At 45.0% G+C, this 72,089-nt stretch overlaps 1 protein-coding gene across 4 annotated transcripts; it reads right to left on the bottom strand.

Annotated features, from left to right (window-relative positions):
• Positions 1–29,269: 29,269 nt before the first annotated feature.
• LOC138758332 (serine/arginine-rich splicing factor 2-like) lies at positions 29,270–59,175 on the bottom strand. 4 transcript variants are annotated; one of them, XM_069927091.1, is made up of 6 exons: positions 59,072–59,175; positions 57,220–57,360; positions 46,997–47,113; positions 35,620–35,855; positions 33,264–33,814; positions 29,270–29,452 (listed from the first exon to the last, which is right to left on the bottom strand). In XM_069927091.1, the coding sequence occupies exons 2-5, from the start codon at positions 57,337–57,339 to the stop codon at positions 33,289–33,291; spliced, it is 999 nt and encodes a 332-aa protein (XP_069783192.1). In that variant the 5' UTR covers positions 57,340–57,360; positions 59,072–59,175; the 3' UTR covers positions 29,270–29,452; positions 33,264–33,288. The 4 variants fall into 4 exon arrangements, with proteins under 4 accessions (XP_069783192.1, XP_069783193.1, XP_069783194.1 ...); XM_069927092.1 differs by having other exon boundaries at positions 29,270–29,449; XM_069927093.1 differs by lacking the exon at positions 46,997–47,113 and having other exon boundaries at positions 59,072–59,174.
• Positions 59,176–72,089: the final 12,914 nt, after the last annotated feature.

The raw sequence follows: 72,089 nt of genomic DNA, 5'->3' as shown, positions 1-72,089 counted from the left end.
ACGTATGGCTATTAGAAATGCACAGCAAAACAGATCTCCTTTGATGGTTCAGAGTAATCGTGTTTTCTTCTATCCGGATTTGAGTCAGGAAATTATGTTTCAACGACGTGAATTTAATTCTGTGAAAGAATTATTATGGAAAAAAGGATATAAGGCAACATTTAGTTACCCTGCAGTACTGAAGATTTTTCAGGATGGATATCAACCAAAGTTCTTTGATAATCCTAAAGAAGCTATGGATTTTGCTCAGTCTTTACCAATTACACAATTCCAGGAACGACGTAGTCCACCACGGTCTCCAAAGAGGGCAGAGCTGCAAGAAGGGAATTTGATTTCTGGAAGAAATGGAAGAAATGGTGGTTGCAATGGCAAAGTTGATTAAAAAAAAATAAAAATAATTTTTTTTAAATTATTTTTGTTGAGAAGATTTTAAATAGTGATGGGAGTTGGGAGAGGGAACTGGGTGGGCACCAATTTCCAGAAGTCATCAGCTGCGTGTGAGTTATCTCACACCCAATATTTTGGGGGAGTTACCGCATTAGGCAGTTTAAACAGGAGGAGGTAATTGTGACCTCCGACCTGTTTTTTTTTTCTTTTTAATTTTTGGGTTAGGGAGTGAAGCTTTTTTTAAAATCTTTTTTAAATAATTAATTTTTTTTAATATATATAACTTTTTTTATTTTTTTTAATTTTTGGTTGTAATTTCAAAGGGGAATTAAGGTGTTTTTTTTTCTTTTTTTGGGGGGGTTTCTTTTTTTTCTTCTTTTTTTCCTTTTTTGTTTGTTTCTTGTTGTTGTGTTTTATTGAGTGTAAGAAATGTCTAAATTGAAGTTTGCTTCTCTTAATGTTCAGGGTTTAAATAATCCTATTAAGCGTAAGAAAGTACTTGCTTATTTAAAAAAATTAAAAGTTGATGTTGGTTTTTTACAGGAAACTCATTTAACAGATAAGGAACATTTGAAACTCAAACGTGAATGGGTTGGGCAAGTTTTTTATTCTTCGTTTAATTCTAAGGCAAAAGGTGTGGCAATTTTGGTACATAAGAATCTACCATTTCAGTTACAGAATGAAGAGAAAAATGGTGGAAGATTATTAAAATTAAATTGTACAATCTTTAATGAGGCATGGACTTTGCTTGATGTTTGTGCTCCTAATGTTGAGGATACAGCTTTTGTTGTGGATATGTCTTTATTACTTGGACAATCGAACTCTAATGTGATGTTGGGGGAGATTTGAATGTGGTGTTGGAGCCTTTATTGGATAAGTACCCAAGAGTAATTAAGAAGTCTAAGATGGCAATCCAAGTGATTAATATGATGGCAGATTTGAATTTAATTGATATTTGGTGAAGAGTTAATCCTACAGAGAAAGATTTTTCTTTTTATTCCTCGCGACATAATTCTTTTTCTAGAATTGATTATTTTTTAATATCAGCACATTTGCAGGATAGGGTTACATCTGTGGAGTATAAGGCTAGATTGGTCTCGGACCATTCATTATTATTATTAGAATATTTGAGTTCACAAGATGTTCAGAAAGCTTCAAGATGGAGAATTAATACTATGCTATTGCAAAAACCAGAATTTATTAGTTTTTTAAAACAGCAAATTGAAATTTTTATTGGTATTAACTGTAATTCTGTTTCTAGTCATTTTGTTTTATGGGATGCAATGAAAGCTTTTTTGCGATGCCAAATTATCAGTTATGCCTCTAAAGTAAAGAAGGAGAGAATTAAAGAGATTGAAGACTTAGAGGAAAAGATAACTGCTACTGAAAAATAATTTCAAAAACATGCTACCGAAACGCAAAAGAATCAGTTAACTAATTTAAAATTTAAATATAATGAATTACAAATATATCGGTTTGAATGTTTAATGAATTGAACTAAGCATAAGTTTTATGAATGGGGTGAGAAAGCTCATAAAGTTTTGTCATGGCAATTAAAAAAGGAACAATTATCTAGGATATTACCAGCGATTAGAAAGAAATCAGGTATTACTTTTAATCAAAAGGAGATTAATGAGGAATTTTGTAATTTCTATAAACAATTGTATACTTTGGAATGTAAAGATGTAACTGGAGACGCAATAGATTCTTTCTTGGAAAATATTAAATTGCCACAATTGAATCAAGAAGATAGACAAGAGTTAGATAAACCTTTTACAGAAGATGAAATAGAAAGGGCAATAAGAGACATGCCGAATGGAAAGGCACCTGGTGAAGATGGGTTTTCTATAGAGTTTTATAAACTTTTTTATGCTGATGTATCTTCTATTTATAAGGATGTATTACAACAAACTTACAATACTTTTCAATTACCTGAGTCTTGTTCTAATGCAATAATTACAGTTATACCAAAAAAAGATAAAGACCCTTTACAGGTTTCTTCTTATAGACCAATTTTGTTGTTAAATGTAGATTATAAAATTGTAGCTAAAGTTATGGCTAATAGATTAGCTCAATATCTGCCTAAAATTATACATGGTGATCAAACGGGATTTATAAAAAACAGGTATGCATCAGATAATATTTTACGGTTAATAACCTTGATAAATAAATCTAAATTTCAGTTGAATTATCCAATAGTGGTTTCATTGGATGCAGAAAAGGCTTTTGATAGAGTGGAATGGAAGTTTCTGTTCAAAGTACTTGAGAAATTTTGTTTTGGTTCTTCATTTATTGGGTTGATAAAGGCTTTATATAATAGCCCGAAGGCTAGAATTGCTGTTAATGGCCAAATTTCAGAATCTTTTAGTTTGACAAGATCTACTAGACAAGGATGTCCGTTGTCACCTGCTTTATTTGCTATAGTTATTGAACCTTTAGCACAATTAATACGTCAAAATGAAAATGCTAAAGGTATGAGAGTTCTGAATGAGGAATATAAGATTAATTTATTTGCTGATGATGTTTTATTATATTTGGTGGATCTGGATATTTCTTTACCTGCAATTCAAGAATGTTTAGAAATTTATGGCCAATTATCTGGTTACAAAGTAAATTGGGCTAAAAGTGAAATTTTACCAATTTGTAAAGGTGATTATTCAGTATATAAAAATATTACAAATTTGAAGTGGACTACACAAATTAAATATTTAGGAATTAATGTTAATACGGAATTTCAAGAATTATATTCAATTAATTATTTTCCTTTAATAAAAAGGATTAAATTAGATTTGATTAGGTGGAGGGATCTACCTTTGGGTTTACTAGGGAGGATTAATACCATAAAAATGAATATTTTTCCTAGAATCCAATATTTGTTTCAATCATTTCCTTATTTAAAAAAAAAAGTTTTTTTAAGGATTTATATAAAGCGATTAGAGAATTCTTATGGAAGGGAAAATTTCCGAGAGTAGCAATGAGAAAATTGATGTGGGATTTTCAATTTGGAGGTTTAAAATTACCGAATTTTCAGCATTATTATGAAGCAGATAAATTCAAATTTCTTAGTGCATTAATGAATATGGACGACCCACCTGGTTGGGTAAAGATAGAAATGGCAGTTATTTTAGAAAAATTTCCTCATGAGTTTTTGTTTCGATGGAATAAAAATTTATTATGAACTTATGATGTGCCAATATTGAAACATTTATTGAATTTATGGACAAGTAAACTTAAAAACTTGGGACTTAAAAATATATATTCTGGAAGATTGCCATTATATAATAATCAACTTGTTCCTTTTACAGTCTCCAATGCCACTTTGAAACAATGGGAAAAGAAGGGAATAAAAAAATTTTCTGATTGTTTTTCTGAGGGTTGTTTTTGTTCCTTTGACGAATTACAAAGGAAATATGGCATTAGTGCAAATTCTATATTTGTATATTATCAATTAAGATCTTTTATAAATCAGTTATGTGGTCGACATATGATTTTATTGCCTGAATCTAGTTTTGAAGAATATGTACTTTCAATACCAAAAAATGGATATATATCTGATTTGTATTGTATTTTACAAGAAATTGATAGTAAAAAAGACTGGGATAAAGATAAGTTGAAATGGGAAAAAGATTTAGGACATAAAATAGCTGAAGAAGCTTGGATGGAAATTTGTCAGAATAGTATTCGGAAATTAATTAATGCTAGACTAGCGATGATTAATTATAATTTTATTCATCAGCTATATTTAACGCCAGAGAAATTTAAAAAATTTGGTTTTAGTAAGTTGGATTCTTGTTTTCGATGTGATCAGATGGCCAATACTTTTTTGCATACTGTTTGGCTTTGTGATCGATTCCAACAGTTTTGGAAAGGTATTCAATCTGTTTTTAACAGTTTATATAATATCCATCTTGTATTAGATCCCGATATATTTTTATTAGGGAACATCAATCATTAATCGATTTAGGTTTAGAGGATTATCAGATTTCATTTATTTATTTAGCTTTAGTTGTGGCTAAGAAATGTATAGCATTTACTTGGGAAGATAGAAATATACTAACTTTAGATAAGTGGTATTTGGAAATGAAATTTTGTTTGATTATGGAAAGGATATCTTGTTCAATTCAGGATAAGATGTCTTTTGATAAGTTAAAGTGGACTCTGTTTGCTAAATATATGCATTTAAGTTTGATTTAAATATATGTTTAAGTGTGATATTTTAGTATTCACAATTTTTTTTGTTGTTGTTGTTAGAATTTTTTTAGGCTAAGTTTTATCTCTTTTTTTGGTAAGTGGGTATTTTTTTTTCATATATAATATTGTCAATTTTATTAAATCTTCACTCTTTATTTTGGGGGGAGGGTTGGACTAATTTTAAGTTAGACTATTAATATTGTGTTACAATTAACAGGGGGGGTTATTTTGTGTAGTTTTCTGATGTAATATTGTAATATGGGTCCTCTACCGGCATCACCTACGGCTCCTAGAATGCTTCCACCAGCGTTGCCTCCGCTCCATCCTCAACATTCATTGGAGCGCTTTCATCCCTAACGTCAAAGTACTCGAGATGGCAGAGGTCGACAGCATCGAGTCCACGCTGCTGAAGATCCAGCTGCGCTGGGTGGGTCACGTCACCAGAATGGAGGACCATCGCCTTCCCAAGATCGTGTTATATGGCGAGCTCTCCACTGGCCACCGTGACAGAGGTGCAGCAAAGAAAAGGTACAAGGACTGCCTAAAGAAATCTCTTGGTGCCTGCCACATTGACCACCGCCAGTGGGCTGATATCGCCTCAAACCGTGCATCTTGGCACCTCACAGTTTGGCGGGCAGCAACCTCCTTTGAAGAAGACCGCAGAGCCCACCTCACTGACAAAAGGCAAAGGAGGAAAAACCCAACACCCAACCCCAACCAACCAATTTTCCCCTGCAGCCGCTGCAACCGTGTCTGCCTGTCCCGCATCGGACTTGTCAGCCACAAACGAGCCTGCAGCTGACGTGGACTTTTACCCCCTCCATAAATCTTCGTCCGCGAAGCCAAGTCAAAGAGAAAGAGAAAGAAAGAAGATTGTAATCATACCTTTTTTAAAAAAAAATTCTATTTTATTTTAAATGTAATTCTTTATTGTATTCATATTATAAAAATTTTAAATAAAGTCTTTAAAAAACACAGGGGTTAGATGGATGAGACACACAGGCGTTAGTTGGATGAGACACACAGGCGTTAGTTGGATGAGACACACAGGTGTTAGTTTGATGAGACACACAGGCATTAGTTGGATGAGACACACAGGTGTTAGATGGATGAGACACACAGGCGTTAGTTGGATGAGTCACACAGGGGTTAGATGGATGAGACACACAAGCGTTAGTTTGATTGGACACACAAGCGTAAGATAGAAGTGACATTCAGGCGTAAGAAGGATGAGCACACAGGTTTTATATGGAAGACACACACAGGCGTTAGTTGATGCGACACACAAGCATTAGATAGAAGTGATACTCAGGCGTAAGAAGGATGAGCACACAGGTTTTATATGGAAGACACACACAGGCGTTAGTTGATGCGACACACAGGGTTTACTTAGATGATACACACAGGGGTTAGTTGGACGAGACACACAGGCATTCGGTGGATGAGACAAACAGGCATATGATGGATGAGACATAGCTGCCTTAGATGGTTGATACACACAAGTGTTAGATGGAAGAAACACACAGAGGTTAGTTGGATGAGACACTCAGCCGTTAGATGGATGAGACCCAAAGGTGTTAGATTGAAGAGACAAACTGGCATGAGATGGATGAGACGCACTCGCGTTAGTTTGATTGAACACACAGGCGTTAGATAGAAATGACACACAGGCGTAAGAAGGATGAGCACACAGGTTTTGGATGGAAGACACACACAGGCATTAGTTGATGTGACACACAGGGTTTAGTTAGATGATACACACAGGGGTTAGCTGGACGAGACACACAGGCGTTCGGTGGATAAGACACACAGGCATAAGATGGATGAGACATAGCTGCCTTAGATGGATGAGACACACAGGCGTTAGTTGGATGAGACACACAGGAGTTAGCTGGATGAGACATACAGGCGTTATTTGGATGAGACACAGAGGCGTTAATTGGATGAGAGACACAGGCATTAGTTTGATGAGACACAATGGCATTAGTTGGATGAGACACACAGTTGTTAGAATGATGAGACACACAGGCGTTAGTTGGATGAGTCACAGAGGAGTTAGATGGATGAGACACACAGGCGTTAGTTGGATGAGACACACTGGGGTTAGTTGGATGATACACACCAGGGTTTGTTGGATGAGACAAACAGGTGTTAGATGGATGAGACCCACAAGTGTTATATGGATGAAATATACAGGGGTTAGATGGAAGAGTCACACAGGCGTTAAATGGATGAGAAACACAAGGGTAATTTGGATGTGACACACAGGCATTAGTTGGAAGAGACACACAGGCGTTAGAAGGTTGAGAGTCACAGGGGTTAGGTGGATGTGACACACAGGGTATAGATTTTTTTTTTAAAGTGCACATTCCAGATTTTATTCAAGGTTATTTGTATACATTTTGACTTGACCATGTAGAAATTACAGCACTTTTTACACATAGTCCCCTCATTTCAGGGCACCATAATGTTTGGGACATTCAGCTTCACAGGTGTTTTTTTTTAAATTTTTTTTTCACACCATAAACCACATTAACCATGATACATACTTTTTCCTTTTCAAATATATACAGTGCCATTTTCTCCCCCCCACCTCCCTCCTCCCATCCCACCCTCCCTACCTCCCCCCTCCCCCCCGTCCATTTAAAGTACAAAATCTAGGATACATTAAAACAGTCAAACAATGTTGTCATTCAATAAAAATAAACAAGAAATTCCACTGAGTCAATTCTTTTCATTTCCTTCTCCTTTCGTTAATTTAGGTAGTGAATGTCCCCGGTAGGTTTTCTCTGTTGTGTTTCATGTAAGGCTCCCATATTTGTTCAAATATTTCAATATTATTTCTTAAACTATATGTTATTTTTTCTAATGGAATACATTTATTTATTTCTATATACCATTGTTGTATTTTCAAATTATCTTCCAATTTCCAGGTTGACATAATACATTTTTTTGCTACGGCTAGAGCTATCTTAACAAATTTTTTTGTGCACCATCCAAATCAATTCCAAAATCTTTGTTTTTTATGTTACTTAGGAGGAAGATCTCCGGATTCTTTGGTATATTGTTTTCTGTAATTTTATTTAATATTTGGTTTAGATCTTCCCAAACTTTTTCTACTTTCTCACATGTCCAGATTGCATGAATTGTTGTTCCCATTTCTTTTTTACATCGAAAACATCTATCAGATACTGTTGGGTCCCATTTATTTAACTTTTGAGGTGTAATGTATAGCCTGTGTATCCAGTTATATTGTATCATACGTAACCTCATATTTATTGTATTTCTCATCGTTCCAGAACATAACTTCTCCCGTTTCCTTTTTTATATTTATATTTAAATCTTGTTCCCATTTTTGTTTAGTTTTACCATTTGTTTCCTCATTCTCCTTTTCTTGCAGTTTAATATACATATTTGTTATAAATCTTTTGATTATCATTGTATCTGTAATCACATATTCAAAGTTACTTCCCTCTGGTAAACTCAGACTGCTTCCTAATTTGTCCTTCAAGTAGGATCTCAATTGGTAATATGCCAACACTGTATCTTGAGTTATATTGTATTTATCATTCATTTGTTCAAAGGATAATAATCTATTTCCTGAAAAACAATTTTCTATTCTTTTGATCCCTTTTTTCTCCCATTCTCTAAAGGAAAGGTTATCTATTGTAAAAGGGAGTAACTTACTTTGCATCAATATTAGTTTTGGTAATTGGTAATTTGTTTTATTCCTTTCTACATGAATCTTTTTTCAAATATTGAGTAGATGATGTAATACTGGAGAACTTCTATGTTGTACCAATTTTTCATCCCATTTATATAATATGTGTTCAGGTATCTTTTCCCCTATTTTATCTAATTCTAATCTAGTCCAATCTGGCTTTTCCCTTGTTTGATAAAAATCTGATAGGTATCTTAATTGTGCGGCTCTATAATAATTTTTAAAGTTTGGCAGTTGTAAGCCTCCTTGTTTATACCATTCTGTTAATTTATCTAGTGCTATCCTTGGTTTCCCCCCTTTCCATAAAAATTTCCTTATTATTTTCTTTAATTCCTTGAAGAATTTCTCTGTCAAATGTATTGGCAATGCCTGAAATAGGTATAATATCCTTGGGAAAATGTTCATTTTAATACAGTTTATCCTTCCTATTAGTGTTAGTGATAAATCTTTCCAATGCTCTAAATCGTCCTGTAATTTTTTTCATTAGTGGATAATAATTGAGTTCATATAGTTGGCCGAGATTTTTATTTATTTGTATACCTAGGTATCTTATTGCTTGCATTTGCCATCTGAATGGTGATTCCTTCTTAAATTTTGAGAAATCCGCATTATTCATAGGCATTGTTTCACTTTTATTTACATTAATCTTGTAACCCGACACTTCTCCATATTCCTTCAATTTCTTATATAATTCTTTTATTGATAGTTCTGGTTCTGTTAAGTATACTATAACATCATCCGCAAATAAACTGATTTTATATTCCTTGTCTTTTATTTTTATCCCTTTTATACTATTTTCTGTTCTTATCAATTCTGCTAGTGGTTCTATAGCTAACGCAAACAATAAGGGTGATAGTGGGCATCCCTGCCGTGTTGACCTGCTTAAGTTAAATTGCTTTGATATATATCCATTTACTGTCACTTTTGCCAATGGTCCCTTATATAATGCTTTAATCTAATTAATATACTTCTCTGGTAAACTGAATTTTTGCAATACTTTGAATAAATAATTCCATTCTACTCTGTCAAAGGCCTTCTCTGCGTCTAAAGCAACTACTACTGTTGGCGCTTTACTCCCTTCTACTGCATGAATTAAGTTAATAAATTTACAGATATTATCTGTTGTGTGTCTTTTTTTAATAAATCCAGTTTGGTCTAGATTTACCATTTTCGGTACATACTCTGCTAATCGGTTTGCTAATAGTTTAGCTATTATCTTATAATCTGTGTTAAGTAAAGATATTGGTCTATATGACGCTGGTGCGAGTGGATCTTTCCCTTGCTTTAGTATTACTGTAATTATTGCTGTTTTACATGAATCTGGTAAGCTTTGTGTTTTATCAATCTGGTTGATTACTTCCAGGAGGGGAGGAATTAATAAATCTTTAAATGTTTTATAGAATTCTATTGGGAATCCATCCTCTCCTGGTGTTTTATTATTTGGTAATTTTTTTATTATCTCTTGTATTTCTACTATTTCAAATGGTTCTGTTAATTTATTTTGTTCCTCTATTTGTAGTTTTGGTAGTTCAATTTTAGTTAGAAATTCATCTATTTTCCCTTCTTTCCCTTCGTTTTCAGTTTGGTATAATTGTTCATAGAATTCTCTAAAGTTTTCCTTGATCTCCTTTGGATTATATGTGATTTGTTTGTCTTTTTTCCTTGATGCCAATACCATTTTCTTAGCTTGTTCTGTCTTAAGCTGCCATGCTAGAATTTTGTGCGTTTTTTCCCCTAGTTCATAATATTTCTGTTTTGTCTTCATTATATTCTTCTCTACCTTATATGTTTGTAGTGTTTCATATTTTATTTTTTTATCCGCCAATTCTCTTCTTTTAGTTGTATCTTCCTTCATTGCTAATTCTTTTTCTATATTTACTATTTCCCTTTCCAACTGCTCTGTTTCCTGATTATAGTCCTTCTTCAACTTGGTTACATAACTTATTATTTGCCCTCTAATGAACGCTTTCATTGCATCCCATAGTATAAACTTATCTTTCACTGATTCCGTATTTATTTCAAAATACATTTTAATTTGTCTTTCAATGAATTCTCTAAAATCCTGCCTTTTGAGTAACATGGAGTTTAATCTCCATCTATACATTCTTGGAGGGATGTCCTCTAACTTTATTGTCAATATTAAGGGTGAATGGTCCAATAATATTCTAGCTTTATATTCTGTTTTTCTTACTCTATCTTGCATACGAGCTGATAACAAAAATAAGTCTATTCTTGAGTATGTTTTATGTCTAGCCGAGTAATATGAATATTCCTTTTCATTTGGGTGTTGTTTCCTCCATATATCCAAAAGTTGCATTTCTTCCATCAATTTAATTATAAATTTGGTTACTTTGTTCTTTCTGTTAATTTTTTTTCCCAGTTTTGTCCATATTTGAATCCAAATTCAGGTTGAAATCCACTCCTATTAATATGTTCCCTTGCGTATCTGCTATCTTCAAAAAAATATCTTGCATAAACTTTTGATCTTCTTCGTTAGGTGAATATACATTGAGTAGATTCCAAAACTCCGAATATATCTGACATTTTATCATTACATATCTCCCTGCTGGATCTATTATTTCCTCTTCTATTTTAATTGGCACATTTTTACTAATTAATATAGCTACTCCTCTTGCTTTTGAATTATATGACGCTGCTGTTACGTGTCCTACCCAATCTCTCTTTAATTTCTTGTGCTCCAATTCAGTTAAATGTGTTTCTTGCACAAATGCTATATCAATTTTTTCTTTTTTCAGTAAATTTAGCAGTTTCTTCCTTTTAATTTGGTTATGTATTCCGTTAATATTTAAAGTCATATAGTTCAGCGTAGCCATTTTATACTTTGTTTATCTTCCCTTTCCATTTCTCTATCATTACCTTTCCTTCTTATCCATTTCTGCTTTCTTGTTTTGAACACTTTATAAGACATTTCTAAAACATCAAACATTTTCCTTATTCTCCTATTTAAAACTTCTTTAACCCCATTCTCCCCTCCCCCTCCTGAGTTGTCCTTTATCCCTTATCGGACAACCACATCTCCCCTCTCCATTTGGATTTGCGAATTCACTCGCAAACGTCAGCTGATTTTGCAGTGACCGTAACTCCTCCCCACCCATCCCCCCCCCCAGAAAAGATTTCAATTTTCATATGTAACAAAGGTCACTCTTTTAATTCCCTCCTTATTCCCTCTATTCCATTTCTCTCCCTTATTAATTCTTGTCTATACTCTATATATTTTCCTCTAAATACGGAAACATTCATGTATGCACACTATATATATACACACACATATACCCCTTTATTTGGATGAAATATACAGGAGTTAGATGGATGTGTCACACAGGCATTAGATGGATGAAACACACAGGCATTAGATGCATGAGGCACACAGGCATTAGGAGATTGATACACACAGGCATTAGGTGGATGAGACACAAATGCCTTAGATGGATGAGGCACACAGGCGTAAGTTGGATGAGACACACAGGCGTTAGGTGGATGAGACACACAAGCGTTATATGGATGAAATATACAGGGGTTAGATGGATGTGACACACAGGCATTCGTTCGATGTGACGCACAGGCATTAGATGTATGAGGCACACAGGTGTTAAGTGGATGAGATATGCAGGGGTTAGATGGATGAGTCACGGAGGCATTAAATGGATGAGGCACACAGGTGTTAGGTGGATGAGACACACAAGCATTATATGGATGAAATATACAGGGGTTAGATGGATGTGACCACAGGCGTTAAATAGATTATAGATACGGGCGTTTGTTGGAAGAGACACACAGGCGTTAGCGTTAGAAGGTTGACACTCACAAGGGTGAGGTTGATGTGACACACAGGGTATAGATTGATGAGATATACAGGGTTTAGTTGGATGAGACATGCAGAGGTTAGGTGAATGAGACACACAGGCATTAGAGGGAAGAGACACACGGGCGTTAAGTGGATGAGACATACAGGTGTTAAGTGGATATGACATACAGGATTTATATTAACGAGTCACACAGGGGTTAGATGGATGAGTCACACAGGGGTTAGATGGATGAGACACACAAGCCTTAGATGGATGAGACACACAGGGGTTAGTTGGATGATACCCACAGGAGTTTGTTGGATGAGACAAACAGGTGTTAGATGGATGAGACCCACAAGTGTTATATGGATGAAATATACAGGGGTTAGATGGAAGATGCACACAGGCGTTAAATGGATGAGAAACACAAGCGTAATTTGGATGTGACACACAGGCGTTAGTTGGAAGAGACACACAGGCGTTAGAAGGTTGAGAGTCACAGGGGTTAGGTGGATGTGACACAAAGGGTATAGATTGATGAGACATTCAAGGTTTAGATGGATGAGACATGCAGAGATTAAGTGAATGAGACACAGGTGTTAGATGGAAGAGGGACACAGGCATTAAATGGATGAGACATACAGGTGTTAAGTGGATGTAACACACAGGATTTAGATTAATGAGTCACACAGGGGTTAGATGGATGAGACACCCAGGCATTAGATGGATGAGACACACAGGGGTTAGTTGGATGAGACAAATAGGTGTTAGATGAACGAGACCCACAAGTGTTATATGGATGAAATATACAGGGTTTAGATGGAAGAGTCACACAGGCATTAAATGGATGAGAAACACAAGCGTAATTTGGATGTGACACACAGGCGTTAGTTGGAAGAGACACATAGGCGTTAGAAGGTTGAGAGTCACAGGGGTTAGGTGGATGTGACACACAGGGTATAGATTGATGAGACATTCAAGGTTTAGATGGATGACACATGCAAAGATTAAGTGAATGAGACACACAGGTGTTAGGTGGAAGAGGGACACAGGCGTTAAATGGATGAGACACACAGGCATTAGATGGATGAGACACACAGGGGTTAGTTGGATGATATACACACAAGGGTTTGTTGGATGAGACAAACAGGTGTTAGATGGATGAGACCCACAAGTGTAATATGGATGAAATATACAGGGTTTAGATGGAAGAGTCACACAGGCGTTAAATGGATGAGAAACACAAGCGTAATTTGGATGTGACACACAGGCGTTAGAAGGTTGAGAGTCACAGGGGTTAGGTGGATGTGACACACAGGGTATAGATTGATGAGACATTCAAGGTTTAGATGGATGAGACATGCAAAGATTAAGTGAATGAGACACACAGGTGTTAGATGGAAGAGGGACACAGGCGTTAAATGGATGAGACATACAGGTGATTGATTGGACACACAAGCATTAGATAGAAGTGACACTCAGGTGTAAGAAGGATGAGCACACAGGTTTTATATGGAAGACACACACAGGCATTAGTTGATGCGACACACAGGGTTTACTTAGATGATACTCACAGGGGTTAGTTGGACGAGACACACAGGCCTTCGGTGGATGAGACAAACAGGCATAAGATGGATGAGACATAGCTGCCTTAGATGGATGAGACACACAAGTGTTAGATGGAAGAAACACACAGAGGTTAGTTGGATGAGACACCCAGCCGTTAGCTGGATGAGACACAAAGGCGTTAGATTGAAGAGACAAACTGCCATTAGATGGATGACACACCAGGCGTTAGATGGATGAGACACACAGGGGTTAATTGAATGATACCCACAGGCGTTAAATAGATTATAGATACAGGCGTTTGTTGGAAGAGACACACAGGCGTTAGAAGGTTGACACTCACAAGGGTGAGGTTGATGTGACACACAGGGTATAGATTGATGAGATATACAGGGTTTAGTTGGATGAGACATGCAGAGGTTAGGTGAATGAAACACACAGGCGTTAGATGGAAGAGACACACGGGCGTTAAGTGGATGAGACATACATGTGTTAAGTGGATGTAACACACAGGATTTAGATTAACGAGTCACACAGGGGTTAGATGGATGAGACACACACGCATTAGTTTGATTGGACACATAGACATTAGATAGAAGTGACATTCAGGCATAAAGAGGATGTGAAACACAGGTTTTAGATGGAAGAGACATACAGGCATTAGTTGATGCGACACACAGGGTTTAGTTAGATAATGCACACAGGGGAAAGTTGGATGTGTCACACAGGCGTTCGGTCGATGAGACACACAGGCATAAGATGGATGAGACATAGCTGCCTTAGATGGATGAGACACAAGTGTTAGATGGAAGAAAAACACAGAGGTTAGTTGGATGAGACACAAAGGCAATAGATTGAAGACACACACATACGTTAGATGGATGAGACACACAGGTGTTAGATGGATGAGACACACAGGTGTTAGTTGGATGTGACACACAGGCATTACCTGGATAAGACACACAGATGGATATGACAGATAGTAGTTATTAGGATAGATTCACCGGCATGAGATGGATGAGACACACAGGCATTTGGTGGATGAAACACACAGGCATTACTTGGATGTGACGCACAGGCATTACATGTATGAGGAACACATGTGTGAGATATGGATGAGATACACAAGCGTTATATGGATGAAATATACAGGGGTTAGATGGATGAGTCACACGGGCATTAAATGGATGAGAAACACAAGCGTAATTTGGATGTGACACATAGGCGTTAGTTGGAAGTGAAACATAGGCGTTAGGAGATGGAGACTCACAGGTGTTTGGTGGATGTGACACACAGTGTACAGATTGATGAGACATACAGGGTTTAGATGGATGAGACATGCAGAGTTTAGGTGAATGAGACACACAGGTGTTAGATGGAAGAGGGACACGGGCGTTAAGTGGATGAGACATACAGGTATTAAGTGGATGTGACACACAGGATTTAGATTGAGGAGACACACAAGGGTTAGATGGATGAGACACTGAGGTGTTAAATGGATGAGTCACACAGGGGTTAGATGGATTAGACACACAGACATTAGATGGATGAGTCACACTGGCATTTGGTGTATGAGACACACAGGCATTGGGTGGATGAGAGACAGGGTTTAGGTAGATGAGACAAACGGGATAGATGGATGTGACACACAGGCATTAGATGGATGAAACACACTGGCATTAGATGGATGAGACACACAGGCATTGGTTTCATTGAACACACAGGCGTTAGATAGAAGTGACATTCAGGCGTAAGAAGGATGAGCACTCAGGTTTTGGATGGAAGACACACACAGGCGTTAGTTGATGTGACACACAGGGTTTACTTCGATGATACACACCGGGGTTAGTTGGACGAGAAACACAGGCATTCGGTGGATGAGACGCACAGGCATAAGATGGATGAGACACACAGGCGTTAGTTGATTGAGACACACAGGCGTTAGTTGGATGAGACACACAGGGGTTAGATGGATGAGACACACAGGCGTTAGTTGGATGAGACACACAGGCATTCATTGGATGAGACACACAGGTGTTAGATGGATGAGACACACAGGCGTTAGTTGGATGAGTCACACAGGGGTTAGATGGATGAGAAACACAGGCGTTAGTTTGATTGGACACACAAGCGTTAGATAGATGTAACACTCAGGCGTAGGAAGGATGAGCACACAGGTTTTATATGGAAGACACACACAGGCGTTAGTTGATGCGACACACAAGCATTAGATAGAAGTGATACTCAGGCGCAAGAAGGATGAGCACACAGGTTTTATATGGAAGACACACACAGGCGTTAGTTGATGCGACACACAGGGTTTACTTAGATGATACACACAGGGGTTAGTTGGACGAGACACACAGGTGTTCGGTGGATGAGACAAACAGGCATAAGATGGATGAGACATAGCTGCCTTAGATGGATGAGACACACAAGTGTTAGATGGAAGAAACACACAGAGGTTAGTTGGATGAGCAACCAGCCATTAGCTGGTTGAGACACAAAGGTGTTAGATTGAAGAGACAAACTGGCATTAGATGGATGAGACATACAGGCGTTAGTTTGATTGAACACACAGGCGTTAGATAGAAATGACTCTCAGGCATAAGAAGGATGAGCACACAGGTTTGGGATGGAAGACACACACAGGCATTAGTTGATGTGACACACAGGGTTTAGTTAGATGATACACACAGGGGTTAGTTGGACGAGACACACAGGCGTTCGGTGGATGAGACAAACAGGCATAAGATGGATGAGACATGGCTGCCTTAGATGGATGAAACACACAAGTGTTAGAGGAAGAAACACACAGAGGTTAGTTCGATGAGACACCCAGCCGTTAGATGGATGAGACACAAAGGTGTTAGATTGAAGAGACAAACTGGCATTAGATGGATGAGACACACAGGCGTTAGTTGGATGAGACACACAAGAGTTAGTTGGATGAGACATACAGGCGTTATTTGGATGACACACACAGGCGTTAATTGGATGAGACACACAGGCATTAGTTTGATGAGACACAATGGCATTAGTTGGATGAGACACACAGGTGTTAGATGGATGAAACACACAGGCGTTATTTGGATGAGTCACACAGGGGTTAGATGGATGAGACACACAGGCCTTAGTTTGATGAGACACACAGGCCTTAGTTTGATGAGACACACGGGCGTTAGTTGGATGAGACACACAGGTGTTAGATGGATGAGACACACAGGCGTTAATTTGATTGGACACACAAGTGTTAGATAGAAGTGACACTCAGGCGTAAGAAGGATGAGCACACAGGTTTTGGATGGAAGACACACACAGGCATTAGTTGATGCGACACACAAGCGTTAGATGGAAGAGACACTCATGTGTAAGAAGGATGAGCACACAGGTTCTATATGGAAGACACACACAGGCGTTAGTTGATGTGACACACAGGATTTACTTAGATGATACACACTGGGGTTAGTTGGACAAGACACACAGGCGTTGGGTGGATGAGACAAACAGGCATAAGATGGATGAGACATAGCTGCCTTAGATGGATGAGACACACAAGTGTTAGATGGAAGAAACACACAGAGGTTAGTTGGATGAGACACCCAGTCGTTAGCTGGATGAGACACAAAGGTGTTAGATTGAAGAGACAAACTGCCATTAGTTGGATGACACACCAGGCGTTAGATGGATGAGACACACAGGGGTTAATTGAATGATACCCACAGGGGTTAGTTGGATGAGACACAAAGGCATAAGTTAGATTTGACACACATGCATGAGTTGGAAGTGACAGACAGGCTTCGGGAGGATGAGACACACAGGGGATGGGTGGATGAGACACACAGGTGAAATATACAGGGGTTAGATGGATGAGTCATACAGGCATTAGATGGATGAAACACACAGGCATTAGATGTATGAGGCAAACAGGTGTTAGATGAATGATACACACAGCCGTTAGATCGATGAGACACACATGTGTTAGATGGATGAAATATACAGGGGTTAGATGGATGAATCACACAGGTGTTAAATGGTTGAGAAACACAAGCGTAATTTGGATGTGACACACAGGCGTTAGTTGGAAGAGACACACAGGCGTTAGAAGGTTGAGAGTCACAGGGGTTAGGTGGATGTGACACACAGGCGTTAGTTGGAAGAGACACACAGGCGTTAGAAGATTGAGAGTCACAGGGGTTAGGTGGATGTGACACACAGGGTATAGATTGATGAGACATACAATGTTTAGATGGATGAGACATGCAGAGATTAGGTGAATGAGATACACAGGTGTTAAATGGAAGAGGGACACAGGCATTAAGTGGATTAGACATTCAGGTGTTAAGTGGATGTGACACACAGTATTTAGATCGAGGAGACACACAAGTTAGATGGATGAGACACTGAGGTCTTTAATGGATGAGTCACACAGGGGTTTGATGGATAAGACACACAGGCATTAGATGGATGAGTCACACAGGCATTTGGTGTATGAGACACACAGGCCTTAGTTTGATGAGACACACAGGCGTTAGTTGGATGAGACACACAGGTGTTAGATGGATGAGACACACAGACGTTAGTTGGATTAGTCACACAGGGGTTAGATGGATGAGACACACAGGCGTTAGTTTGATTGGACACACAAGCGTTAGATGGAAGTGACACTCAGGTGTAAGAAGGATGAGCACACAGGTTTTATATGGAAGACACACACAGGTGTTAGTTGATGCGACACACAAGCGTTAGATAGAAGTGTCACTCAGGCGTAAGAAGGATGAGCACACAGGTTTTATATGGAAGACACACACAGGCGTTAATTGATGCGATACACAGGGTTTATTTAGATGTTACACACAAGGGTTAGTTGGATGAGACACATAGGCGTTCGGTGGATGAGACGCACAGGCATAAGATGGATGAGACTTAGCTGCCTTAGATGGATGAGACACACAAGTGTTAGATGGAAGAAACACACAGAGGTTAGTTGGATGAGACACCCAGCCGTTAGATGGATGAGACACAAAGGCGTTAGATGGATGAAACACACTGGCATTAGATGGATGAGACACATTGGCGTTAGTTTGATTGAACACACAGGCATTAGATAGAAGTGACACTCAGGTGTAAGAAGGATGAGCACAAAGGTTTTGGATGGAAGACACACACAGGCATTAGTTGATGCGACACACAGGGTTTAGATGATACACACAGGGGTTAGTTGGATGAGACACACAGGCGTTCGGTGGATGAGACGCACAGGGGTTAATTGAATGATACCCACAGGGGTTAGTTGGATGAGACACAAAGGCATAAGTTAGATTTGACACACATGCATGAGTTGGAAGTGACAGACAGGCTTCGGGAGGATGAGACACACAGGGGTTAGTTGGATGAGAAACACAGGCGTTCAGTGGATGAGACGCACAGGCATAAGATGGATGAGACATAGCTGCCTTCGATGGATGAGACACACAAATGTTAGATGGATGAGACACACAGGGGTTAATTGGATGAGACACACAAGGGTTAGTTGGATGAGACAAAAAGACATAAGTTAGATTTGACACACAGGCATGAGTTGGAAGTGACAGACAGGCTTTGGGAGGGTGAGACACACAGGGGATTGGTAGATGAAACACACATATATTAGATGGATAAGACACACAGGCATTCGGAGATTGAGACACACAGGCATTAGATGTATGAGACACAAATGCCTTAGATGGATGAGACACACAGGCATTTGTTGGATGTAACACACAGGCGTTAGGAGATTGAGACACACAGATATTAGGTGGATGAGACACAAATGCCTTAGATGGATGAGGCATACAGGCGTTAGTTCGACGTGATGCACAGGCATTAGATGTATGAGGCACACAGGTGTTAGATGAGACACACAAGCGTTTATGCGTGAAATATACAGGGGTTAGATGGATGAGTCACACAGGGATTAGTTGGATGAGTCACACAGGTATTAGATGGATGAGACACACAGGCATTAGATGTATGAGGCAGGCAGGTGTTAGATGGATGAGACACACAAACATATGGATGAAATATACAGTGGTTAGATGGATGTGTCCTTTCCTTTCCTTTGGCTTGGATTCGTGGACGAAGTTTTATGGGGGGGCAATGTCCACGTCAGCTGCAGTCTCGTTTGTGGCTGACAAGTCCGATGCGGAACAGGCAGACATGGTTGCAGCGGTTGCAAGGGAAAATTGGTTGGTTGGGGTTGGGTGTTGGGTTTTTCCTCCTTTGTCTTTTGTCAGTGTGGTGGGCTCTGCGGTCTTCTTCAAAAGAGGTTGCTGCCCGCTGAACTGTGAGGCGCCAAGATGCACGGTTTGAGGCAATACCAGCCCACTGGCGGTGGTCAATGTGGCAGGCACCAAGAGATTTCTTTAGGCAGTCCTTGTACCTATTCTTTGGTGCACCTCTGTCTCGGTGGCCAGTGGAGAGCTCGCCATGTAACATGATCTTAGGAAGGCGATGCACCTCATGGATGAGAAATACAAGCGTAATTTGGTTGTTAGACACAGGTGTTAGATAGATTATACACACAGGCATTAGTTGGAAGAGACACACAGGCGTTAGAAGGTTGAGACTCACAGGGGTTAGGTGGATGTGACACACAAGGGTTAGTTGGATGAGACTCACATAATTTTGGTGGATGAGACACACAGGGTTTAAATGGATGAAACACACAGGCGTTACATGGATGTGACACACATGCTTTAGATGGATGTGTTACACGGGCGTTAATTGGATAAGACACACAGGCGTTAGGAGTTTGAGACAAAAAGGCATTAGGTGGATGAGACACACAGTGGTTAGTCGGATGATAAACACAAGGGTTTGTTGGATGAGACACATGGTGGTTAGATGGATGTAATACACAGACATTAGATGGATGAGACATTCAGGCATTAGATGGATAATCCACACCGGCGTTAGATGAATGATACATGCAGGCATTAGTTGGAAGACCCACACAGGGGTTAGTGGAGGATACACACAGGTATTAGTTGGATGAGACACACAGGCATTAGATGTATGAGACACACAGGCATTAGTTGGATGAGTCACACAGGCGTTTGATATATGTGACACACAGGGGTTAGTTGAATGAGACACAAAGGGGTGAGTTGGATTATACACACAGGCATTAGATGAATTATACACACAGGCGTTAGTTGGAAGTGACACACAGGGGTTAAATGTATGATACCCACAGGATTTAGTTGGATGAGACACACAGACGTTAGATGGATAATACACACAGATGGATATGACAAACAGGTGTTATGAGAATGTGATTCAAAGGTGTTAGATGTATGAGACACACAGGCATTAGATGGATGAGACACACAGGCGTAAGTTTGATGAGATGGATGTTACACACAGGGGTTAGTTGCTTGATACACAAAGGCCTTAAATGGATGAGACACACAGGGGTTAGGTGGATGAGACACACAGGTGTTAGGTGGATGAGACACACAGGCATTAGATGGATGAGACACACAGGGGTAAGATGGAATAGACACACATGGGTTAGATGGCAGAGACACAGGGTTGAGATGGATAAGAGACTCAGGTGTTAGATGTATGTGACACACAGGGGTGATGGAATAGACACACATGGGTTAGATGGAAGAGACACAGGTTTGAGATGGATCAGAGACTCTGGCATTAGTTGGATGAGACCCACATTGTTTAGATGGATGAGACACACAGGCATTAGATAGATGTCACACACAGGGTTTAGATGGATGAGACGCAAAGTCGTTAGATAGATGAGTCACGCAGGGGTTAGATGGATGAGTCACATCGGCGTTAGATGGATGAGACTCTCCAGCGTAATTTGGATTTGGCGCACAGGTGTTAGTTGGGTGAGACACACAAGCATTAGATGGAAGAGACACAGGGTTTATTTGAATAAGACTTACAGGGTTTAGGTAGATGAGACACACAGGCGTTAGGTGGATGAGACACACAGTCATTAGATGGAAGAGACATACAGAGGTTAGTTGGATGAGACTCACAAGGTTTAGGTGGATGACACGCACAGGGTTTAGTTGGATGAGACACAGAGGTGTTATTAGCTGGATGAGAAACACAGTGGTTTGATGGATGAGACACACAGGGTTTAGATTTATGAGACACACAGGGTTTAGTTGGATGTGATACACAGGCATTAGATGGATGAGACCCACAGGCATTTGATGGGAGAGACACACAGGCGTTAGGTGGACGAGACCAGAGGCCTTAGATGGATGAGACACCAGGCGTTAGATGGATGAGACACACAGGCGTTAGGTGGATGAGACACACGAGGGTTAGAAGTAAGAGACACAAGGTTGAGATGGATGAGAGACTCAGGCGTTAGATGGATGTGACACAAAGGGGTTAGATGGAAGAGACACACAGGCATTAGTTGAATGAGTCACACAGGGGTTAGTTGGATGATACACACAGGGGCTAGATGGATGATCCACACCGGCATAAGGTGGATGATACATGCAGCTGTTAGTTGGAAGAGACACACAGACATTAGTTGGATCGAACACACAAGCGTTAGATGTACGAGACACACATGCGTTAGGTGGATGTGATACACAGGCGTTAGGTGGATGAGACATACAGAAATTAGATGGATGATACATGCAGGCGTTAGTTGGATGATACACACATGCGTTAGTTGGATGAGACACACGTGTTAGGTGAATGAGACACACAGGGTTTAAATGGATGAGACACATAGGTGTTAGAAGGATGAGACACACAGGCAATAGTTGGATGTGACATACAGGCATTTGATGGTTGAGACACAGAGGCGTTAGATGGATGAGACACATAGGCGTTAAATGGATGAGACACAGAGGCCTTAGATGTATGAGACACAGATGGGTTAGTTGGATGAGACACAGAGGCCTTAAATGGATGAGACACACAGGGGTTCCATGGATGAGACACACCGGGTTAGATGGATGAGACCCACTGGGCTTAGATGGATGAGACACACAGGCGTTGGGTGGATGATACACACAGAGGTTAGGTGGAATGGAGACACAGGGCTTAGATGGATTAGACACATTGGGGTAAGTTGGATGAGACACACAGGCATGAGTTGGATGTGAAACACATGCATTAGATGGATGAAACACACAGGGGTTTGTTTGATTGGACACACAGGCGTTCGATGCATGGAGAGTTTGTAAACTGGATTCGAAATTGGCTGTGTGGGAGAAAACAGAGGGTGGTAGTGGACTGGAGATCTGTGACGAGTTGGGGGCCTCAGGGATCGGTGCTCCGATCATTGTTGTTTGTCGTCTATTTCAGTTATCTGGATAATAATGTGGTAAATGGGTTCAGCACGTTTGCTGACGGTACAAAATTTGGAGGCGTTGTGGAGCAAGGAAGATTTTCGAAGTTAGCGGAGGGTCTGGACCAACTTGGAGAATGGGCAATAAAAAATGGGAAATGGAGTTTAATGCAGAGAAGTGTCAGGTGCTGCAGTTTGGAAGGGCAAACCAAGGTAGGACATACACAGTGAATGGTTGGGCCTGAGGAGTGTGGAGGGTCAGAGGGATCTCGGACTACAGAGACATTATTCCCTGAAAGTGGCATCACATGTGTTCAGAGTTGTGAAGAGAGCTTTTGATATCTTGGCTTTTATAAATCAAAGTATTGGGTATAGGAGTTGGCATTTTATGTTGAAGTTGTTTAAGACATTAATTTGTGAGGCCAAATTTGGAATATTTTGTCCAGTTCTGGTCACCTAACTGTCAGTAAGATTGAAAGATTTACTAGGATGTTGCCTGGACTTCAGGAACCGAGTTACCAGGAAAGATTAAACAGTTTATGACTATTCCTTGGAGCCAAGAATGAGGTGAGATTTGATCAGGTTTTCAAGATTATGAGAGGTACAGACAGAGTGGATCGAGTAGGGCTTTTTCCACTTAGATTGGGGAGATCAATATGAGAGGCCATAGTTTTAAGCTGAAGGGTGAAATGTTTAGGGGGAAAGTTCATTCAGAGAGTGATGGGTGTGTGGGACGAGCTGCCATCTGATGTGGTGAATGTGGGCTCAAGTGTGTGTTTTAAATTGGATAGAAACATGGATGGGAGAGGCCTGAAGGGCTATGGAATGGGAGCTGGTCAGTGGGACTGGCAAGATGATGGCCAGTACAGACTAGAAGGGCAGAATGGCCTGTTTTCTGGGTTGGAGTGTTCAATGGTTCTAAATTTGATCTTTTAACACGTACAATTGAATGCCAACTCCAACTTTTGGAGAATAAGAGTCTGTTCTATATCCATGGTGATAAATTTAGTCTGTTGTCAGCTAATCAGTTGAGAATATATGAAGCAAGACAGCAAATTACAAACAACGAAATAGAGGATCATAACGCTATTTCGGATCACTCCTGACACGCTCAGGAATTTTTACTCCCAATTTTACTCCTCTGAATTTCAAAATGCTAATAATTAGATGGAGAATTTTTAAATAGTCCTGTGTATTCTCCAGATAACAAAATGACATTAGGTGAAAACGGTGGGGGAGGGTGAGGTCGGGGGAGGTGCATGGTCCCAAAGGCAGGAGGTAAGAGGTGGATGAGGGAGGGAGGGCACAGCAGAAGGCAGGGGGAGGGGGGATGGCTCTGTGAATGGAGAGGGAAGTGGGTGGAGAGCTGCCGGGAAGATGAGTGAAAGGAAGGGAGGGAGAACAGAGAGCAGGTCAGCAGAAACTGGAGGTCAATGTTAACACCATCTGGCTGGAGAGGAAATCAAGCGTTGTTCCCTCCAATTTACAGGTGGTCTTGGTGGAATAGTTCACAGGGCTGTGGACAGACATGTGAGCGTGGTAGTTGGTGGGTCAGAATTGAAGTGGTCGGCCACAGGGAGATCCCCATCACTAATGTGGACAGAGTGAAGGTGCTCAGAAAAGCGACCTCACAGTCTGTGCCCTGTCTAACTTTGGGTCCGTGCCCCTCCCCCTTTACCATTTTGTTCAGGTACCTGCCAACATTTTTCCACACCTTGATGAAGGACTCAAGCCCGAAATGTCGATTATGTATCTTTACTGTTGGTCTATAAAAGACACTGTTTGACCTGCTGAGTTTCTCCAGTATTGTGTTTTTTACATCAACCGTGTCTCCAGACCTGATTGTGAAATGAGGGTTAAACAAACAGTACCCAACACACAGGCACGACACACCAAGTAACTCAATGGCACAAATCTGGTTACAATCTGTAACGGGTGAGACACTGCAGTCTTGCCAGAAATAGCCCCCACCCTGATCAGCCACAGCATCGCCCACTGCTCACAGCCTGGATCAGGCCCCTCACAGTCAGTCTCCCATGGCCTCCAACCTGGAGTGAAGCTCAGGGATGTCTCGAGATCCAAAGATGGGTTCATCTCCACTCAACTGCCTTTTCCCCATATCCCTTCATTTCCCTACTATGTACAAATCTTTCCAAACATCTTAAACCTATTTACCGAGGTGGCCTCCACTGCTTCCATGGGCAGCGAATTCCACCCTCTGGGAAAAGCAGTTCCTCCTCATCTCCACTCTGGAGACCTGCACCCAGGTCTCCAGATGCAGCCTCACTGGTACCTGGTACAGTTGCAGCAGGACCTCCCTGCTCCTAAATTCCATCCCTCCGGCAATGAAGGCCAGTGTCCCATCTGCCTTCGTTAGCCGCCACACCTGCAAACCAACCTTTTGCGATTCATGCACCAGCCCTCCCAGGTCCTTCTGCACAGCAGCGTGCTGCAATCATTTTCCATTTAGATAATCATCTGATCTTCCATTTTCGGAATTAAAACAGAATTTTAAGTCGTGAACAAGTCCTGAAATTCGCTGTTTTGCAGCAACATCATTATGAAAACATTGATATTATAACCATTTTACAACATCACTGTAAAAAATAAGTGCTCAAAAAGTCAGGCAGTGTCTGTGGTTCATGGATCAATCCAGAATCTGGTGGCAGTGGGGAAGAAGCTGTGCTTGTCTTCAGGGTCCTGGATCTTTTCCCCGATGGTAGCAGAGTGAAGGGGGCCTGGCCTGGGGGGTGGGGTTTTTGAGGATAGAGGCTCGTCAGCCTTCTGAGTTACAATCTGTAACGGGTGAGACACTGCAGTCTTGCCAGAAATAGAATTTTCTGCACCTTCCTGGCTCATAAGATGTTTTGGGTGCAGGATAGGTCGCCCATTACACACTCACCAAACTGTGTACTCTCTCCCCGATGGAGAGCAATGGAAAGCGGCCAATCCTCATTGTCCTGAAGTCCACCAACATCCCCTCGGTCTTGTCCGCATTGAGACACGTTGCTGTTCTCGCGCCTGCTTTAAGAACCTCCCCTCTGGGCTCATCACAAGTAAACGTGGAGGTTTACTCAGCTGCCCTTGCATTTGGGTTTGGGAGGGACAGTGACCATGGGGCCGTTTCAGGGAGCAGGCCAGGGTGAGGTCGCTCCGTCTCTCAGGATAAATGGTGTCTGGAGGGTCATGTAAACCACTCCCTCTGGAACAGTGGTTCTCAATCTTTCTCCTTCCACGCACAAAGCTCCGTGATCAAGAAAGGGTTAGTTCATGAGGTACGTGAGTGGGAAGAACAAGGTTGAAGACCACTGGCCTGGAGCGAGTCAGAAGGTTGACGATCGCCCACCTGACCACTGGCCCCCTTAATCACCTAGCGATTAGCTGAGCCAGATCCTCCGGCTTCCTGCACAATAAAGCCCACCACGAGGAGTAGCTCGTTCGCTTTTAGTCTTCAGTCCTGGGATGGTCCCAGCTCTACTGCAGGATGCAAACTGTGGACAACACTGGTGGAGTCGTTGGTACATTGGGCGTGACACAGGGATGTGTTGCCCAGACTAGACAAGGAATGGAGGAGCACGTTGCAATCCTCGCTGGCTATATGTCTGTCCAGTTACTGATATCGGTCGTGTAAGACCAGTGTGACTGGATTGTACTCTGTGTGTGTGTAAATCTGAGTAAAATGGTTCCACCCCCACCTGCGGTTTCAGTAACCAGTGGTCAACTGTGGTCCGAAACTGATCCACTCTCTCCCCACAGCCTCGTGTCTGTCCCCACACTGACCCCACTCTCTCTCCCCACAGCCCTGTTTGTCCCCACACTAACCCCACAGCCCCGTGTCTGTCCCCATTGCCCCGACCCTACACGGACCCCACTCTCTCCCCAGTCCCGTCCCCACACTGAACCCTCTCCCCACAACCCTGTCCCCACTGACCCTTCTCTCCCCACCCCGTGTCAGTCCCCACAGCCCCATGTCTGTCCCCACACTGACCCCTCTCCCCACAGCCCTGTCTGTCCCGTGATCCCTCTTCCCTCAGCCCTGTCTGTCCCGTGATCCCACTCTTCCCACAGCCCAGTGTCTGTTCCCACGCTGACCCCACTCTCCCCACACTGATCGCACTCTCTCCCCACAGCCCTGTGTCTGTCAGCACACTGATCCCTTTACCCTACGTCGGCCCCCACATCCCTACTAAAAGGTTTACAGATACACGAGTTTCCCATATGGCTTTGCTAAATATATATCGTGTTTGCACGATGTCCACATCGCATCACTCCCATTCCACGGAACGCATCAACGTGAAGTGTACGTACCCTGTACAGGGTTCAAAACTATCTGTAGTTTCTGGCTCTCTGGGGGTCTTGGAACATAAACCCTGTGGATAGTGGGAAGGGGGAATCTCCAATGTTCATTTGCTGCGATCCCCTTCCGTGATTTCCCATGTTCATCCTGTGTCCAGATCCATCGCTCCATGAACCCACCAAACATTTTTCCCTCCTGCACAATAAAGTGGCGAGATGAGGGCGACGCTCAATGCCCTCCGCAGTTTAGGGCTGGCCAGCGTGGTCCAGGCCTTTCAGCCCTCAATGCTCTACTGGCCCATATAAACCTCCACAATCTCAACCAGCCCTTGCGACCTTTATTTTGGTTTGGTTCAGGCCTCCTTGCAATTGCTGAAAGACCACGGGACCCCCTTCCTTGTGAAGATCATGGCTTCTTGCGTCCTTCTCTCTACATAAAACCTTTAGTATTTCAGTCTGTGGCCCCTGTTGAGAATGGCCGAACTAACCCTTTCCTCTCTTTCTCACCCACAACCTTCTTCCATCCATGTGCCAATGAGTCTATTAAACGTGCCTTGTCTACCAGTCTCCACCACCCCTGCTGACGATTCCAGGTACCCATGATTCTGGGTACAAAAACTTACCCCTGATGCCTCTCCTAAACGTTCCTTCCCCTCACCATTTGCAGATGATCTCTTGTGTCTGTGACTGTCGCCTAGGAAAAAGGGCGCTGGCTGTCCACACCCGTCAGAATCTGTCGACCTCAATCAAGTCTCCTCATCCTTCTTCGCTCCAAAGAGAAAAGCCCCTCAGCTCTGTTACATTACATTCCGCAATCCAGGCAACGTCCTGCTGAATCTCCTCTGCCCCTTCTCCATAGCTACCACGTCCTTCCTGTCATGAGGTGACCAGAACTGAACACAATATTCCCAGTGTGGTCTCACCAGGGTTTTACAGAGCTGCAACATCATCTGTCGGCTCTTGAACTCAATCCCCCGGTGAATGAACACATTGTAGCCCTTCTCAACCTCTCCATCCACCTTGAGGTCTGTGGATTTGGACCCCAAGATCCCAGTTCCTTCACGCTCCTGCCATGAACCTTCAGTTCCACCTTGTAAAGTGCAACACTTCACACTTACCTGGATTGAACTCCACCTGCCTCCGGTCCGGCAACTCTGTAGCCTGTCTATACCCTGTTGTAACCTCCAACACTGTCTTCAACTTTCCTGTCACCTCAATGACCCTCCCCAAACTTCCCATCCTATCCTAACCTTCCTCCGTGTTCTTCCAAACTGCAAACACAGTCCCAGACAAATCAATCTCCAACCTCCCTTTCACCAGCACCCACCCCTTCAACAAGGTCATTGCTCCCACCTCAAGCCCTCCCCACCCACCCGGGCAGCTCATCAAAGACCCACCCCACTCTGTGTGAGGTGGATGTCTCCCCTTTAAACCCATGACCCTCCAGTATTAGACTCCCGAATGGGGAGAAGGTGGCCATCTAACATCTCCATGCCCCCCCAACTTGTGGGATGTTTATCCCCTCCACCACCCCACCCAACTTTCTATGTTTCAGGGATAAACATCCCAGCCAAAGCCAGATCCTTTCGAGATCCCAGCCAGTGAATGTGGAGACACCAGTGGGGGCCACAATCAGATGAACCGCAGGTATGGACGTGTCACCTGCTCCGCTCCTTGTCCTGTTCAAACCCCCCTCCATCTCTGTAACCCCCTCCGCTCCCCGTCACCCTGTTCAACCCTCCTCCCTGTCTCTGTAACCCCCTCTGCTCCCTGTCCCCCTGTTCAAACATCCTCCCACTCTGTAACCCCCTCCAGTCCCTGTCCCCGTTCAAACCCCACTTCGTCTCTATAAACCCCTCCGCTCCCCGTCCCCTGTTCAAACCCCCTTCCCTGTCTCTGTAACCCCCCCCCCCGATCTCTGTTCTCTGCTCCCCCCCAAAGGCATCTGTGGAAATAAGTCGAGCTTACAGTCAGTAGTAGTTTTATGAAATTTTATATAAACAAAATTAAAGCAGAATATTGGAATTGGCCAGGCCTGTTGGTGTGTTGTGCCCACACCATCCCCACTGCCCGACACTTCCCAAAACACCCGGATGTCGGGATCGGTCCTCTGTCTCACGATTCCTCCATGGAACTCCAGCCTAGCCACGAAGCAGCCTGCTGAGGAGAGATGGGTGGGGGAGAGAGAGAAGCAAGGACAATATCACCACTTTGACAGGAAGAGAGAGGTGGAACCCATCCAAGGTTCCTCCGCAGAGACAGCCCCTGTCCCGTCATGGAAATGGCGGGGGGGGGGGGGGGGTGTTTGGCGTGGACTAGAAGGGCCAAGATGGCTTGTTTCTGTGATGTGTTTGTTAAATGGTTATATGGTCAGTAGGGTTTGGTGGGAGGGGGTGTTCGATGTGGACGAGAAGAGCCAAGTTGGCCTGTATCTGTGGTGTATTTGGTAGATAATTATATGGTCAATGGTGTAGGTGGGAAGGGATGTTTGGCGTGGAGCAGAAGGGCCAAGTTTGGCTACTTCTGTAGTGTAATTGTTAGATGGTTATATGGTCAGTGGGGTTAGGTGGGAGGGGGTGTTCAGCATGGATCAGAAGGGCCAAGATGGCCTGTTTCTGTGGTGTTACGTACCAAGTATTACAAAAGAATATGAATAAGTCAGAATGGGAGAAGTTGAAGCCTAAATGGGAAAATGATTTAGGTTTTGTTTTTCCTGAAGATTATTGGGCAGATACGTGTCATGACAGTGTGACTAAATTGACGAATGTGTGGTATGGAATGGTTAATTATAATTTTCTACATCAGTCGTATTTAACCCCAGAGAAATTGAAAAAATATGGTTTTATTAATTTGGATTCTTGTTTTAGATGTGGTGTATGTACTGGAACTTTTTTACATGCTGTTTGGTCTTGTGTGCATATACAACCATTCTGGGATGAAATTAAGTTAATTTTGGAAAAACTATATAATTTTGTTACCATTAGATCCATCTATTTTTTTAATGGGTTATACGATTCCTTTAAAGGGATTAGGGTTAGATAAATTTCAAATTGCATTTATATATTTAACATTGTCTGTAGCTTTAAAATGTTTAGCAAGTACATGGAAAGATATCATAGTGATTAATATAATGCGATGGCAGAATGAATTGAAAGCTTGTATGGTTATGGAAAAAAATTACATAATCTGCATAATTATTCTTTTTTTGTTAATAAGTGGTTACCATATTTGGAGTATATGCATTTAGATATATTTTGATTTATTATATATTCTTAGTTTCTGTTTATATATTTTTGGCTCTCCTTAAGAGAGCTGACTGACGGGGTGGGGGGCAGTGAGGATTTGATTTAACTTTTTGGGGTTTTTTTTCTTTCTTTGTTTTTTTGATTTTTTTTATATATATTCATATAAAACTTTCTTTATGGAATATATTCTAATGATTCTTCAAATAAATAAAGTTTAATTTTAAAAAAGTAGACAAATTGATAAAATAGAGAACCTAAAAAATTATTTGCAGAATATATCTGAATAAAAAACAGATTGAATAAATAAGAAATTATATTATAATTCAAATACAAACTTATAGAACAAAGAAATTAATTGAGAAAACTAGTCGGAAGCATTATGAATTGGGGGAAAGAGCACATAAAGTTTTGGCTTGGCAATTGAAGACGGAACAAATTTCAAAGAGTATCAATGCTATTAAAAGGAATTCAAAAATTACATAAACCACAAGAAATAAATGATTCTTTCAAGATTTTTATTTTAATTTATATATATCTCAATCTGATAATGATGAAATTAAGGTTAATAATTTTTTATCTGAAATTCATCTTTCTTCTTTAAATTGCCAAGATCGGAAAGATTTAGATGCCCCATTTACAGTTAAAGAAATTATTAATGCTCTTAATTCTTTACAAAGTAGTAAGTCCCCAGGAATGGATGGTTTTCCGCCGAAATTTTATAAGATATTTAAAAATTTGTTACTACCTCCTTTTATGGTTGAAACAAGCAATGGAAACCCATTCTTTACTGGAATCTTTTTCAAATTCAATTATAACTGTTATACCCAAGGAAGATAATTTATCAAAAAATGAATCTTATAGGCCAATATCATTATTAAATGTTGATTATAAAATTATAGCCAAAATTTTAGCAAATAGATTGACTAAAAATTTACTGGATTTAATTCATATGGATCAATCAGGTTTTGTTAAAAAGCGACAATCTGCAGATAATATTGCTAAATTAATTAGTTTAATATATGTTTCAAAAGAAGTCAGATTTGGCATTGGTTCTAGCTTTAGATGCTAAAAAGACTTTTGATAGATTAAAATGGAATTATTTCTTTAAGGTGTTAGAAAAATTTGGGGTTTGACCAATATTTGTTAATTAGGTTAAATTTTACATAAAAACTCTTCTGCTAAAGTTGTGACTAATGGACAAATTTCTTCAGCTTTCTCTAGACGAGAATGTCCATTATCTCCAGCTTTATTTGTTTTAGCAATTGAACCTTTAGCAGAATTAATAAGTCAAGATATTAATATTAAAGTTTCTAGTGAGGAATAGTAGATTAATTTGTTTGCTGATTATGTTTTGATTTATATAACAGATCCTATGAACTCTTTTTTATGTATGAGGCTGAAAACATGGCAAAACATCAGGTAATAAAATTAATTGGAATAAAAGTGAAATTATGCCTTTGGTTGAGATTATAATCAATGTGCACAACTTGTTCAATTTAGATGGTCAGATAATGGAATTAAATATCCAGGGATTAAAATTGACAAAAATTTGGATAAATTGAATGATTTACCATTATTTAATAAAATCAAGGATGATTTAAATAGATGGGATGATTTACCTCCAACTCTTAATTACTAGCAAAAATTGTATTAAATGAATATTTTTCCAAGGATTCAATACCTTTTTCAATACATCCCTTGCAGTATACCTAGGAAATTTTTTAAAGATTTGTACTCAATTATTAGGAAGTTTTTATGGAAAGGAAAGATGGCTAAAATTTGTTTAGAAAAATTAACTTGGAAATTTGAATTAGGAGGTTTACAACTTCCACATTTTGACAACTATTATAAAGCTGCTCAATTGAAGTTTATTAATGGAATGTTTGATTTAAGAGAAATCTTTAACTTGGGAAAAAATAGAATTAAGTAAAATAGATAAAAATTATATGCAGGAATTTGTTTATAAATGGAATTCAAAATTGTTAATATGTACTAAAGATCCACCTATTTTGAAAATTTAATTATGGAATAAAATAGATACAAACGAGAAGACATGAGCTGAGAGTTGGGGCAAATGTTTAGAGGAAACATGGGGGAGGGGGGACTTCTTTACTCAGAGAGCGGTGGGGGTGTAGAATGAGCTTCCAGACGAAAGGGCGGAGGCAGGCTCGATATTAGCATTACTGGAGAAGTTGGATTTGTACATGGACGGGAAAGGAATGGAGGGTTACAGGTTGAGTGAAGGTCAGTGGGATTAAGTGGGAGGGAATGTTTGGCGTGGACTAGAAGGGCCAAGTTGGCCTGTTTCTGTGCTGTAATTGTTAGATGGTTATATGGTCAGTGGAATTAGGTGGGAGGGATGTTCGGCATAGACTAGAAGGGCCAAGTTGGCCTGTTTTTGTGCTGTAATTGTTAGATGGTTTTATGGTTAATGGGGTTAGGTGGGAGCGGGTGTTCGGCATGGACTAGAAGGGCCAAGTTGGCCTGTTTTTGTGCTTAACTGTGAGATGGTTATATGATCAGTGGGGTCAGGTGGGAGGGGGTGTTCAGCATGGACTAGAAGGACCAAGTTGGCCTCTTTCTTTGCTGTGTTTATATGGTTTTAGATATATATGCGAATTTTGCCCCTTCCCCAACACTCACCTGGTGCCCTGCCCCCCTCCACTCATCTGCTGCCCTCCCCTCACCCAACACAGCCACAGCTGCTCCCCGTCCATGGCACTCACCCACAGCCCCGGTCCGCCACATCCATCACTCGGCCTGGGGGGTCTCGTCGGGTTCAGGTGATGGGTCCCCTTGCCCCGAGTCATTGTTCCTCTCCGGTGTTGCCGACGGGGATCGGGACGGAGCTGGGACAGGGGTGGGGGAAGGGGTGGGGACAGGGGAGGGTGAGTGCTCCTGCGCTGCCGGGGAAGGGTCCTTGCTGGCCGGCTTCTCGGGGGACCCGTGCTCAGCCGGGGTGGGCTCCTGGGGGGCTGGGGATGGAGAGCGAGAGCGGGAGCCTGAGGCGGACTTGGGAGGAGAGCGGGAACGGGAACGGGAACGAGAGGCCCCCGCAGGCCTGGCCGGTAGCGGAGAGGGTGACTTAGAGCGGGAACGGGAACGGGAGCGGGAACGGGAGGGGGAGAGAGAGCGGGAACGAGAACGGGACACCCTGCCCCGTGACTGGCCCTTTCCCCGGGCCCCCGGCTTGGAGCGGGAACGGGAACGGGAGTGGGAGCGGCTGGAACGCGACCGGGAACGGGAGCGGGAACGGGAACGTCGTCTCCGTCTGGGACTGTGGGTGCAGGGAGAAGGGGAGTGGTACAGGCGGAGTGAGCAGGGAGAGGGAGGAGGGGTCAGAGGGGAAAGGTGGGGAGGGGGAGGGGGGAAACGGTGGGAAGGGAAGGAGGGGAAAGATTGGGGGATTGGGGTGAAGGGAGGGGGATTGGGGAGAGAGAGGGGCATTGGAGGAGGGAGGGGGTATATACAGAAGGTGGGAAATGGGGAGAAGGAGTAGGAATAGGAAAAAGAGGGTGGATTAGGGGAGGGAGAAGCAGAGAGAAGGGAGATGGAGGAAAAAAATTAAAGTTAAAATCAAACCAAAGCAACAAGACAGCAAATAATTCAGTCTCTCGGTGAATATTCCACCACCCCCCACCCGTACTCCTGGGGTCTCCCCATAAATATTCCCTCCATTCCCGGGGTCTCCCCATGAATATTATCCGCCCCCCCCAACTCCCGAGTCACCCCGTGAATATCCCTCCCTCACTCCCAGGGATCTGTCCGTGAATGTTATCTCCCCCACTCCCAGGAGTCTCCCCATGAATATCCCCCCCTTAATCCCAGGGGTCTCTCCGTGAATATTATCTCCCCCACTCCCAGGGATCTGTCCATGAATGTTACCTCCCCCACACCCAGGGTGTCTCTCTGTGAATATCATCTCCCCCGCTCCCGGGGTCTCCCCGTGAATATCCCCCCCCTTCACTCCCAGGGGTCTCTCCGTGAATATCCCCCCCTCACTCCCAGGGACTCCCGTGAATAACCCCCCCCAAAACACAGTTCTCTCCACTATTCCTGGCTTTGTGTGACATCCCCTTCTCCGAGTTCTGCCTGTTCTACTCCAGGTTAGAAGTGAAATGATGATGGCCGGATCAGTGCTGGCACATCCGATTTAGGGAACCCAGCAGCAGTGAGGCTCAGCAGATTGGATCGAGGGTCCCGGTACCCCCATTATGCTCTTCCCCCTCCCCTCTCAATCCACTTCCCCATCTACTCCCCTCATACCTGGATTCCCAACTCTCTCCCTCCTTCGCACCCCGCGGACCCCAGTCACACCGTCAAATGGCTCCCCAGATTCATCTTGCCTATCACTTCTTCTTCTCCTCTACCCCCTTGACCCACTCCCCTCCCCTCCCCTCCCCTCATCCCCATGAGAGCCCCACTATCCCCATGGCGCTCTCCCCAACCTCCCTCTGGAACCTCCCCTATTCCTCCTCTTTCCCCATGACACTCTCCCCCACCCCTCCCAGACCTTCCCATCCTCCCTGTCCCTCCTTGACCTACCCTATCCCCCACTCTTCCCTCATTCCTCTCCCATGGAACTTCTCCCCACCCCTGTATCCCCAGCACATTCTACCCCATCCCTCCCTCCCAAGCTTACCCCCAACCTTCCTCCCGATCATTAGCCACACTTCCCCTCTCAGCACCCAATTGCCTGCGAGATCCAGCAACCCCCTCCCCCTTGGACTATCCCCACACTCCCTCCTCCTTATACAAGTCCCACCTCCCCTCTCCCCCAACAGCATCCCTTTAACCCCCACCAGGCCCTCCTCCCCCACCCTCCTCCTGGACACCAGCCCAACCTCCCCTCACCACTCCTTCCACCCTGGATTCACTTCATCCACCCTTCCCCCTCAGACCTCCCCTCCAGGACAAGGGGGGGGGGGGGGGAAGGGTGGGGGAGGGGGATGGGGTGGTGAGGCGGGAATGAAGACCTGATGCTGGTGTCCAGGACACGTCCCATCTGTCCCACCTTCCCCACCCACCCCCCCACCTCGGATCCAACACTGCAGTGCCATATTTCCCAACCCCAAGACCCACCTCCTGCTGCGCCGGTACCGACTGGCCCGCCGGTTGCCCGAGCCCCCTCCTCTCCGATACGAGTCCGGGGGCCGGGAATAGCGGGCCATCTGCACCCTGAGCTCCCGGCCGTCGAGGATTGCCCCATCCATGGCGTCAATGGCGTCCTCAGCATCTCGCTTGTCGTAGAAACGCACAAAGGCAAAGCCCCGGCTCTCCCGGGTGAAGCGGTCCCGGGGGATGTAGACATCTCCCACCTGGGGGGTTGGAACAGGGAATGGAGGCGGGTGTGGGAGTTGGTGGGTTGCAAGGCGAGAGAAGTGGAGGAATGGATTTTGGCAGGACGGGAAGGAAGGAGCAGGGATAAGGAGGGTGGGTGGGAGGGAAAGGAAAAATGGTCAGTAATCAGCTCCTTCACCACAGAGTCTGAGAGAACACAACCCCCGCCCCCCCCACTCCTCGCCTGGTAGGAGTTAGTCCACGTACACAACATCCGCTGCACAACTGGAGGGAGTTAGTCCATGTTCATGATATCCGCCGCACATCTGGGGGGGGAGTGGGCCGAGTTATTCCATATACACAGCATCCACTGCATACCTGGAGGGAGTTATTCCACATACATAACATCCACTGCACACCTAGAGGGAGTTATTCCATATACACAACATCCACTGCACACCTGGGGGTGGGGTTGGATGAGTTGTTCCATATACACAACATCCACTGCGCACCTGGAGGTAGTTAGCCCATGTACACAAGATACACTGCACGCCTTGGGGGTGGGGTGAGTTAGTCCATGCACATAAGATCCAACACACATCAGGAGGAAGTTAGTCCATGTACACATCCAACCCACAGCTGGGTGGATTAGTCTGTGTACACAACATCCGCCACACACCTGGGGTATATTAGTCTATATACACATCTGCCCCATACCTTGGGTGAGTTAGTCTGTGTACACAAAATCCACCCCACATCTGGGGTGAATTAGTCCATGTATACAACATCCACCGCACACCTGGGAGATTCAGTCTGTGCACGCAACATCCACCCCATACCTAGAATTAATCTGTGCACATAACATCCGCAGCACACCCCCATTTCAACCCTCCTTTATCAACAAGGAGTGTGAAGTAACACACCTTCAGCTTGCCAGGGGTGAGATAGTCCATGTAAATGACATCCACCATGCACCTGGGGTGAGTTAGTCCATCTACACTACATCCACTGCACACTCTACATCGCGCTTCTCCAAACCTACGAGGCAGGAGTGCTGTGGAAGTCAAGGGAAATGGATACCTTCTGAGGCAAATAGAAACTTCAAACTTTCTGAGGAAAACATTCCTCGGAATGTTCTTTGGATGGGAGGGGAAGCGGTTCGAGCAATAAGGAGAGGGTTCCAGGATAGGCTGGGACATTTTTCCCTGGAACGCCTGAGGTTATGGGGGGGGGTGGGCGGGGGGGAGACTTCTAGAGGTTTATAAAATCCCTCGAGGGGGCATGGATAAAATGGATGGTCACCATCTATCTCCCCCACCCCCTCAGAGGGTCATGGATTGAAGGGGAGATACTTACAGAAGCGACACCCCCCACTCCACATATAGGTCTGTGGGACAGGCTGCCAGGGAAGGGGTCAAAATGACAACACTGACCTTGTTTCAAGGGCATCAGGAACACGGAACAGGAAAGGGAGGGAAAGAGGAGGTGAAAGGGAGAGGGGAGATTGTAGCAGGTTGCAACAGGATACAGACAAGATGGGAGTTGGGGGAGAAGTGGAGGTGTTGTGCACAACGAGAAAGGCTTTCGAAGCTTGCAGAGGGATCTGGACCAGTTGGGAAAAATGGCAGATGGAATTTAAAGAAGACAAGTGTGAGGTGTTGCATTTTGGAAGGGCAAACCAAGGTAGGATGTACACGGTAAATGGTAGGGCACTGAGGAGTGCAGTAGAACAGAGGGACCTGGGAATACAGATTCAGTCTGTCACCAAAGACTCGCGTAAACCTCTACAGGTGGACCGTAGAGAGCATTCTGGCCGGTTGTATCTCTGCCTGGTACGGAGGCACCAACTCTCAGGACAAGAATAAACTCCAGAGGGTTTTTCACTCGGCCTGCGACATCACAGTCACCAGACTTCACTCCATCGAGGACATCCACGAGGCGGGGTCTTCAAAAAGTAGCTTCTATCCTCAAGGAGCCCCACCACCCAGGCCATGCCCTCTTCACTCTGCTACCATCAGGGAAAGGGGACAGCTTCTTCCCCGCTGCCATCAGATTCCTGAGTGATCAATGAACCAAAGACACTGCCTGACTTTTCGTGCATCTTGGGTTTTTTATAGTAATGCTGTAAGATGGTTGTAATATTTTACTTCGATATTTTAAGATGCTGCCGCAAAACACCTAATTTCATGGCAATAAATTCTGACATAATTCCCTGAAAGTGGCGTCACGGGTGGATCAGGTTGTATAGAGAGCTTTTGGCACATTGACCTTCATAAATCAAAGTATTCAGTACAGAAGTGGGATATTATGGTGAAGTTTCAGAAGACATTGATGAGGCCAAATTTGAAGTATTGTGTGCAGTCCTCATCACCAAACTACAGGAAGGATATCAATAAGATGGAAAGAGTGCAGAAATTTACTAGGATGTTGCCTGGACTTCAGGAACTGAGTTACAGGGAAAGGTTAAACAGGTGGGGACTTTATTCCCTAGAGTGTAGAAGAATGAGGGGAGATTTGAAAGAGGTGTACAAAATTATGAGAGGTATAGACAGAGTAAATGTAAGCAGGCTTTTTCTTTTTTCCACTGAGGTTGGGTGAGATCCAAATCAGGGGAGCAAAACGCAAAAATCTGCAGATACCATGGTTGAAGTAATTACACAATGCAGGAGAAACTCAGCCTTCACCTTGATGAAGGGCTCAACCCCAAACTGTTGCTTATGTATCTTTATCTTTGCTATGCAAAGTACTCGGTTTAACCTGCTGAGTTTCTCCAGCATTGTGTTTTTCACCTCAAACCAGAGGTCATGGGTTAAGGGTGAAAGGGGAGAAGTTTAGGGGAACTTCTTCATACAGAGAGGGGTGGGAGGGTGGAATGAGCTGAAGTGGCTCAATTTTAACATTAAAGAAAAATATGAACCAGTACGTGGATGGGAGAGGTATGGAGGGCCATGGTTAGTGGGACATAAAAACATCAGAAATAGGAGCAGGAATCAGCCATCCGGCCCGTCGAGCCTGCTCCTCCACTTAAAATCACTGCTGATGGCCTCATCTCCACCTACCTGCCTTTTCCCCATAACCCTTCATTCCCCTACTTTGTAAAAATACATCCAACCTGGTCTTAAATACACCTTCTCCTCATCTCCATCCTAAATCTTGAGGCTACGTCTTCTAGTTCTAGTCTTCCCCCACCAATGGCAACATACCTACCACCATCTTATCTATATAATTTCATAATTTTATGTTTCTCTCATTCTTCTAAATTCCAGTGAGTCCAGTCCCAGACGACTCAATCTCTCCTCCAAGGCCAACCCCCTCATTCCTGGAATCAACCTGGTGAACCCCCTCTGCACCACCTCCAGAGCCAGTGCATCCTTCCTCAAGTAAGGAGACCAGAACTGCACCCAGTTCTCCAGATGTGGCCTCACCAGTACCTGGTACAGTTGCAGCAGGACCCTGCTCCTAAATTCCATCCCTCCGGCAATGAAAGCCAGTGTCCCATCTGCCTTCTTGTTAGCCGCCACACCTGCCAACCAACCTTTTGCGATTCATGCACCAGCCCTCCCAGGTCTCTCTGCACGGCAGCGTGCCGCAATCACTTTCCATTTAGATAATCATCTGAAATTCTGTTTTTTTCACATTTGTCAACGTTATACTCCATCTGCCGGGCCCTTTCCCACTCACTTAACCTATCTCTATCTCCCTGCACACTCTCCGAATCCTCTCCACAATGTGCTTTTCCTCTCAATTTAGTGTCATCAGCAAGCTTAGATAAACGACTCTCTGTCCCCCCTTCCTGATCGTTAGTGTACATCATGATCTGTTACAGGCCCAGCACTGACCCCTGCGGCATCCCGTTCACCACCAATTGCCAACCAGTAAATCACCCCTGCACCCCAACTCTCTGCTTTCTATTGGTTAACCAACCCTCTATCCATGCTAATGCATCACCAACAACACTACATCCTTACGCGACACCTTCTTGAACACTTTCTAGAAATTCAGTTAAACCACATCCGCCTGCTCCCCTCTATCTACCATGCTCATTATATCCTCAGGGAACTCCAGTAAGTTTATAGAGCAGGACCCACCTTTGCTGAATCCATGCTGTGCCTGCCAGATAGATCAATTTCACTCCAGATTCTTCGTTATTTTCCCAACTACAGACATTCAACTAACTGGCCTGCTGCCTGCATCCTCTTGTGAGCATTGGCATGGCATATGTCGTCTTCCAATCCCTCAGGGCCCGCCCGGAGAATTTTGGTACATTACCACCAAAGCCTCAACGCTAACCTGCCATTTCTCTCAGTTCCCTGGGATGCATTCCATTGGGACCAGGGGATTTCTCTATCTTTAGATCCTCGTGTCCGACCTCTTTAACTGTTATGTACAGTTCCTCACTTTCCACCGCATCCATAACATCTGTCATTGCCCCTTCTATTACCGACCCGTTCTATCTTGTACTAATTATGGTTATAATCTAATTACGGTTATAATCTATACTCGCAGCCAACATTCCCTCTCTTTGTTGCTTGCTTCCTGCTTCATTCTTGCTTTTAAAAGTTTCATGTTTTTAATTTTTTTTACTGGTTTTTATGCTGAAGAAAAGGGAATTAAACTGAAAATACAGTATCACATTTGTATGTATATCAAGATAAAACTTCCAATTGTATAAAGTCTGTTCCACCTCCACTGCACTGGGTGAAAACAGAAAAGACATCAAAAATATTACATATATTTTTAAAAATCCCACCTAACCTACTCTATTTTTTAAAAAATGCTAATTTAAAAAAACCATCTGAGTAGCTTATCCTGAGGGTTCCATACATTTTGTAGCTTTTGATTCATACCTTGAATCCACAAAACCCAGATCAGACTAGATCTCACCCGGAAGACTGAGAACATCGAATCACATTAAAAACATCAAATTAAAATAAGACATAAGAGGTCGCCGTGTATCTTCAAATTTCACCAATTAATCCAATTTTTTTTCTAAACTTAAACAGGACATAATATGAGAAAACCAGTGAATCACTGTTGGAGGCCGAGAGCAATGGGTCTCAATCTTTCTCTTTCCACTCACAAACCAATTTAAGTATTCCCTATGCCATCGGTGCTCTGTGATCAGTAAAGGATTGCTTCAGGTGGTGTGTGGCTGGGAAGGAAAAGCTTGAAAACCACTGTTTTAATCATCTATCATTGACCCGTGATGTCCCTGGTTTTAGAACTCCAAAGGAAATGGGCCAATGACAATTTTTCTCCAGCCAAATATTTCAGTCACATTTGGGTCTAGAGCAGTGATTCTCAACCTTCCCTTCCCACCCACAGGCCATCTGAAGCGATCCTTTACTGATCACAGAGCACTGATGGCATTGGGATTACTTAAAAGTGGGATGTGAGTGGAAAGAAAAAGGTTGAGAACCACTGGTCTAGAAAAAGACAATCTGGTGTAATAGAGAAGAAAAATTGAGTTCATAGAAATCTTGAAATCATTTAGTAATTTCAACCCCCAAGTGTGTGAAATTATCTCTGACAATCTTTAATGGGACTTGGATGAAAATAGGGACCTGTGTAGCAGACCAAGTGACCGCGCAGGTGGACGGGCTAAATCGCCACAACAGTCAGCCATCTCAAGATGGCGCGGGTCCTCGTTCACTACCGAGAAGAAGCCTGTGGATAACGTTACATTCATGTGGCGCACTGCCAGCTGAGGAGCGACACAGCAACACGCTGACATCACTTCCGGTGACGCCGACAGTTCCAATGTCGAACGCACCAGAAGGCAAGAATCCGCTGCTACTACAGTCATGATGGTTGCGACCAACGCGGTGGATGTGCATCTCCCGCCCTTCTGGGCAAACCAGCCCAGGAACTGGCTGCAGCTGGTTGAGTCCCTGTTCCACATCAGGGGAATTGTCTCAGAGGACACCAAGTTTGGGCACGTTGTCAGCGCCCTGGACACTGCCGCCACCGCTGCCAAAGTAAGCTCCTTCATGGAGAACCCACCCATGGAGGGTAAGTATGAGCAGTTCCACCTCAACTCCCTAGAAATCAGCCGGCATGTGTGCGCCGTTTGGATCTTAAACATGCAGGGCCTGGGTGACAGGAATCCCTCCAAGCTCATGCACGAGATAGTGGCCCTAGCGGATGGACAGACAGACTGTTTCCCCTTCGAGGCCCTGTTCCTCTCCAAGCTTCCGGTACATATTTCCTCGGCGCTTTCGGACATGGATTTCAGTGCCCCGCACCTGGTAGCCAAGGAGGCAGACAGGCTGTTCCACACCCCACAGCAGAGCTCTCTCCATGTGCAGCCCGACTACACCGTCAGTCCCACCATCGCGACCAGCCCATCGGAAACCCCATCAGTGGCTGCGGCACAACCACAATGTGACAGGTACAAAGAAGCACAGTGGATACTGTATCTACCACTGCCGCCGATGGGGCTGGAACACCCAGAGGTGCATCCTCCATGCTCATTCCCCACTACCAAACCCAACACTGTGACAGGAAATGGGCAAGCCGGCTGCCAATAGTGACCTCAGCAGTTGGTGCTCTGAAAGGCCTATTCTAACTCAGAGACCAATGGACGAAGAAGGATTTCCTAGTCGACACGGGCATAGAAATCAGCCTCGTCCCGCCGACGTATTTCGAGGGCAGACACAACCTTTGAGCTATGGGACCTGCCTGGTCACCATCCACTTCGCAGACACGGTCTTCCAGTGGGAGTGCACCATCGTGGCCGCGGACAGGCACTACTCGAAGTGGATTTCCACCAGGCTCATAAACTACAAGATGACAATATGCGGTTAGTAAACACCACAACGTTCCAGTCTGTCCCCCTCACCCTGCGGCAACATTCCTTCTTGCCTTTAGGGATCCACACCCTGGACCGAGATGTGTACACTCACCTACTGGCCAGGAACCCAGCCTTACTGGCCCCAACTTCCATGACTCTAACCTGCCACATGGCGTGGCCCACCCACATCGAGAACCCCCACATCGGGCCACATCGAGGCCCGGCACCGCCCGCAAGACAAGCTCCAGCAAGCCAAGGCTGGCTGAGGAGCTGGGGATCGCCCGCCATTCCAACAGCCTGTGGGCCTCCCCACTCCATGTAGTGCAGAAGACTCCGTCAATTGGTCCCCGTGCATCGACTAGATGGCTGAACGAGGCGACAGTCCCAGACAGGTATCCTATCCCACATGAGGTTACAAGGTTACTGATTTTTCTCAAGGTGGACCTCGTCAAAGGATAGCATCAGATCCCAGTACACCACAGCGACGTTCCAAAAAAATGGCAATCATCACACCTTTCGGCCTCTTCGAGTTCCTGCGGATGCCCTTTGGACTACAAAACGTGGTCCAAACTTTCCAGCGACTAATGGATGTGGTTGGCAGGGACCTCGATTTCATCATCCTCTACTCAGACGACATGCCCATGGCCAGCCCCGATGCCAACACTCACAGGACGTATCTGACCCTCCTTTTCGACAGACTGCAGTAGTTCGGGCTCAAAGTGAACCCGGCCAAGGGCCAGTTCGGCTTAGAGACAATAGATTTCTTGGGACACCGCATCTCCCCAGAGAGAGCCACGCCACTGCCCAACAAGGTAGAGGCCATTCAAAATTTCCGCAAGCCGAGTACGACCAAAGGCCTGCAGGAGTTCCTGGGGATGGTTAACTTCTACCATCCCTTCCTATCGGGAGTGGCCCCCTTCATGCAGCCCCTTTTCAACCCCGTCAAGCACAGCGACAAGACACTCCAGTGGACACCCTACACCACAGAAGCCTTCCACTCCACAAAAATGGCACTGGCAAGTGCCACGGTGCTGATGCACCCAGACTTGACCTACCCCCTGGCCCTTACAACAGATGCATAATGGGTCGACGAGCACTGGCGCCCCCCTGGCTTTCTTCAGTAAACACCTCCGAACGCTAGAGATAAAATACAGCGCGTTCGACCGTGAACTGTTAGCCCGGTACCTGGTGATATGGCACTTCCGATACATGTTAGAGGGAAGTGTTTTCACCACCTCTTTCTCTTTGGCTTGGCTTCGCGGATGAAGATTTATGGAGGGGTAAAAGTCCACATGAGCTGCAGGCTCGTTTGTGGCTGACAAGTCCGATGTGGGACAGGCAGACACGGTTGCAGGGGAAAATTGGTTGGTTGGGGTTGGGTGTTGGGTTTTTCCTCCTTTGTCTTTTGTCAGTGAGGTGGGCTCTGCGGTCTTCTTCAAAGGAGGTTGCTGCCCGCCGAACTGTGAGGTGCAAAGATGCACGGTTTGAGCCGATATCAGCCCACTGGCGGTGGTCAATGTGGCAGGCACCAAGAGATTTCTTTAGGCAGTCCTTGTACCTCTTCTTTGGTGCACCTCTGACACGATGGCCAGTGGAGAGCTCGCCATATAACACGATCTTGGGAAGGCAATGGTCCTCCATTCTGAAGACGCGACCTACCAGCGCAGTTTGATCTTCAACAGCGTGGATTCGATGCTGTCGGCCTCTGCCATCTCGAGTACTTCGATGTTAGGGATGAAGTTGCTCCAATGAATGTTCAGGATGGAGCGCAGACAACGCTGGTGGAAGCGTTCTAGGAGCTGTAGGTGATGCCGGTAGAGGACCCATGATTCGGAGCCGAACAGGAGTGTGGGTATGACAACGGCTCTGTGTACGCTTATCTTTGTGAGGTTTTTCAGTTGGTTGTTTTTCCAGACTCTTTGTGTAGTCTTCCAAAGGCGCTATTTGCCTTTGCGAGTCTACACGGACCACAAACTGCTAACCTACAAGATCCCTGACCCATGGTTGGCGAGACAACAGCGGCATCTCTCCTACATCTCAGAGTATACCATGGAGATTCGCCACATCGCAGGCAAGTCCAACGCTATCCACGATCGCCACAACTTCAGGGGGCTTGATGCCACCCAGCTGGCCAAGGACCATACGGAGGGCGCAGACATGCAGGCCTACTGGAGGGCCATTACCAGCCTGAAGGTCAGCGATTTCTGCCCCTCACCAGGAGGCCCAACCCTGCTGTGCGATGTCTCCATAGGGTTTCCTAGATCCATCCTACCCGCGACCTGGCGATGGTGGGTTTTCAACCAGATCCACAGCCTGTTCCACCCCTCCATAAGGCCCACAGTCTGCCTGATGTCCGACAAGTTCGTGTGGCATGGTCTCCACTGAGATGTGACCCTGTGGGTCCGAACCTGTTTAGTGCCAGCACGTCAAGTTATACTGGCACACTAAAGCCCCACTCCAGACTTTCGAGCCGGTGCAATTCCAGTTCGAGCATGTCCAGGTAGACATCGTCGGCCCACTCCCCGTGAGCCAGGGAATGCGGTACCTGTTCACGACAAATGACCTATTTACCTGCTGCTCGGAGGCAATACCTATGCCTGCACGTGACATGGAGACGTGTGCCAGGGCTTTCCTATCCACATGGGTTGCGCGCTTCGGAGTCCCGACCCATATATCTCAGACCAAAGGGCACAGTTCACCTCCTCGCTCTGGTCCAACCTGACTAAATTCTGCAGCAGTCAAGTACACCATGCCATGGCCTACCACTCCCAAGCAAATGGCCTGGTCGAGCGTTTCCACCACCACCTGAAGGCCATCTTGAAAGCCTGACTGCATGGCCCGAACTGGGTGGATGAACACCCATGGGTACTCCTAGGCATTCGCATGTCACCGGAGGACCTGGCAGCCTCGTTCCGCAGGAACTCACCATTCCTGGGGACATCCATTTCAACCCTCCTGGCCCACAGCCCACTGCCTTCGATGTCCTCCTGAGGTTGAGGGTGCAAGCGGGTGAACGCTCCCCCCCGCCACTGTCTCGACACAACTCGCCACCCAGCCATATCCTCACAGACCTGCAGTCCACCCACTACATTTTCATAAGGAGCAGTCAGTAAAGAACACCCTATAGTGCCCATACGAAGGCCTGTTCAAGGTACTACAGAGAGACGGTGTCGTGTTTACACTGGACACTGGCGGCCGACAGGACAGATTCAGTCGACTGCCTCAAAGCCACATACCTGGACTCCGACCTGTCAGACCCCCAGCTGACCACCCAGAGACTGTAAATTAAACCACTCAGGGGTCGGTGGCACTTCTGGGGGGGAGGGGTGTAGCAGGCTGAGCGACCACACAGGTGGAAGGGCCGAATCGGTGCAACAGTCAGCCATCCCAAGATGGCGCGGGCCCTCCACTACCGAAAAGAAGCCTGCACTTTACGCCACATTGACGTCACTTCCGGAAGTGGGCGTTCCCCACGGGGCAACGCAATGAATTCAAATAATAAAGCCAGTTTCTGGTTCATCCACATACTGTGTGGACGTTTCTTCATTTCATAGCATGGCCACAGCAGTCGCTACACCTGCATATTAATCGGAAAAGGTTCACTTTTATGAAGGTTTAATTTACATCCAGGGAAAGAGTTGAACTGAGAAAACACAAATAACATCACTAGGATAGACCTTTCAGCATCTGAAATATAAACTCATAGGTCATCTGTATACAAAGAAACCTTGTGAGTTATTCCGTTTCTGACAATCCCTTGAACCTCTCAGGGTATTGTCAGAGGTCCTAAAGCTACACCAACTAGCAAGGGGGCTAAGGGGACAAACCTGCCTAGTTCTCTAAACAGTATAAATAAAGAGGATTTGTTATTATTAGTAACCACAATAGCTAAGGGGGTATTATAAATCAATTTAATCTGTGATATAAAGCCCATACCAAAATTAAATCTCCTTAATGTTTCAAATAAATAGTTCCACTCCACTCTGTCAAAAGCCTTTTCAGCATCTAGAGAAACTGCACATTCTGGAATTATATCTGAAGGGGAATAAATAAGGTTCAATAATCGACAGATGTTAAAATGTGAATAGCGACCTTCAATAAATCCAGTCTGATCTTTAAATATAACAGAGGGAAGGATATTTTCCAATCTACCAGCCAAAACCTTAGGAATAATCTTAAAATCTACATTCAGCAAAGAAATTGCCCGATAGGAAGTACAGTCAGTCAGATCTTTAGCTGTTTTTAGGAATCAATGAAATTGACGCTTCATAAAAAGCTGCCCTGAAGGTCCCAGAGAAAACAGAATTTTCAAATGTTTTACATAGTTGAAGGGTAAATAAATTAGTAAATGATTTTTTTTTAATTCCACCATAAAACCAACCAGACCTGGGGCCTTGCCAGATTGAAGAAACAGCTTGGGAAACTTCCAACTCTGAAATTGGAGCTTCCAACAAGTTTTGATCTTCTGGCGATATTTTGGGGACATTCAATTGTTCCAAGAATCTATCCATTGAAATAGAAAAGAAATTCAGATTTGTATAGATCAAAATAGAATTCCTGAAACACCATTAATTTCAGCACGATCAAAAGTAAAGTTTCCATCCTTCTTGCATATCTTTGTAATTTGTCTTTCAGATCCCACTGCCTTCAGTTGACTAGCAAACAGCTTACCTGAATTCTCTCCATGTACATAAAATTGAGATTTAAGTTTAAGTAGTTGATTCTCGAAAGGGTAAATTAATAATAACATGCTGAGTTTGAAGTTCTACTCTTTCCTTATAAAGGTCCACACTAGATGTCATAGAATATAATTTGTTGATCTCTTTAATTCTGTTAGTGAGAACTGTCAGTTCACTTTTAGTATGTTTACGAAGTCCAACAGAATAAGAAACTTCCCAATCTTCTTTCCTGCTGCTCTTGGCAACTTTGTACGCACAAGCTTTTAGTTTGATCCCTTCCTTTATTTCCTTAGTTATCCAAGGCTGGCTGACCCACCCTGACTGTCCTTGCTTTTAAATGGAATTTACTTTTGTTGAGCACTGTGAAAGATATCTTTGAAAGTTCTCACTGTGTTCCTCAACTGTCCCTCCATGTAGTCTGTGTTCCCAGTTTAACATCGCCAACTCCTTCCTCAACCCATTGTAGTGTCCCTTATTTTGGTTTAACACACTGTACTCTCCATGTGGATGAGAAACACACTCATTACTGTCATCCAAGAGGATCCCTAACTACAAGATTGCTAACTTCACCTGCCTCATTGTATAGCACCAGAGCTAACATTGCTGTTGTAAAGCAAATAAGGGTGGATAAATCCCCAGGGCCTGACAAGATTTTCTCTCAGACGTTGAAGGAAATTAGTGTAGAAATTGCAGGGGCTCTGGCAGAAATATTTAAAATGTCCTTAGCCACAGGTGAGGTGCCAGAGGATTAGAGGGTAGCTCATGTTGTTCCATTGTTTAACAAAGGCTCCACAAATAACCCTGGAAATTATTGGCTGGTGAGCCCGACCTAAGTAAATTGTTGGAAGGTGTTCAAAGAGATCAGATATACAATTATTTAGATAATCGGGGATAATCAACATGGTTTTGTGCGTGGTAGGTCATGTTTAACCAATCTTAGAGTTTTTCCAAAGAGGTTACCAGGGAAGTTGATGAAGAAATGACTGTGGATATTGTCTACGTGGACTTTAATAAGGCCTTTGAAGAGGTCCCATATGGGAGGTTAGTCAGGAAGTTTCGGATGCTTGATAGTCACAGTGAGGCAGTGAACTGGATTCACAATAGCTGGATGGGAGAAGCCAGAGAGTAGCAGTGGATGGTTGCTTCTCAGACTGGATGCCCATGACTAGTGGTGTGCCTCAGGGATTAGTGCTGGAACCAATGATCTGGATGATAATGTGGTAAATTGGATCACCAAGTTTGCAAGTGACACTAAGACTGAAGGCATTGTAGGCAGCAAAGAAGATTTTCAAAACTTGGAGGATTCTGGACCAGCTGGTAAGATGGTCTGAAAAATGGCAGATGGAGTTTAATGCAAACAAGTGTGGTGTTGCATTTTGGAAGGATAAATCAAGAAAGGACGTACCCGGTAAATGGTCGGGCACTGAGGAGTGTGGTAGAACCGAGGGATCTGGGAATACAGATAGATAATTCCCTGAAAGTGGCACCACAGGTGGATAGGGTTGTAAAGAGAGCTTTTGACATAGTGGCCTTCATAAGTACAGGAGTTGGGATGTTAGGGTAAAGTTGTGTAGACATTGGTGAGGCCAAATTTGGAGTATTGTCTGCAGTTCTGGTCACTTAACTATAGGAAAGATATCAATAAGATAGAAAGAGTGCAGAAAAGATTTACTAGGATGTTGCCCATACTTCAGGAACTGAGTTTCAGGGAAAGGTTAAATAGGTTGGGACTTTATTCTGGAGTGTGGAAGAATGAGGGGAGATTTGATCGAGGTACTTAAAATTATGAGGGCAACAGACAGAGTAAATGTAGATAAGCTTTTTCCACTGAGGGCAGGTGAGATACTAACTAGAGGACATGGGTTAAGGGTAAAAGGGGAAAAGTTTAGAGGAAACCACACAGAGAGGGGTGGGAGTGTGGAACGAGCTTCCAGCTGAAATGGTAAACGTGGGCTCAATTTGAACATTTAAAAAGAATTTGGACAGGTACATGGATGCGAGGGATATGGAGGGCTATGAGCTGGGTGCAGGTCAGTGGGACTAGGAAAAGAAATGGTTCAGCACAGACTAGAGGAGTCGAGGTGGCCTGATTCTGTCTCTAGTTCTAAAGCACATTCCCTTGTAGGTTCAGTAATGTGCTGTTTAAGAAAGCCATCACGTATGCATTCTATGCAGTCTTCCTCAAGGTTTGTTGACAAACCTATTCCCTCTCTTTAAATGTTAAAGTCCCCCACAATAACAGCTGTTCCATCTTTATGTGCCTTCGATATTTCTTCGTTTATTGCATGAGCCACTGTAATGTTATTATTGGGGTGGCCTATACACAACTCCCACCAGTGATTTTTGCCCTTCACTATTCCTAATCTCGACCTAAATGGATTCAACATTTTGCTCCTTAGATCTTACACCATCTCTCATTATTGCCCTGAACTCATCCTTAACTAAGAGCTTGAAATTCATTGAATTTCTCTAATTCAGTGACACTCACTATCCCTTCACTTATCAGGAAGGCGCCACAGCGACGGCACTTCCTGAGAAGACGGAAGCGGGCATCATCACATCAACCATCTACAGGAGCTCTGTCGAGAGCGGCCTGGTTGGCTGCATAACAGTGTGGGTACGGTTCCTGCAGAGATATGGATCGGACATCAATCCACAGGAGCAGCAGGGAGTCTCTTCCCCACACCCCCCCCACAATCGACATGATCTACCAGGATCATTGTCTCAAGAGGGCGCACAAAATCATTGAGGCCCCCTTCCGCACCCCTCATCTTTCAGCTGCTCCCGTCGGGGAAAAGATAGGGGAGGATCAGAGCCAGCACCACCAGGCTGAGGAACAGCTTCTTCCCACAGACAGTGAGGATGCTGAACGACCAAAGGAGCTGTCCACACTGACCCTCCAAGACTCTCATATTCACAAAACAATATTCATTTGTACAGATAGATTTCTCCTGTATGTATTTGTGTGTATGTGTGTTAGATCTGGTTGTGTGATTTGCACTGAGGACTGGAGAACACTGTTTCATCAGGTTGCACTTGCACAATGAGATGACAATAATCATATCTCAACTTCCCCCACCTCTCTTATGACCTGATATCCTTGGATATTTAATTCCCAGTCCTCTCCACCCTGCAACCACGATTCTGTAATGGCCACTAAATTAATACCCCTTTCTACTGATTTGTACCCCAAGATCCACAAACCCAGCAGACCCATCGTGTCCACATGCTCCTGCCCCTCCAAAATGGTCTCTGTTTACCTCGACTCCATTTTGTTCCCCCTCCCCACCTACATCCAGAACACTTCGCACACACTCCATCACTTCAACAACTTCCAGTTCCCTGAACTCGATCGCCTCATGGATATCCAATCCCCATCCCCCATCCTTTGTTTCTTTCTGGACAATAGACCCAACCAGTCCCCTCCACCACCCCCTCCTCTGGCTGGCAGAACTTATCCTCACCCTCAGACATTTCTCCTTCGCCTCATCCCACTTTCTCCAGGACAAGGCATGGGTCCCAGCTATTTCTGCCCTTATGTTGGCTTCGCATGCTTCAAGCCTTCACAGGCAAGGCCTCAACTCTTCCTTCGCTACAATGGCGACTACTTTGCTGCTGCCTCACTACCCACAATGAGCTCGCTGACTTCACCCACTTTTCTGCCAACTTCCACCCCGACCTCTCCAGCAGCACTCTCCCCCTTTCTTGTCCTGTCTCCATCCTAGGAGACAAACCCTGTGGACATTTTCCACAAATCCACAGCTATTCCGACTGCACCTCTTCCCATCCTGTCCCCTTTAAAGATTCCATTCTGTTCTCTCCATTTCTCTGCCTTCCATGCCAAATCAGGGATGTCCTTCAGAAAATGTGGCTTCCCCTCTCCCACCACCAACTCAGCGCTCACCCGCACATCCTCCATCACCCTCACATCTGCCCTGGTCTCCTCCACCCCCACACACAGCAAGGACAGGATTCCCCGTTCTCACCTTCCACCCCACCAGCCGACGCATTTCCACCACCTACTATGTGATCCCACCACTAGACACATCTTCCCTTCTCCGTCTTCCACAGGGACCACTCCCTCCGTAACTCCCTTGTCCACTCCTCCCTTCCCACCCATTGCCCCCCCTTGGTGCCTACCCCCTGAGGCCGCAGGAAGCACCCACACCTCCTCCTTCACCACCATTCGGGGCCCCAAACAACCCTCCCAAATGATGCCACACTTCGTTTGTAAATCTGCAGGGGACGTTTACTGCATCTGGGATGTTGCCCAGACTTCAGGAACTGTGTTACGGGGAAAGGTTACACAGGTTGCGACTTTATTCCCTGGAGTGTGGAAGAATGAGGGGAGATTTGATAGAAGATGTTGTCTGGGAGTTTGCTTTGTTCAGCAGCTCAGCCCGTCACAATAGCAGGGATCTCCCACTGGCCAACGCTTTCAATTCTACCCATCATCCCCACTCTGCCACGTCAGTCCATGGCCTCATGCACCGCCAAACTGTGGCCACCCGCAAATCAGAGGAACTGCACCTTATTTTCTGTCTGGACACTCTCCCACTGGATGGCTTCGACATCAACGTCGCCAGTTTCCGATAACACCTCCCCACCTCTTTCTTTCCCTACCCCACCCCCATCTCCTTTCCTTCAGCTACCCACCCCTTCCTGCTCCATTCAGAGAGCGACCCCCTTCCCCCATCACTTCTACCTTCCCACCGATCCTCATACTGGTTAGTGTCCCTTTCACACTGCCAAATAACTGGGCGGTGGGGTGAAAAAATCAACCAGGCTCTGAAAGGGCCCAGCCAAGTTGACTCGGCTGCAGCGGGAACGGCCAACCTGCTCAACCGGGTGGACACAAGGGCCTGCATGCGTGCGTCAGCCTGGTGGCTTTAATATCCGTGCAGTTAGATTTCACAGGGAGGGCAGCGGGGCCATCAGCGTGTACCTGTGCTTTAGATCATCACAAGATTACTTATACCTAAGCCCACGTAATGCTATGTCAATACTTGTTATACTCTATTGTTTAAGGAGTAAGGACAAGCTGGTCTGCGAGTTTGTCCCAAATTTGAATGGTCTTAAGCCCACTGTGAGAGATTTTCCACGGTCTTTTATACATTGCGCACATACGTGCTTTATTCCTGCTACGATTCCACTGCTCTGCAAATATGTAACATGTCACTCAGGACTTCACCGCTGGAGGTTGTCCCCCCCCTTAGATCCGCAATGTCCACATGAGCTAGGGAATTCAGGGTCCAGGGTGAACGGCTCACCTGGAGCTGCCACACGGGTCATCCACTTGTCCATTTAGTGAGTTGCCAGCATGAATGCCACTAACCTCCTCCATCTTTTTATTAGGGCGCCAGCCCATTTTTACTCATGCCTTGACAAAGAGGACAGGCCCTCAATGTGGATGACCCTTCAATTCCGACAGATGCTACGTGACATGCTGAATGTTTCAGGCACGACAGACTTTCCTGTTTTGCTAAAAAAAACTTCCCCTCAGGTTCCTGATAAATCTCTTCCCCCATCTTAAACCTGGTCTCTGATTCCCCAACTCTGGGTAAAACCTTCTCGGCACCACACCGACCCGCCGCTCTGACCCGTCCCTCTCCAGGTTCTGTACACCTGCATGAGAGGGTTAAGTGGGAACAGAGAGTGACGGAGGGAAAGAGAGGGGGAAAACTTATGACCTTCTGACCACTGTTTTCCCAACTCTGGGTAAAACCTTCCCAGCGCCAACCCCACCCCCCGCACCAACCTGTCCCTTTCTAGGTTCTGTACACCTCCATGAGATCGCCCCTCAACCTCCTGCGCTCAGCGGGACAAAGCCCCAGCCGGCTCCACCTCTCCCTACAGCTCAGGCCTCTCCCCGAGTCCTGGCAACGTCCTCGCCGATCCCCTCAGAACCTCTCCAGCTCAATGTACATCAGTCCCACGGCCGGGTGACCAGAACGGAATCCAATTCTCCAAACGGGGCCTCACAAGAACAACAGGAACTCTCAACTTCACGACTCACTGCTGACTGATGAAGGCCTATTTGACCACCCATTCTACCAGTGACCCCATTATCAAGTTACAATGTATGGGTATCCGTTTGCTCCCCCACACCCCCAGATCCCTCTGCCCCGCCGCACCCCGTCAGATCCCTCCGCCCCGCCGCACCCCGTCAGAACCCTCCGCCCCGCCGCACTCCACCAGATCCCTCCGCCCCGCCGCACTCCCCCGATCCCTCCGCCCCGCCGCACTCCCCCGATCCCTCCGCCCCGCCGCACTCCCCTGATCCCTCCGCCCCGCCGCACTCCCCCGATCCCTCCGCCCCGCCGCACTCCCCCGATCCCTCCGCCCCGCCGCACTCCCCCGATCCCTCCGCCCCGCCGCACTCCCCCGATCCCTCCGCCCCGCCGCACTCCCCCGATCCCTCCGCCCCGCCGCACTCCCCCGATCCCTCCGCCCCGCCGCACTCCCCCGATCCCTCCGCCCCGCCGCACTCCCCCGATCCCTCCGCCCCGCCGGACTCCCCCGATCCCTCCGCCCCGCCGGACTCCCCCGATCCCTCCGCCCCGCCGGACTCCCCCGATCCCTCCGCCCCGCCGCGCTCCCCCGATCCATCCGCCCCGCCGCGCTCCCCCGATCCCTCCGCTCCGCCGCGCTCACCCGATCCCTCCGCTCCGCCGCGCTCCCCCGATCCCTCCGCCCCGCAGCACTCCCCCAGGTCCCTCCGCCCCACCGCACTCCCACAGGTCCCGCTGCCCCACCGCACTCCCCCAGGTCCCTCTGCCCCACCGCACTCCCCCAGGTCCCTCTGCCCCACCGCACTCCCCCAGGTCCCTCTGCCCCACCGCACTCCCCCAGATCCCTCTGCCCCACCGCACTCCCCCAGATCCCTCTGCCCCACCGCACTCCCCCAGGCCCCTCTGCCCCACCGCACTCCCCCAGGCCACCCCACACTCCCGCAGGTCCCTCCGCCACACCGCACTCCCCCAGGTCCCTCCGTCCCCCCCCAGGTCCCTCCGCCCCACCGCACTCCCCCAGCACCCTCCGCCCCACCGCACTCCCCCAGGTCCCTCCGCCCCACCGCACTCCCCCAGGTCCCTCCGCCCCACCGCACTCCCCCAGGTCCCTCCGCCCCACCGCACTCCCCCGATCCCTCCGCCCCACAGCACTCCCCCAGGTCCCTCCGCCCCACCGCACTCCCCCATGTCCCTCTGCCCCACCGCACTCCCCCAGGCCCCTCTGCCCCACCGCACTCCCCCAGGACCCTCCACACTCCCCCAGATCCCTCCACACTCCCCCAGATCCCTCCCCACTCCCCCAGATCCCTCCACACTCCCCCAGATCCCTCCACACTCCCCCAGATCCCTCCACACTCCCCCAGATCCCTCCACACTCCCCCAGGTCCCTCCACACTCCCCCAGGTCCCTCTGCCCCACCGCACTCCCCCAGGTCCCTCCGCCCCACCGCACTCCCCCAGCACCTTCCGCACTCCCCCAGCACCCTCCGCACTCCCCCAGGTCCCTCCGCCCCACCGCACTCCCCCACAGGTCCCTCCGCCCCACCGCACTCCCCCCAGGTCCCTCCGCCCCACCGCACTCCCCCCAGGTCCCTCCGCCCCACCGCACTCCCCCAGGTCCCTCCGCCCCACCGCACACCCCCAGGTCCCTACGCCCCACCGCACTACCCCCAGGTCTCTCCGCCCCCCCGCACTCCCCCAGGTCCCTCCGCCCCACCGCACTCCCCCAGGTCCCTCCGCCCCACCGCACTCCCCCAGGTCCCTCCGCCCCACCGCACTCCCCCAGGCCCCTCCGCCCCACCGCACTCCCCCAGGTCCCTCCGCCCCACCGCACTCCCCCCAGGTCTCTCCGCCCCACCGCACTCCCCCAGTTCCCTCCGCCCCACCGCACTCCCCCAGGTCCCTCCGTCCCACCGCACTCCCCCAGGTCTCTCCGCCCCACCGCACTCCCCCCAGGTCTCTCCGCCCCACCGCACTCCCCCAGGTCCCTCCGCCCCACTGCACTCCCCCAGGTCCCTCCGCCCCACCGCACTCCCCCAGGTCCCTCCGCCCCACCGCACTCCCCCAGGTCCCTCCGCCCCACCGCACTCCCCCAGGCCCCTCCGCCCCACCGCACTCCCCCAGGCCCCTCTGCCCCACCGCACTCCTCCAGGCCCCTCCGCACTCCCCCAGGTCCCTCCGCCCCACCGCACTCCCCCCAGGTCCCTCCGCCCCACCGCACTCCCCCAGGTCCCTCCGCCCCACCGCACTCCCCCAGGTCCCTCCGCCCCACCGCACTCCCCCAGGTCCCTCCGCCCCACCGCACTCCCCCAGGTCCCTCCGCCCCACCGCACTCCCCCAGGACCCTCCGCCCCACCGCACTCCCCCAGGTCCCTCCGCCCCACCGCACTCCCCCAGGTCCCTCCGCCCCACCGCACTCCCCCAGGTCCCTCCGCCCCACCGCACTCCCCCGATCCCTCCGCCCCACAGCACTCCCCCAGGTCCCTCCGCCCCACCGCACTCCCCCAGGTCCCTCTGCCCCACCGCACTCCCCCAGGTCCCTCTGCTCCACCGCAGTCCCCCAGGCCCCTCTGCCCCACCACACTCCCCCAGATCCCTCCACACTCCCCCAGATCCCTCCACACTCCCCCAGATCCCTCCACACTCCCCCAGATCCCTCCACACTCCCCCAGATCCCTCCACACTCCCCCAGGTCCCTCTGCTCCACCGCACTCCCCCAGGTCCCTCCGCCCCACCGCACTCCCCCAGCACCCTCCGCACTCCCCCAGGTCCCTCCGCCCCACCGCACTCCCCCCCAGGTCCCTCCGCCCCACCGCACTCCCCCAAGGTCCCTCCGCCCCTCCGCACTCCCCCAGGTCCCTCCGCCCCACCGCACTCCCCCCAGGTCCCTCCGCTCCACCGCACTCCCCCAGGTCCCTCCGCCCCACCGCACTCCCCCAGGCCCCTCTGCCCCACCGCACTCCTCCAGGCCCCTCCACACTCCCCCAGGTCCCTCCGCCCCACCGCACTCCCCCCCAGGTCCATCCGCCCCACCGCACTCCCCCAGGTCCCTCCGCCCCACCGCACTCCCCCCAGGTCCCTCCGCCCCACCGCACTCCCCCAGGTCCCTCTGCCCCACCGCACTCCCCTAGGTCCCTCCGCCCCACCGCACTCCCCCAGGCCCCTCCGCCCCACCGCACTCCTCCAGGCCCCTCCACACTCCCCCAGGTCCCTCCGCCCCACCGCACTCCCCCAGGTCCCTCCGCCCCACCGCACTCCCCTAGGTCCCTCCGCCCCACCGCACTCCCCCAGGTCCCTCCGCCCCACCTCACTCCCCCAGGTCCCTCCGCCCCACCGCACTCCCCCAGGTCCCTCCGCCCCACCGCACTCCCCCAGGTCCCTCCGCCCCACCGCACTCCCCCAGGTCCCTCCGCCCCACCGCACTCCCCCAGGTCCCTCCGCCCCACCGCACTCCCCCAGGTCCCTCCGCCCCACCGCACTCCCCCAGGTCCCTCCGCCCCACCGCACTCCCCCAGGTCCCTCCGCCCCACCGCACTCCCCCAGGTCCCTCCGCCCCACCGCACTCCCCCAGGTCCCTCCGCCCCACCGCACTCCCCCAGGTCCCTCCGCCCCACCGCACTCCCCCAGGTCCCTCTGCCCCACCGCACTCCCCCAGGTCCCTCTGCCCCACTGCACTCTCCCAGATCACTCTGCCCCACTATATTCCCTCACAGATCAAAAATTCAACATGTAGGTCCTTCCCACAACAGACCTCCTCTGGTTACCAATTGCCCAACTCTAAGCAAAAGACTCTCTGCACCCTCAAGATCAATCTCAGTGAGATCACCCCTCACCCTCCTGCATGGCAGAGGGGAGGTGATGCCTGGGGAGAAGGTAGGGAAGGGGGTGAAGGTGCCTGCGGGCTTGGTTAATGGACTCACCTCCCCGTACTTCTCAAACACCCGTTTGAGTGTCTCGGGAGACGTGCGGTAAGTGAGGTTGTCCACCTTCAGACTGGTCATGCCCTCGATATCAGGAGGTCCACTCCGGTCGTAACTCATGGTGATGTCCCAGTCTCCAACCTGCCGAGGATAGGGCAAGGTGAGAGTGGGTGCACGAATTCTTGCTGTGCCATGGCTCCCAACCTCCTCATCCTTCCCGCCGCCCCTCCGTCCGGCACCCCTCACTTCCTCCCCCTCCCCTTTACCTCCTACCCCTCATCCTCCAGCCCAATCCCTCATACTCGTCCCCTCCAACACTTCCTCCAGCCCAATCCCTCATACTCGTCCCCTCCAACACTTCCTCCACCTTTCCCTCATGCCTCCACCTTTCCCTCATGCCTCCACCTTTCCCTCATGCCTCCACCTTTCCCTCATGCCTCCACCTTTCCCTCATGCCTCCACCTTTCCCTCATGCCTCCACCTTTCCCTCATGCCTCCACCTTTCCCTCATGCCTCCACCTTTCCCTCATGCCTCCACCTTTCCCTCATGCCTCCACCTTTCCCTCATGCCTCCACCTTTCCCTCATGCCTCCACCTTTCCCTCATGCCTCCACCTTTCCCTCATGCCTCCACCTTTCCCTCATGCCTCCACCTTTCCCTCATGCCTCCACCTTTCCCTCATGCCTCCACCTTTCCCTCATGCCTCCACCTTTCCCTCATGCCTCCACCTTTCCCTCATGCCTCCACCTTTCCCTCATGCCTCCACCTTTCCCTCATGCCTCCACCTTTCCCTCATGCCTCCACCTTTCCCTCATGCCTCCAATTCTTCCTCTCTTACCCCTCCGTCACCTCTCCATCACCCCTTCCCTCCATTCTCTACTTTCCTTCTCATTCCCTACCTCATATCCCCTCTCCCTCATCCCCATTCCTCCCCTCATCCCCATCCCTCCCTTCCCCCACCCATTTCTTCCTACCCCCTCAACCTATCTCCATTTCCTCCATCCTCACCCACACTCTGCCTCTTCTCTCCTCTCATCCCCTCTCCCTAATTTCCACACCCCTCCCAGCCCACCATTACTTCCTTCCCCCCCTCCCTGCCCTCCATCCCTTCCCTGTCCACTTTCCCCCTCCCCACCCTGCCTCTCCCCCACAATGCCCACCATCCCTACCTCTTCACCCTGCCCATCACCCCCCCTCCCCACCTCCTCCACCACCCCTTCCTACCGACCATCCCTTCCTACCCACCATCCCCTCCTATCACCCCTCCTCCAGCATTACCCTCCTCCACCACCACCCCACTACCCCCTCCCCACCACCCCCCTACCCCTCCCCACCATCCCCCCTACCCCCTCCCCACCATCCCCCCTACCCCCTCCCCACCATCCCCCCTACCCCCTCCCCACCATCCCCCTACCCTCCCCACCACCCCCTACCCGCTCCCCACCATCCCCCTACCCCCTCCCCACCATCCCCCTATCCCCTCCCCACCATCCCCCCTACCCCCTCCCCACCATGCCCCCTACCCCCTCCCCACCATCCCCCCTACCCCCTCCCCACCATGCCCCCTACCCCCTCCCCACCATCCCCCTCCTGTCTCATCCCCTCTTCCTCCGCCTCCTCCCCACCCCAACCATCCTCTCTTCCAGCACCACCTCCCAACCATGCTCCCTACCCCCTCCTCTGCCCACATCTCCCCTCCACACCAACCCCTCCTATTTCCCCCACTATCTCCCCCCTGACCACCATCCCCCCTGCCCCACCATCTTCCCCCCTGCCCCACCATCCCCCCTTCCCCACCATCTTCTCCTCCCCTCCCCACCTTCCATCCCCTACTTCCCTCCCTCATCCTCACCCTCGCTTCCCCTCACTCCGTCGACCAAGACCTGCAGAAGGAAGCGAAAATGGCGCCCGGACGTGACGCCGCAGCCGGCCGCCGGAAGCGGGGCACGGCTGTGTGGAAGTGCCCTCCAGCTCGCTGCGCGATGAGGCGGCCGGCTACGGGGCGGAAACGCGTCGTCCGGCTGCAGTCCGGCGGCGGGAACGACGTACGGAGGTGTGGGGATAGGAGCTATGACGTCCCTATCAGGGGCAGGCTGGCCGCACTCACTCAATGGCGGATGTTACGTCAGTTTCTCCTGTGCCCACCTCTTCAGTTTCCGGTTTCATCGCCATAAGGGGCTTTGGCTGGATTAAATTGGGAAAGTGAGCAGTGTTGATAAAGGGTAGAAATCATCAATAATCCGGGAAATACCCAATAAATGATGGTTAACTCAGAAATCATCTACAATCGGGAAATAATTGGTGATTAACTGTTAGAAATCATCAATTACCTGGGATATTCCCAATAATTGGTGATTAATGGTCAGAAATCATCAATAATCTGGGATATACCCAATAATTGGTGATTAATGGTCAGAAATCATCAATAATCTTGGAAATACCCAATAAATGGTTAACTCAGAAATCATCAATAATCTGGGAAATACCCAATAATCATGATTAATGGTCAGAAATCATCAATAATCTGGGATATACCCAATAATCAGTGATTAACAGTCAGAAATCATCTATAATCCGGGAAATAATCAGTGATTATCAGTCACAAATCATCAATAATCTGGGAAATACCCAATAAATGATGGTTAACTCAGAAATCATTTTTAATCCAGGAAATAATTGGTGATTAACAGTTAGAAATCATCAACAATTGAGGAAATATCCAATAATCATGATTAATGGTCAGAGATCGTCAATAATCCGGGAAATACCCAATAATCGGAGATTAATGGTCAGAAATCATCAATAATCTGGGAAATACCCAATCTTCTTTGGCTTGGCTTCGCGGACGAAGATTTATGGGGGGGGGGTAAAAGTCTACGTCAGCTGCAGGCTCATTTGTGGCTGACAAGTCCGATGCGGGACAGGCAGACACGGTTGCGGCGGCTGCAGGGGAAAATTGGTTGGTTGGGGTTGGGTGTTGGGTTTTTCCTCCTTTGCCTTTTGTCTGGGAATAATTGGTGATTAACAGTCACAAATCATCAATAATCGGGGAAATACCCAACAATCGGTGATTAATGGTCAGAAATCATCAATAATATGGGAAATACCCAATAAATGATGATTATCGTTCAGAAATCATCAATAATCCAAGAAATAATTGGAGATTAACAGTCAGAAATTATCAATAATTGACAAAAAAAATCAGAGAAATGCCGAATGATCAATAATTAGTGATCATAAATAAAACAGTAATCAGCAAATAAGTTGCTCATAATTGGCAAACAGAAAAAATGGCCTATAATCAATCATGAGAAATCAGACAATTAAAAATCAATAAATACAGTAAAATCCCAAGTATCCAGCATCTCTGCAGATTCGTAGATGCCGGATATGTGAACTTTCTCATTGATGGTGATTGTGTGTGGTGTGATTGGCAAACTAACAGTGAGGTGCAGCAATTTTAAACCTGTATTTTTTACCTATTCATTTTGCACAATTTTTTTTGCCAGCTGCATAACAGTTTTACTTTCATCAGAAAAATACCCAACCACTCACTGCTGCAGTCAAAGGTTCCCACCTGCTTCAAAAGGGCATCAGTCATCCCGGTGCCTGAGAAGAGCAGCGTGAGCTGTCTCAACATTGACCACCCAGCAACACTAACTTCTACCATGATTAAATACTTCGAGAGGCTGGTCGAGGCTAGAATGAACACATTCCTGAGCCAAGGTCTGGACCCGCTGCAATTCGCCTATCGACACAATCACTCCACGGCAGACGCAGTATCGCTGGCTCTCCACTCAGCTCTGGATCACCTCAAAAACAGCAACTCATACACACGGCTGCTCTTCATCAACTACAGCTCGGCCTTCAACATTATTCCCTCAGTGCTGGTCAACAAGCTCCAAACCCTGGGCCTCTGTACCTACCTCTGCAACTGGATCCTTGACTTCCTCATCGGAGACCACAGTCAGTATGAATTGGAAACAACGTCTCCTCCTTACTGACGATCAACACAGGCTCCGCTCCCCCCCCCCCCCCACCAAGGCTCTGTGCTTACCCACTGCACTACAAGTTTGCCGATGACACCATGGTTGTCGGCAGAATCACAGACGACAACGAGAAAGGGTACAGGAGGGAGGTGGATCAGCTCGTTGAATGGGATCACAACAACAACCTTCCCACACATCAGCAAAACCAAGGAAATGATGGTGGACGTCAGGAGGGAGTCGGGGAACATGACCCAGTCCTCAGTGAGGGCTCAGTAATGGAGAGGGTCACAAACGTCAAATTCCTGGGGTAAATATTCGGAGTTTTGGAATTTACTTAATGTATATTCACCTAATGAAGAAGATCAAAAATTTATGCAAGATATCTTTTTGAAGATAGCAGATACGCAAGGGAACATACTAATAGGAGGGGATTTCAATCTTAATTTGGATTCAAACATGGATAAAACTGGAAAAAAAATTAATAGAAAGAACAAAGTAACCAAATTTATAATTAAATCGATGCAAGAAATGCAACTTTGGATATATGGAGGAAACAACACCCAAAGGAAAAGGAATATTCATATTATTCGGGCAAACATAAAACATACTCAAGAATAGACCTATTCCTGTTATCAGCTCACATGCAAGAGAGAGTTAAGAAAACACAATATAAAGCTAGACTATTATCAGACCACTCACCCCTATTATTGATAATAGAGTTAGAGGACATCCCACCAAGAATGTATAGATGGAGATTAAACTCCATGCTACTTAAAAGGCAGGATTTTAGAGAATTCATTGAACGGGACAAATTAAAATGTACTTTGAAATAAATACGGAATCAGTGAAAGATAAGTTTATACTATGGGACGCAATGAAAGCGTTAATCAGAGGGCAAATAATAAGTTATGTAACCGAGATGAAGAAGGATTACAACCAGGAAACAGAACAGTTGGAAAGGGAAATAGCAAATATAGAAAAAGAATTAGCAATGAAGGATGACACAACTAAAAGAAGAGAATTGGCAGATAAAAAAATAAAATATGAAACACTACAAACATATAAGGTGGAAAAGAACATAATGAAGACAAAACAGAAATATTATGAACTAGGAGAAAAAACGCACAAAATTCTAGCGTGGCAGCTTAAGACAGAACAAACTAAGAGAATGGTATTGGCATTAAGGAAAAAAGACAAGCAAATCACATATAATCCAACGGAGATTAATGAAAACTTTAGAGAATTCTACGAACAACTATATCAAACTGAAAATGAAGGGAAAGAAGATAAAATAGATGAATTTTTAACTAAAATTGAACTACCGAAATTACAAACAGAGGAACAAAATAAATTAACAAAACTATTTGAAATAGAAGAAATACAGGAGATAATAAAAAAACTACCGAACAATAAAACACTAGGAGAGGATGGATTCCCAATAGAATTCTATAAAACATTTAAAGATTTATTAATTCCTCCCCTTCTGGAAGTAATCAACAATATTGTTAAAACACAAAGCTTACCAGAGTCATGTAAAACAGCAATAATTACAGTAATACCAAAGACAGGGAAAGATACACTTCTACCAGCGTCATATAGACCAATATCTTTACTTAACACAGATTATAAGATAATAGCTAAACTATTAGCAAACAGATTAGCCGACGATGTACCAAAAATAGTAAATCTAGACCAAACTGGATTTATTAAAAAAAGACGAACAACAGACAATATCTGTAAATTTATTAACTTAATTCATGCAGTAGAAGGAAATAAAACTCCAACAGTTGCGGTTGCTTTAGACGCAGAGAAGGCCTTTGACAGAGTAGAATGGAATTATTTATTCAAAGTACTACAAAAATTCAGCTTACCAGAGAAATATATTAATTGGATTAAAGCATTATATAAGGGGCCATTGGCGAAAGTGACAGTAAACGGATATATATCAAAACAATTTAACTTAAGCAGATCAATAAGGCAGGGATGCCCACTATCTCCTTTATTGTTCGCATTAGCCATAGAACCACTGGCAGAACTGATAAGAACAGAAAATAAAATAAAAGGGATAAAAATAAAAGACAAGGAATATAAAATCAGTCTATTTGCAGATGACGTTATAATATACTTAGTAGAACCAGAAATATCAACAAAAGAATTACATAGGGAATTGAAGGAATATGGAGAAGTGTCGGGGTACAAGATTTTTCACACCATAAATCACATTAGCCATGATATACACTTTTTCTTTTTCACACATATACAGTGACTTTTTCTCCCCCCCCCCCCCCCTCTCATCCATTTTAGGTATACAATCTAGGTTGCATTAAGCCAGTCAGACAATGTTGTCATTCAACAAAAATACACCAGAAATTCTACTGAGTCCATTCTTTTCTTTCCTTCTCCTTCCATCAACTTAGGTAATGTTTGTCCCCGGTAGGTTTTCGCTATTGTATTTAATGTAAGGCTCCCATACTTGTTCGAATATTTCAATATTATTTCTTAAACTATATGTTATTTTTTCTAATGGAATACATTTATTCATTTCTATATACCATTGTTGTATTTTCAAATTATCTTCCAATTTCCAGGTTGACATAATACATTTTTTTGCTACGGCTAGGGCTATCTTAACAAATCTTTTTTGTGCATCCTCCAAATCAATTCCAAATTCTTTGTTTTTTATGTTGCTTAGGAGAAAGATCTCTGGATTCTTTGGTATATTGTTTTCTGTTATTTTATTTAATATCTGATTGAGATCATCCCAAAATTTTTGTACTCTCTCACATGTCCAGATTGCATGAATTGTTGTTCCCATTTCTTTTTTACATCGAAAACACCTATCAGATACTGTTGGGTCCCATTTATTTAACTTTTGAGGTGTAATGTATAGTCTGTGTAACCAATTATATTGTATCATACGTAGCCTCGTATTTATTGTATTTCTCATCGTTCCAGAACATAATTTTTCCCATGTTTCCTTTTTTATCTTTATATTTAAATCTTGTTCCCATTTTTGTTTAGTTTTACCATTTGTTTCCTCATTCTCCTTTTCTTGCAGTTTAATATACATATTTGTTATAAATCTTTTGATTAACATTGTATCTGTAATCACATATTCAAGGTTACTTCCCTCTAGTAAACTCAAATTGCTTCCTAATTTATCTTTCAAGTAGGATCTCAGTTGGTAATATGCCAGCGCTGTATCTCCAGTTATATTGTACTTATCTCTCATTTGTTCAAAGGATAAGAATCTACTTCCTGAAAAACAATTTTCTATTCTTTTAATCCCTTTTTTTTCCCATTTTCTAAAGGCAAGGTTGTCTATTGTAAAAGGGAGTAGCTTATTTTGCGTCAATATTAGTTTTGGTAATTGATAATTTGTTTTATTTCTTTCTACATGAATCTTCTTCCAAATATTGAGGAGATGATGTAATACTGGAGAAGTTCTATGTTGTACCAATTTTTCGTCCCATTTATATAATATGTGTTCAGGTGTCTTTTCCCCTATTTTATCTAATTCTAATCTCGTCCAGTCTGGTTTTTCCCTTGTTTGATAAAAATCTGATAGGTATCTTAATTGTGCGGCTCTATAATAATTTTTGAAGTTTGGCAATTGTAAGCCTCCTTGTTTATTCTTCTTTTCTTTCTTTCTTTGGCTTGGCTTCGCGGACGAAGATTTATGGAGGGGGTAAAAAGTCCACGTCAGCTGCAGGCTCGTTTGTGGCTGACCAGTCCGATGCGGGACAGGCAGACACGATTGCAGCGGTTGCAAGGGAAAATTGGTTGGTTGGGGTTGGGTGTTGGGTTTTTCCTCCTTTGCCTTTTGTCAGTGAGGTGGGCTCTGCGGTCTTCTTCAAAGGAGGCTGCTGCCCGCCAAACTGTGAGGCGCCAAGATGCACGGTTTGAGGCGTTATCAGCCCACTGGCGGTGGTCAATGTGGCAGGCACCAAGAGATTTCTTTAGGCAGTCCTTGTACCTTTTCTTTGGTGCACCTCTGTCACGGTGGCCAGTGGAGAGCTCGCCATATAATACGATCTTGGGAAGGCGATGGTCCTCCATTCTGGAGACGTGACCCATCCAGCGCAGCTGGATCTTCAGCAGCGTGGACTCGATGCTGTCGACCTCTGCCATCTCGAGTACCTCGACGTTAGGGGTGTGAGCGCTCCAATGGATGTTGAGGATGGAGTGGAGACAACGCTGGTGGAAGCGTTCTAGGAGCCGTAGGTGGTGCCGGTAGAGAACCCATGATTCGGAGCCGAACAGGAGTGTGGGTATGACAACGGCTCTGTATACGCTTATCTTTGTGAGGTTTTTCAGTTGGTTGTTTTTCCAGACTCTTTTGTGTAGTCTTCCAAAGGCCATTCTGTTAATTTATCTAGTGCTATCCTCGGTTTCCCCCCTCTCCATAAAAATTTCCTTATTATTTTCTTTAACTCTTTGAAGAATTTTTCTGTCAGTTGTATTGGCAATGCCGGAAATAAGTATAGTATCCTTGGAAAAATGTTCATTTTAATAGTTTATCCTTCCTATCAGTGTTAGTGGTAGATCTTTCCAATGCTCTAAATCGTCCTGTAATTTTTTCATTAGTGGATAATAATTGAGTTTATATAGTTGGTCGAGATTTTTGTTTATTTGTATACCTAGGTATCTTATTGCCTGCATTTGCCATCTGAATGGAGATTCCTTCTTAAATGTTGAGAAATCCGCATTATTCATAGGCATTGCTTCACTTTTATTTACGTTTATCTTGTAACCCGACACTTCTCCATATTCCTTCAATTTCTTATATAATTCTTTTATTGATAGTTCTGGTTCTGTTAAGTACACTATAACATCATCCGCAAATAGACTGATTTTATATTCCCTGTCTTTTATTTTTATTCCTTTTATATTATTATCTATTCTTATCAATTCTGCTAGTGGTTCTATAGCTAGCGCAAACAATAAAGGTGATAGTGGGCATCCCTGCTGCGTTGACCTGCTTAAGTTAAATTGCTTTGATATATGTCCATTTACTGTCACTTTCGCTAACGGTCCCTTAAATAACGCTTTAATCCAATTAATATACTTCTCCGGTAAACTGAATTTTTGCAATACTTTGAACAAATAATTCCATTCTACTCTGTCGAAGGCCTTCTCTGCGTCTAAAGCAACTGCTACTGTAGGTGCTTTATTTCCTTCTACTGCATGAATTAAGTTAATAAATTTACAAATATTGTCTGTTGTGCGTCTTTTTTTGATAAATCCAGTTTGATCTAAATTTACCATTTTCGGTACCTGTTCTGCTAATCTGTTTGCTAATAGTTTAGCTATTATCTTATAATCTGTGTTTAGCAAAGATATTGGTCTATATGACGCTGGTGAGAGTGGATCTTTCCCTTGTTTTAGTATTACTGTAATTATTGCTGTTTTACATGAATCTGGTAAGTTTTGTGTCTCATCAATCTGGTTGATTACATCCAGGAGGGGCGGTATTAATAAGTCTTTAAATGTTTTGTAGAATTCTATTGGGTCGGGGTACAAGATTAACGCAAATAAAAGCGAAGCAATACCAATGAATAATGCAGATTTCTCAAAATTTGAGAAAGAATCACCATTCAGATGGCAAACGCAAGCAATGCGATATCTAGGTATACAAATAAATGAAAACCTCAGCCATCTCAATTATTATCCACTAATAAAAAAATACAAGACGACTTAGAGCATTGGAAAGATTTACCACTAACACTGATAGGAAGGATAAACTGTATTAAAATGAACATTTTCCCAAGGATACAATATTTATTTCAGACATTACCAATACGATTAACAGAGAAATTTTTCAAGGATTTAAAGAAAATAATCAGGAAATTTTTATGGAAAGGGGGGAAACCGAGGATAGCACTAGATAAATTAACAGAATGGTATAAACAAGGAGGCTTACAACTACCAAACTTTAAAAATTATTATAGAGCCACACAATTAAGATACCTATCAGATTTTTATCAAACAAGGGAAAAGCCAGATTGGACTAGATTAGAACTAGATAAAATAGGGGAGAAGATACCCGAACATATATTATATAAATGGGATGAAAAATTGGTACTACGTAGAAATTCTCCGGTATTGCATCATCTGCTCAACATTTGGAAGAAGATTCATGTAGAAAGGAATAAAACAAATTACCAACTACCAAAACTAATACTGACGCAAAATCAGCTTATCCCTTTTACAATAGATAACCTTTCCTTTAGAGAATGGGAGAAAAAAGGGATCAAAAGAATAGAGAATTGATTTTCGGGAAATAAACTATTATCCTTTGAACAATTGAAGGATAAATATAATATAACTGACAATACAGTGTTGGCATACTACCAACTGAAATCCTACTTGAAGGACAAATTGGGAGAGGAGTCACGTGATGGAGTAGTGGCCGGACGGTGAACTCCAGCCCTCTCCAGAAAAGTCGGAAAAAACAAAGGAAAACACAAAGGCACAAAAATAAAAATTAAAGTAAAGTGAGTATAAAGGTGGAAAGAAGATGGCGACGAAAAAAGAAAAATCAAAACCAACGGTAAGAAGAGAGGAAGAGAAGACAACGGAAGAAGAAGGAGAAGGCCTTACCTGTTCGAAGAGGCCCGCGGTGGAGAGAGAAACCCGCTCCCTCAGGTCGGTAGAAAGTGGACTACAAAAATGGCTCGCTGAGCCGAGTAAAAGTGCGCAACCGCGCATGCAAAAAAACACAACGACGGGAGGGGTGACCAGCTGGGGAGTCGATTTCCACAGCCGGCAATGACAGCTGCAGAACAGCTGCAGCAAGAGGAGAATATAGAAGACAACGAAAACAAGAAAGAAGAGAAGAAAAGGACAACAAAGAAACAACAGATGGCCAACCCAGAGGAAGAAGAAGAGGAAGAGTACATTGAAATAGAAGAAGAAGGGAAAGGCAAGACAAAGGATATACTTTCTCTTATTAAAGAATACATGGAGTCATTTAAAGAATGGCAAGCGCAAGAATTTAATGATTTAAGAAGAAGAATAAACAATACAGAAGAGAAAATGAATAAAATAGATATGACCTTATCAGAAATGGGAAAAAAAATGGACAAGGTGGAAGAACGAGAAGCAGCAGTAGAAATGGAGGTAGAGGACTTAAAAAAGAAATTAGAGGAATCTAATAAAAAAGTTAAAGAGACACAAGAACTGTTAGCTCAGAAAATAGATATAATGGAAAATTATAACAGAAGAAATAACATAAAGATAGTGGGCCTTAATGAAGATGAAGAAGGCAAGAATATGAGAGAGTTTATAAAAGATTGGATCCCTAGGATCCGAGGATGTCCAGAACTACAGCAAGAAATGGAAACAGAAAGGGCACATAGAGCATTGGCCTTTAAACCACAACCACAACAAAAGCCAAGATCTATTTTAGTAAAATTCCTAAGATATACTACAAGAGAAAAGGTACTGGAGAAAACAATGGAAAAAGTAAGAGAGGGCAACAAGCCACTGGAGTACAAAGGGCAAAAAATCTTCATTTATCCAGATATAAGTTTTGAACTCCTGAAGAAGAGAAAGGAGTTCAATACAGCAAAGGCGATTTTATGGAAGAAAGGGTATAAATTTATACTAAAGCATCCAGCGGTATTGAAAATATTTATTCCAGGAAAACAAAACAGACTATTCTCGGATCCAGAGGAAGCACAAAAATTTGCAGAACAATTACAAAATAGACTGAGAGATGAAGACGTGTAACGAGAGTACAAAAGACTGCGAACTAAAAAGACACATAAGTTTTGAACTCCTGAAGAAGAGGAAGGAGTTCAATACATCGAAAACGATCTTATGGAAAAAAACTATTCTCGGATCCAGAGGAAGCAAGGAAATTTGCAGAACAACTACAAAACAAACAGAGAGATGAAGACATGTAATAAGAGTAAAAATGACCACGATTTATATGTATGTGGGTAAAGAGGTATATGTGTGTATATGTATAATGTGCATACATGAATGTATCCATATTTAGAGGAAAATATAGATAGTATAGACAAGAATTAATAAGGGAAGGAAATGGAATAGAGGGAATAAGGAGGGAATTAAAAGAGTGACCTTTGTTACATATGAAAAGTGAAATCTTTTCTGGGGTGGCTGGGTGGGGAAGAGTTACAGTCACTGCAAAATCAGCTGACGCTTGCGAGTGAATTCGCAAATCCAAAGGAGAGGGGAGATGTGGTTGTCCGACAAGGGATAAAGGACAACTCAGGAGGGGAAGGGGGGATTGGGGCTAAAGAAGTTTTAAATAGGAGAATAAGGAAAATGTTTGATGTTTTAGGAATGTTGTCTTATAAAGGGTTCAAAACAAGAAAACAGAAATGGATAAGAAGGAAAGGTAATGATCGAGAAACGGAAAGGGAAGATAAACAAAGTATAAAATGGCTATGTTGAACTATATGACTTTAAATATTAATGGAATACATAACCAAATTAAAAGGAAGAAACTGCTAAATTTACTGAAAAAAGAAAAAAATTGATATAACATTTGTGCAAGAAACACATTTAACTGAATTGGAGCACAAGAAATTAAAGAGAGATTGGGTAGGACACGTAACAGCAGCATTGTATAATTGAAAAGCAAGAGGAGTAGCTATATTAATTAGTAAAAATGTGCCATTTAAAATAGAAGAGGAAATAATAGATCCAGCAGGGAGATATGTAATGATAAAATGTCAGATATATTCGGAGTTTTGGAATCTACTCAATATATATTCACCTAACGAAGAAGATCAAAAGTTTATGCAAGATATCTTTTTGAAGATAGCAGATACGCAAGGGAACATATTAATAGGAGGGGATTTCAACCTGAATTTGGATTCAAATATGGACAAAACTGGGAAAAAAATTAACAGAAAGAACAAAGTAACCAAATTTATAATTAAATCGATGGAAGAAATGCAACTTTTGGATATATGGAGGAAACAACATCCAAAGGAAAAGGAGTATTCATATTACTCGGCTAGACATAAAACATACTCAAGAATAGACCTATTTTTGTTATCAGCTCATATGCAAGATAGAGTAAAAAAAAACAGAATATAAAGCTAGAATACTATCGGACCATTCACCCTTAATATTGACAGTAAAGTTAGAGGACATCCCTCCAAGAATGTATGGATGGAGATTAAACCCCATGTTACTTAAAAGGCAGGATTTTAGAGAATTTATTGAAAAACAAATTCATTAGAGGGCAAATAATAAGTTATGTAACCAAGATGAAGAAGGACTATAATCAGGAAACACAGCAGTTGGAAAGGGAAATAGTAAATATAGAAAAAGAATTAGCAATGAAGGAAGATACAACTAAAAGAAGAGAATTGGCAGATAAAAAAATAAAATATGAAACACTACAAACATATAAGGTGGAGAAGAATATAATGAAGACAAAACAGAAATATTATGAACTAGGTGAAAAAACGCACAAAATCCTAGCATGGCAGCTTAAGACAGAACAAGCTAAGAAAATGGTATTGGCATCAAGGAAAAAAGACAAACAAATTACATATAATCCAAAAGAAATTAAGGAAAACTTTAGAGAATTCTATGAACAATTATACCGAACTGAAAACGAAGGGAAAGAAGGGAAAATAGATGAATTTCTAACTAAAATTGAACTACCAAAACTACAAATAGAGAAACAAAATAAATTAACAGAGCCATTTGAAATAGTAGAAATACAAGAGATAATAAAAAAATTACCAAATAATAAGACACCAGGAGAGGATGGATTCCCAATAGAATTTTATAAAACATTTAAAGACTAATTAATTCCGCCCCTCCTGGAAGTAATCAACCAGATTGATAAAACACAAAGCTTACCAGATTCATGTAAAACAGCAATAATTACAGTAATACTAAAACAAGGGAAAGATCCACTCATACCAGCGTCATATAGACCAATATCTTTACTTAACACAGATTATAAGATAATAGCTAAACTATTAGCAAATAGATTAGCAGAGTATGTACCGAAAATGGTAAATCTAGACCAAACTGGATTTATCAAAAAAAGACGCACAACAGACAATATTTGTAAATGTATTAACTTAATTCATGCAGTAGAAGGGAATAAAGCACCAACAGTAGCAGTTGCTTTAGACGCAGAGAAGGCCTTTGACAGAGTAGAATGGAATTATTTGTTCAAAGTATTGCAAAAATTCAGTTTACCGGAGAAGTATATTAATTGGATTAAAGCATTATATAAGGGACCGTTAGCGAAAGTGACAGTAAATGGACATGTATCAAAGCAATTTAACTTAAGCAGGTCAACACGGCAGGGATGCCCACTATCACCTTTATTGTTTGTGTTAGCTATAGAACCACTAGCAGAATTGATAAGGACAGAAAATAATATAAAAGGAATAAAAATAAAAGACAAGGAATATAAAATCAGTTTATTTGCGGATGATGTTATAGTATACTTAACAGAACCAGAACTATCAATAAGAGAATTATATAAGAAATTGAAGGAATATGGAGAAGTGTCGGGTTACAAGATCAACGTAAATAAAAGTGAAGCAATGCCTATGAATAATGCGGATTTCTCAAAATTTAAGAAGGAATCACCATTTAGATGGCAAATGCAAGCAATAAGATACCTAGGTGTACAAATAAACAAAAATCTCGACCAACTATATAAACTCAATTATTATCCACTAATGAAAAAATTACAGGACGTTTTAGAGCATTGGAAAGATTTACCACTAACACTAATAGGAAGGATAAACTGTATTAAAATGAACATTTTTCCAAGGATATTATACCTATTTCAGGCATTGCCAATACAACTGACAGAGAAATTCTTCAAGGAGTTAAAGAAAATAATAAGGAAATTTTTATGGAAAGGGG

This window comes from Narcine bancroftii, chromosome 3 (genome assembly GCF_036971445.1).
Source record: "Narcine bancroftii isolate sNarBan1 chromosome 3, sNarBan1.hap1, whole genome shotgun sequence".
NCBI lineage: Eukaryota > Metazoa > Chordata > Chondrichthyes > Torpediniformes > Narcinidae > Narcine > Narcine bancroftii.
Note: the sequence above shows the minus strand (reverse complement) of the source record. Positions and strands in the feature narration are given on the sequence as shown.

Coding starts and splice junctions, on each gene's coding strand:
- LOC138758332 (XM_069927091.1), bottom strand. CDS start 57,339: ATGAGTTACGACCGGAGTGGACCTCCTGATATCGAGGGCATGACCAGT. Junction 47,114..57,219: donor TGTTTGAGAAGTACGGGGAG/GTGAGTCCATTA, acceptor TTCAATGGATAG/ATTCTTGGAACAATTGAATG. Junction 35,856..46,996: donor TCAATCTGGCAAGGCCCCAG/GTCTGGTTGGTT, acceptor CCAACCCCCCAG/GTGGGAGATGTCTACATCCC.